This window comes from Lolium perenne, chromosome 4 (assembly GCF_019359855.2).
Source record: "Lolium perenne isolate Kyuss_39 chromosome 4, Kyuss_2.0, whole genome shotgun sequence".
Classification (NCBI taxonomy): Eukaryota; Viridiplantae; Streptophyta; class Magnoliopsida; order Poales; family Poaceae; genus Lolium; species Lolium perenne.
In genome coordinates this window covers 381790462-381862550 of record NC_067247.2, presented here as the reverse complement: position 1 = coordinate 381862550, position 72089 = coordinate 381790462, and the positions used below count along the sequence as shown (strand labels likewise).

General features: G+C 43.6%; 4 protein-coding genes across 5 annotated transcripts; 3 read left to right on the top strand and 1 right to left on the bottom strand.

The window, feature by feature from the left end:
• Positions 1-37202: 37202 nt before the first annotated feature.
• Positions 37203-40033, top strand: LOC127297253 (bZIP transcription factor 29). The gene is made up of 4 exons (XM_051327548.2): positions 37203-38248; positions 38420-38552; positions 38721-38805; positions 39558-40033. Exons 1-4 carry the CDS (start codon positions 37467-37469, stop codon positions 39770-39772), a joined length of 1215 nt encoding a protein of 404 aa, XP_051183508.1. The 5' UTR covers positions 37203-37466; the 3' UTR covers positions 39773-40033.
• A 239-nt stretch (positions 40034-40272) lies between these two features.
• LOC127297252 (uncharacterized) lies at positions 40273-45572 on the bottom strand. Of its 2 annotated transcripts, none has more exons than XM_051327546.2 (13): positions 45237-45572; positions 44620-44795; positions 44435-44538; positions 44116-44199; positions 43916-44019; positions 43751-43837; positions 43091-43293; positions 42545-42746; positions 42411-42461; positions 42235-42333; positions 42056-42115; positions 41649-41773; positions 40273-41547 (listed from the first exon to the last, which is right to left on the bottom strand). In XM_051327546.2, the coding sequence occupies exons 1-13, from the start codon at positions 45447-45449 to the stop codon at positions 40458-40460; spliced, it is 2598 nt and encodes an 865-aa protein (XP_051183506.1). In that variant the 5' UTR covers positions 45450-45572; the 3' UTR covers positions 40273-40457. The 2 variants fall into 2 exon arrangements, with proteins under 2 accessions (XP_051183506.1, XP_051183507.1); XM_051327547.2 differs by having other exon boundaries at positions 41649-41770.
• Positions 45573-50971: 5399 nt separating this feature from the next.
• Positions 50972-54120, top strand: LOC127297250 (uncharacterized). The gene is made up of 2 exons (XM_051327543.2): positions 50972-52365; positions 52461-54120. Exons 1-2 carry the CDS (start codon positions 51176-51178, stop codon positions 53944-53946), a joined length of 2676 nt encoding a protein of 891 aa, XP_051183503.1. The 5' UTR covers positions 50972-51175; the 3' UTR covers positions 53947-54120.
• A 131-nt stretch (positions 54121-54251) lies between these two features.
• Positions 54252-55607, top strand: LOC127297251 (uncharacterized). Its single transcript, XM_051327545.2, has 2 exons — positions 54252-55182; positions 55308-55607. The coding sequence occupies exons 1-2, from the start codon at positions 54499-54501 to the stop codon at positions 55341-55343; spliced, it is 720 nt and encodes a 239-aa protein (XP_051183505.1). The 5' UTR covers positions 54252-54498; the 3' UTR covers positions 55344-55607.
• The last annotated feature ends 16482 nt before the right edge of the window (positions 55608-72089 follow it).

The following is a 72089-nucleotide window of genomic DNA, read 5'->3' as shown; positions in this document are numbered from 1 at the left end:
CTACTAACATAATCTTGATCATACTATTGTAAAGCATATGATATGAATGAAGTGACTCAAGGCAATGATCTATAGTTTGCTAACAAATAGATAACCTATAGCAAAAACTTTTCATGAATAGTACTTTCAAGACAAGCATCAAAAAGTCTTGCATAAGAGTTAACTCAATAAGCAATAAATTCTTAATAAGAGGTTTTGAAGCAACACAAAGGAAGATTTAAGTTTCAGCAATTGCTTTCAACTTTTAACATGCATATCTCATGGATAATTGTCAACACAAAGTAATATAATAAGTGCAATAAGCAAGTATGTAAGAATCAATGCACACAGTTGACACAAGTGTTTGCTTCTAAGATAGAAGGAAGTAGGTAAACTGACTCAACATAAAGTAAAAGAAAGGCCCTTCGCAGAGGGAAGCATGGATTAAATCATGTGCTAGAGCTTTTTAAGTTTTGAAATCATATAGAGAGCATACAAATAAAGTTTTGAGAGGTGTTTGTTGTTGTCAACGAATGGTAGTGGGCACTGTAACCCCCTTGTCAAACAGACTTTCAAAGAGCGGCTCCCATGAAGGACGTTATCTCTACCAGCAAGGTAGATCATCCCTCTTCTCTTTTGTTTACACATGTATTTTAGTTTTATTTATAGATGACACTCCTCCCAACCTTTTGCTTTCACAAGCCATGGCTAACCGAATCCTCGGGTGCCTTCCAACATTTCACATACCATGGAGGAGTGTCTATTTGCAAAATTAAGTTGCTTACTGATGAATCAGGGCAAAACATGTGAAGAGAATTATTAGTAAAGGTTAATTAATTGGGGCTGGGAACCCCGTTGCCAGCTCTTTTTGCAAAATTATTGGATAAGCGGTGAAGCCACTAGTCCATTGGTGAAAGTCTACCCAACAAGATTGAAAGATAAAACACCACATACTTCCTCATGAGCTATAAAACATTGACACAAATAAGAGATAATAAATTTTGAATTGTTTAAAGGTAGCACATGAAGTATTTACTTGGAATGGCAGAAAAATACCACATAGTAGGTAGTTATGGTGGACACACATGGCATAGGTTTTGGCTCAAGGTTTTGGATGTACGAGAAGCATTCCCTCTCAGTACAAGGCTTTGGCTAGCAAGGTTGTTTGAAGCAAACACATGTATGAACCGGTACAGCAAAACTTACATAAGAACATATTGCAAGCATTATAATACTCTACAATGTCTTCATTGTTGCTCAAACACTTTTACCAGAAAATATCTAGACCTTAGAGGGACCAATCATGCAAACCAAAATTTCAACAAGCTCTACGGTAGTTCTCCACTAATAGGTTTAAACTACATGATGCAAGAGCTTAAACATGATCTACTTGAGAGCTCAAAACAATTGCCAAGTATCAAATTATTTAAGACAATATGAAGCATTTTCTGTTTCCAACCAAATAACAATAAGTGTTGCGGCTTTTAGCTTTCGCCATGAATATTAAAGTAAATTAAGAACACCAGTGTTCATATGAAAAAGCGGAGCGTGTCTCTCTCCCACACAAGGATTGCTAAGATCCGATTTTATTCAAACACAAACAAAAATAAAAGCACACATACGCTCCAAGTAAAGCACACAAATGTGGAAGAATTAAAATATAGTTTCACTAGAGATGACCTGATAAGTTGATGAAGAAGGGGATGCCTTGGGCATCCCAAAGCTTAGACGCTTGAGTCTTCTTGAAATATGCTTGGATGAACCACGGTGGCATCCCCAAGCTTGGGCTTTTCACTTTTCTTGATCACATTATATCACCCTTCTCTCTTGACCCTTGAAAACTTCTGCCACACCAAACTTCTCATAAACTTCATTAGAGGGGTTAGTACTCAAAAAACATTAATCCACTTTAGTCCTGTAGTGACACATTGCAAGAACTCATAAAACATTAGCTACAGCTCTCCACGTCTAGAAAGCCTTACTTAAAGTCCACAAGAGACAATGCAAAAAACAGAGACAGAATCTGCCAAAACAGAACAGCCAGTAAAGACGAATTTTCTTGAGGTACTTCCGTTGCTCAAATCAGAAAACTCAAAACTAATGAAAGTTGCGTACATATCTGAGGATCACTCATGAATTTTGGCAGAATTTTCTGAGTTTCCTACAGAGATAACTACTCGAATTCGTGAAAGCTAGAAATCTGTTTCTGCGCAGAAATCCAAATCTAGCATCAACTTTCTATTAGAGACTTTACTTGGCACAAAAATGCAGTAAAATAAAGATAAGGAGAGGTTGCCACAGTAGTAATAACTTCCAAGACACAACAAAACAGTAGCAAAATAAAAACATGGGTTATCTTCCAAGAAGTGCTTTCTTTATAGCCATTAAGATGGGCTCAGTAATTTTAATGATGCTCTCGCAAGAAATAAGAGTTGAAGCAAAAGAGAGCATCATAAGCAAATAAGAAACACATTTAAGTCTAACCCGCTTCCTATGCATAGGAATCTTGTACACAAATAAATTCATGAAGAACAAAGTGACAAGCATAGGAAGATAAAACAAGAGTAACTTCAAAAGTTTCAGCATATAGAGAGGTGTTTTAGTACCATGCAAATTTCTACAACCATATTTTCCTCTCTCATAATAATTTTCAGTAGCTTCATGAATAAACTCAACAATATAACTATCACATAAAGCATGTTTTTCATGATCCATAAACACATAATTTTTATCAAGCTCAAAAATAATGGGATTAAAACTTTCAAACCCACTTTTATCAATAATATAACAAGATGATTGATCAATCTCAAAAGATATGGGGCTCCTAGATAAAGTCAAGACTTCTCCAATCCCATTTTCATTAGTAGTACAATTAATATTATCAAGTAACATATGACCATCATCTAGAGCTTTATCATAAACATTTCTAAGCAAAACTCTTTAGTACCATGCATTTCGATATCAGGCACAAACAAAGCATTATCATAAGATTTATCAAAATAGCATGGATTATCATAGATAAAAGTAGCATAATTATTCTCACAAGTTTTACTCATAGGGAATATTTCAAGAGAATCCACAGGAACATAACATTCATCCTCCTTTGGTAAGCATGGAGGGCAATCAAATAGTGTAAGAGATAAAGAGTTACTCTCATTAGAAGGTTGGCATGGGTAGCTAATCCATTCTTCCTCCTTTTGTTCATCACTCTCCTCCTCTTTTTCATCCAATGAGCTTTCAGGTTCATCAATTTCTTCTTTCACAGGTTCCTGCAAATTGTGAGTGCATTCTTGTGCATGAATGAGTCTCTCTTTATAATCAATGATATAAGGATTATTGCTGTAATGTTCTATGCAATAATCAAGGATAGAAGAGACATAATCTTTAAGATCCTTACAAGCAACATAGGTTTCATAATTTTTAGACATGAAGGATTCTATTTCAGAAGCTCCCATAAATAAAACAAATTGTTCTACTTCTTCGAACCCAAGATGAATATAGTTATTCCAATGATAGTTCATAATTAAAACTTCTTCACTAAAGCCACATTGGAATTTAAGATGTTTAGTATTGAAAGGACACAGATGTCGCCTAGAGGGGGGGTGAATAGGCGATATAAGACTTTTACGAGATGGGCTTAACAAATGCGGAATAAAACTAGCGTTTACTTTGTCAAGACCAAAGCCTATATACTATGGTTCACCTATATGCACCAACAAATTATGCTAAGCAATACAAGCAAGTATGTGATAGCAAGATATATATATAACTTCAAGCACGATGGCTATCACAAGGTAAAGTGCATAAGTAAAGAGCTCGGGTATAGAGATAACCGAGGCACGCGGGTGACGACGATGTAGCCCGAAGTTCACACTCTTGCGAGTGCTACTCTCCGTTGGAGCGGTGTGGAGGACAAGTCACTCCAAATGCACGAGGGCCACCGTATTCTCCTCGAGAATTCCCACCAAGAGGGATGTCCTCGAACCACTATGTAACCTTAGGGAGGTTACCGAACCCGCACAAAGCTTGGGTCCATCTCCACAACTTAATTGGAGGCTCCCAACAAATTGCCACAAAGGCCTTGCCCTTGAAGAATCTCCACAACTTAATTGGAGTCCCCAAGAACACCACTAAGATGCCACAAAGGCCTTGCCCTTGAAGATTCTCCACAACTTAATTGGAGTCCCAAAGAACACCACAAAGATGCCACAAAGGCCTAGAATCCGTCTAGGGTTCCAAAAACCCAAGAGTAACAACCTTCTTGCTTTCACCTCCACGAATCACCGTGGAGAACTCAAACCGATGCACCAAATGCAATGGCAAGAACACCACAAAGATGCTCAAGTCCTTCTCTCTCAAATTCCAACAAAGCTACAAAAGCTATTGGGGGAATAAGAGAGGAAGAACAAAGGAATTCACAAAGAACACCAAGATCAAGATCTAGAGAGTTCCACTCACAAAGAGATGGATTTGATTGGTAGAAATGTAGATCTAGATCTCCTCTCTCTTTTCCCTCAAATGGGGGCAAGAATCATGGAGGGATTGAGAGATAGTGCAAGCTTCTCTAGTTCAAGAATGGAGGAGAGATAGAGTGTGAGAAGAAACAGCCCAAGGAGGAAGAAGGGGGGTATTTATACCCCCCAAGAAAATCGAGCCGTTGGCAAAACCAGGGCCGGATAATCCGCCCCCCCCCCCCCCCGGATAATCCGGCCTCAGGGACAAAACCTGGTGAGAATCCGGCCAAAAGTCCGGCCCCTATCCAGAGCTGCTTTTCTTCTGGTCCTTAGCCGATTTCGAGGGGGCCGGATATTTCCGAAATATCCAGCCCGGATAATCCGGCCCGGAAAATCCGGCCTGGCAAACTGCAGAAACACCAAAACTAAAACGGGCATAACTTTAGCATCCGGACTCCGATTTTGATGATCTTGGGCTTGTTTTGAAGCTAGGAACAAGCTCTGCAAGATCATGCAGGAAACCATCATAGTCCAACAAGGGAGGATAGAACCAAATGATGAAAGGTTTGACCTATCTAAAAAAGACATACCGGTAAAACCTCCAATCTCGAAAATGCAACAAGTTGCCCGTGCAAAAACCATTCTTGATGAACTAGAGCTTGTCATGAGAATAAGCACAAGCTCTAAATCATCACATGGATAAGATCCAAATAACAACCAAGAAAGATGATGAACCAAACTCGAAAACGCAACAAGTGATCTATGCGACATCCGTTTTCGATGAACTAGAGTTTGTCATGAGAATAAGCACAAGCTCTAAAACATCACATGGATAAGGTCCAAATAACAACCAAGAAAGATGATGCAAGGATGCAAAGGTTTGAGCTCTCTCCGAACGATACGATCGAGTTACTCACTCGAGAGCCCTCTTGATAGTACGGCAACTAAACTATAAACCGGTCTCCAACTACACTATGAGACCGGTGAGAAAGAAACCCTATCAAGAGCAAACCTTATACTTGCGCATTCCACTTGAGCTCGATGACGACGATCTTGACCTCAACAAGATGGAACGCCTTTCTTGCTTGTGCTTGCTTGACGAAGTCTTGTGGATTGCTCCCCCATAATCCACCATGGGAGAGCTTTTTCTTCGGCGCATCTTCACATAACCATGACCACCCATGTGGATTGCTCCCCCATAATCCACCATGGGAGAGCTTCTTCTTCGGCGCATCTTCACATAACCATTGATCACCATATGGATGGCAAGACTCAAGCAAAGGATCTCTTCGAGATGGCTCATCTTGAACTTGCACTTCATTTCTCCATGGCAAGCTTCGCTTATGAACTATTCGAGTTGGCTCATCTTGAACTTGCACTTCATTTCTTCATTCTTCATCATGTTGATGTCTTGAAGTAACTTGAGGGCTCACTTCATCTTCATCTTCAAGACATACTTGACACTTGATATCCTTCATCAAATTCTTCTTATTGCAACCTTGAAGCCAACATATGGTTCAAGAATTGCCTATGGACAACTCCTACAAATATAACTCAATGCGAACATTAGTCCATAGGGATTGTCATTAATTACCAAAACCACACATGGGGGCTCCATGCACTTTCAATCTCCCCCATTTTGGTAATTGATGACAATCTCTTTGAGAGGGTGTATATAAGGAATTGAAGTAGCAAACAAGTTGAATATATAGAGCAAACTCCCCATAATATATGCGTGTGTGAATGATCTTGACTTTCATTGCATATATTGGCATTCAAAGCCTAGTGGAGTTTCCTCTAACTATTCAACTATGCAAAGCAACAAGATGCAATGCAATAAAGGCACATGCTTAAGCACAAAGCAAAGACATAACCAAATTCCCTTAAACCCTCCAAACTTCTCCCCCATTGGCACCAATTGCCGAAATGGGTGAAAAATTTAGAAGGCCAATATAGTGAGAGTTCCTCCATAGCATGTGCATTTCTCATAATTTGAGTGGAATCAAATGCACGTATCCAATGACGAATATTCGGAAGGAATCACACTATAGATAGGATCAAAGATTGCAAAAAGATAACAAAGTCTAGAAGCTTCAACAAATGAAGCAAGCAACCAAATGAACCACAAAGAAGATACCAAAAGAAAGATAGATATTATGATAAGATCAAGAAGATTACTCTAAATAATATGAGGAAGCTTCCCAAGGTTTGTGCACAAAACTAGACAATTTGCATTGGAGTATAAAGTGCACAAACATGGAATCATCACTCCCATAATATCATTCAAAAAATACCAAGTGAATCAAACTCTAATGATCACCAAAAGATAGTGCTCTAAATCAAATGAGGAAGCTCCCCAAGGTACATGCATAAATTAAAATGTTGCATTTGAATACAATGTGCATAACATGGAATCCTCACTCCCTCATTACCGTTTAAAACACAAACATTTGCAATAGATCATAGATATAAAAATAAGCTTAACACTTGCAACAAACAAATAGTTGAGCAACAAGTAAGAGGCACCATAATAAAAAGGCTCAACCAAGAGGATATGTGAAAGGCATGATAAAGCATATTATAAGACTATTACAAGGAGGAGTAAAGAGCATCATCATAGTCTTCAATGAATTATATTGCTTGGCATGACCAATCAACATGCAATAAATAAATAAGATATCAAAAGGAGATGTATCATCTCTTATGTGTATAAGTTTCTCTAAGTGGGCAATATCACAAAGATATTTATCCACAAAGAAACATGCACACACAAAATAGATACGCAAGAAAAATAGTATGATATCCAAGACGAAGTCATGCAATATACTAATAAGAATTTTTGCTTAATAGCATGGCCAAAGGCTCAATTTTATCTTATTGTACATTCATGAACTTCAACCACAAACAACTAAAATACATCACAAATATCCAGGGATAGAAGATAGTTGGGATGCATTGAGAAAGGCAACAAGTATCACAAACGAGGATACCAAAAGAAGTAACTAAATTTGCACTTTCATCTATATTGCACATGTGAGAGCCTTGAGGAATTGATATGCAATAAAATTGCTAGATAGGCATAGTTGGGATGGATGAATCATGAGCATGATTTAAAATACTTCCCAACAAATGCACTCATCTCAAATTACTCACATTCACAATAAAGAGGTTTCATTAAGACTTTTGCAAGAAGCACAACATTTGCAAATCAAGAGATTCATGCCAAGATGCAACCATAAGGTTGGATGCAAGAAAAGTATGCATGAGAAGATACTTGTTACCAAGATAGCATTGGTATGGATGTAGTAGATATGTGTTCGTTGACCATCCTAGCTTGCCTCAAGTTACCATTGAGTCACCACTTCTTTCCAAGAGTGAGACAAGCATCCAATGCATATCCATTGTACCTAACACAAAGGTAAGTACAAAATGGTCCCCAAACTAATTGGGTCCGAAGTAGTTAGACACACTACAACATATAGGACAAACTCCACAATTCTATGTGCATATAGATATGAAATTGAATTTCATGCACATCTTAGCCAAATTAGGATTTGATGGAGTTTACCATATATATTGGATCAAAGAAAGTGACACATGCCATAAGATAGACATATATTAAATATGCATGCACAATACTTTCAAGGACCAAAAGAAGATACAATTTGGTCAAAACACCAAATAAATCAAGAGACAATGGTTGCCCAAATTATATCAAAGAATCAAATCAACACAAGATTGACTCCAAAGACTTATCTCATTATAAGAAGCTAATTAAGCCTAAGCACAAAGGAATGAGATAACCAACTCCCAAGAGAGCAAGGTTCTAACAAATAAACCAAACCCTCGACACTTTTTATGATGGCACAAAGTACCAAAAAGAAAATTTATGTCTCCCAAAACCAAATTTTTGATAATGATCAAGAGAAGTTTAAGCATTATAACAAATATAGGAGAGCTCCCCCAAGATTAGTGCATTATCTAGGATTTAGAATATGGATACAAAATGCACAAAACTAGGATCATCACGCTACCTATATCTACTAAAAATGCTAAGAAAGTTTGAATAGACAAATTAGATCCATAAGATGCAAGGAAGACACATGGGAGTCAAAGCACAACAAATTCATGGCAATAAATAAGGTAATTCGAACACAAGAGCCAATGTAAATATGATCAATAAAAATCTACCTCATAAAGATTACCAATTGTCCTAGGACAAGAGGTATTAGGAAATATTTCCCGGTGGTAGTTTGTAAATATTCATAAGATCATATTTACAACGAACAAAGCATGTGGTAAAAGATAAGAGTTAACCATCATGCAAAGAAAGTTTCTTGATAGCTTCATTTAGTCATACCAACATGCAAGGTAATTAATAGTATTCATACCAACATGCAAAGCAATTAATAGTATTCATACCAACATGCAAAGCAATTAATAGTATGACTTGAAGCACATGGTTTTCCAAAAAAGTATTGAGGGACACGTTGTGAAAAACCATACCAAGAAAAACTTTCACAAATAAGATCCACAAAGATATTAGCAATGAAGCTATTTAAGCAAATTGGAGCTTGTTTGAGCAAACATGCCACATAGGCGAGGGATAAATTACGGTATCAATTCTATGTGACACAACCTCAAATGTTCACATTTTCTAGGCTTGTAATATGCACAAAGCTTATTACTCCCCCATAATGTGATAAGGAATTTATTTTTACAAGAGGCAAATAAGATCCAAGTAGAGATATTAATGGACATTAGGAATTGAATTTCTCATGAAGATGACATACCACATAGAGACTAGATAATCTCGCAATATCAATTCTAAGTGATATTCCTCATGTACACACATTGTTTAGGATCATGAAATTCCCAAAGGAATATCACTCCCCCAAAATGGGATTGTCCATTAATCGCTCATAAGAGCCATATAAGATACAACAAGATGCAAAGAGGCTCCAACACAAACACAAATACATGGTGTGCAACCCAACATGCATAGACTTGATTTCTCAAGCAAAACTATTAGGAAGCACAACATATACAAACACATGTTAGGAACAAAACTAACACATGCAAAGGGGCGAGTAACTTTCAATATAAATGAGTTGAGCACATGTTACCGCAAGGAGGAACATTGATCATATGATAGAAGCAAGATAACCAACACTTGGCTTGAGATAATATAAATGATGAAGATCCCTTAATTCTTCATGATGTAGCCAAGTCTCCAATGCCCTCCAACAAGCACCTATTGATCAAGTTTTGGATTGTTGGTCCCCAACTAAGTTGGGTCCTAAGAGGTTAGTCACAATAGGCTTGGCAACCCAAATGGTTCTTTTCTTGACACCACTTTGAGCACCAACATATTTGGCAAACACATTGCCACCCTCATCCTTACGAAGAGAATAAACATCATCAATGGTGATAGAGTTGGATGAGGTACCAATAGTGCAAAAGGAGGAGATGTGGCCCTTCACACGGCATATGTAGCAAGTTCTTTTCTTCTCCTTCTTCTCACTAGATTTCTCCACAATGGGAGCATTGGCTTGATTCTTCTTGAGAAGTGGCATTTCTTCAACTTGAGGTTGAATATGAGTTTGAGCTTGATGCCGCTTTCCTTTTTGCTTCTTCTTCAAAGGGCAAGATCTAACATGATGCCCTTCAATTTTGCACTTGAAGCAAACAATCTTGGTTGGGTCTTTGACTTGTAATTGGCCCTTCTTAATCTTGTTGTTGTTGGAGTTGAATCCAAGTCCACTCTTGTCATTGGGGGATTGTTGCACACTTAACATCTTGTCAAGTTTGCATTTCCCTTCATGACCCTTTACCAAGTCGTTCTTCAAAGAAGAGACTTGGGCCTTGAGCTCTTTGATTTCCTCTACATGGTTAGTAACAACACAAGTACTAGAGGAAGTAGAACCTTCATTGTTAGAGCAACAAGGCAAGGAAGATAATTCATCACAAGATTTAGCAATATTATGAGTGGATGAATTACTAGGACTAGCACATGGCAATATAACATTTTGAGTAGTAGTGCTAGTACCCACATGAGGCTCACAAGGTGTTGCCTTAGATATTATAGCCTCATGAGCTAACTTTAGCCTATCATGAGAGGCTAGAAGATCCTCATAGGAGCTAGAAAGCTTTCCATTATTTTCTTCCAATTTCCCATAATTGCTAGTTAGCAATTTAAGTTGAGCCCTTAGCTCAACATTCTCCTTCAAGATAGATGCTTCACAAGAAGTAGAGTTAGTAGCACAAGCATCATTATTAATAGCAATGGGAGAAGGCAAGTTGTCATGCTCTTTTAGATAAGAAGCTTTAAGTTGCTCATGCGACTCGGTGAGTTTGGTGAGCGCACTCTCAATAACCCTTGAGCCCTTTTTGAGTTGCTTAAAATCCTCAAGGAGTTTAGCATTAACAAACACAAGCTTATCATTTTTTAGCTTTAGTTCATTTGCCACCTCAAGAGCTCTATCATGGTTTTCCTTTTCTCTAGACAATTCTAGAGCAAAGGTTTCCTCAAGAGCTTCCTTGGTGGTTTTTTCTTCTTCAAGTTCATCCTTTAGAGATGCCACATCATTGGCGTACTCACGTTCAAGAGCACCCTTTTTATCAATGGTGTTCTCATGCATCCAAATAAGTTTTTGGCTCTCAATAGCGGTAGTCAAGATTTCAAAGAAGTGAGAGCAAGGAATTTTATCTTTGCAAATAACCTTGAAAACACTCTTACCCTTATCGCGTAGAGAGACAACCCAATCCTCTTCTTCATAAACATCCTCATCCTTATCACCACGAGAAGTATGAGGTTCCATGGTAGGAGATACCGTGGAACCCTTGGCCATAAGGCACATATGAGAACCGTGAGATAAAGATGAGGAGTTACTTGAGGCTCCTTTCAAGATCTTGTCTTGACCAATAGAATCTTTGGTTTCCTCTACAATGTTAGTCACACAACAACTAGAGGAAATAGAAGCATTTTTATCATGGCCACAAGACAAAGCAAGCATATCATCATTAGATTTATTCACTGTTCAAAAAATCATCCGATTCAATGATTAATCGCCCGATTAATCCCTATTCAGTGGTCACCGATTAGCTGATAAACTCATTTATCGCCCGATTAACTCATTTATCGCTCGATTAATCGGCCGATTTGCCTATTAATCGCTAATCGTCAGCCGACCGAGTTGACCCCGATAAGTGATTTCCTCAACATTGGATTTATTCAAGCAACTTACACATGATATGCAAGGACTATCAACACAAGCATGTAAATCATTTCTAGTGCTAGATGTGTTTGAGTCCGTAGATGAAACATTGCAATGAGATAGAGATGAAGAATCATCAATAGAAAGCTCAATATCAACATTGCAATTTTCATCGCCACTCACCATATCATTACCTTGTGTCTTGACACACTTTGGTGAAGTGGATGAAGATGAGAACTCATCACGGCCGGAAGTGGAAGCAATACAATCATCCTTTATAATATTGGACACATCATATTTGTCTTGAAGCTTTGTCCATAATTCATGAGAGCTCCCAAAAGGCATAATTGACGAAGTAACTACATTGCTCACCACAATGGAAAACACATGAGAAGCAAGAGCATCTAGGCAAGAGTTTTTCTCCTCCTCAAGAGATAAATTTTGAGGATCCTTAGGAGAAGAAAAACCCATGCCAAGAAATCGCTCCATGTCCGGGGACATACCCCGTAAGATTTTAAGCACATAAATTTTCCATAGATCATAATTTGTGCCATCAAATATAAACAAGTTATTGTGCACTAATCCTCTAACCGACATCTTTACTCTCAAGGCGGTGAAGCCTAAGAATGAGAGACCTTGCTCTGATACCAATTGAAAGGACACAGATGTCGCCTAGAGGGGGGGTGAATAGGCGATATAAGACTTTTACGAGATGGGCTTAACAAATGCGGAATAAAACTAGCGTTTACTTTGTCAAGCCCAAAGCCTATATACTATGGTTCACCTATATGCACCAACAACTTATGCTAAGCAATACAAGCAAGTATGTGATAGCAAGATATATATAACTTCAAGCACGATGGCTATCACAAGGTAAAGTGCATAAGTAAAGAGCTCGGGTATAGAGATAACCGAGGCACGCGGGAGACGACGATGTAGCCTGAAGTTCACACTCTTGCGAGTGCTACTCTCCGTTGGAGCGGTGTGGAGGACAAGTCACTCCAAATGCACGAGGGCCACCGTATTCTCCTCGAGAATTCCCACCAAGAGGGATGTCCTCGAACCACTATGTAACCTGATACGCGTACAGCACGCGACCGTTGGGAACCCCAAGAGGAAGGTGTGATGCGTACAGCGGCAAGTTTTCCATCAGTATGAAACCAAGGTTTAATCGAACCAGTAGGAGCCAAGAAGCACGTTGAAGGTTGATGGCGGCGAGATGTAGTGCGGCGCAACACCAGGGATTCCGGCGCCAACGTGGAACCTGCACAGCACAAACCAAGTACTTTGCCCCAACGAAACAGTTAGGTTGTCAATCTCACCAGCTTGCTGTAACAAATGATTAGATGTATAGTGTGGATGATGATTGTTTGCAGAAAATAGTAGAACAATTGCAGTAGATTGTATTTCAGTATAAAGAATGGACCGGGGTCCACAGTTCACTAGAGGTGTCTCTCCCATAAGATAAATAGCATGTTGGGTGAACAAATTACAGTTGGGCAATTGACAAATAGAGAGGGCATGACCATGCACATACATATTATGATGAGTATAGTGAGATTTAATTGGGCATTACGACAAAGTACATAGACCGCTATCCAGCATGCATCTATGCCTAAAAAGTCCACCTTCAGGTTATCATCCGAACCCCTTCCAGTATTAAGTTGCTAACAACAGACAATTGCATTAAGTATTGCGCGTAATGTAATCAATAACTACATCCTCGGACATAGCATCAATGTTTTATCCCTAGTGGCAACAGTACATCCATAACCTTAGAGGTTTCTATCACTCCCCCAGATTCACGGAGACATGAACCCACTATCGAGCATAAATACTCCCTCTTGGAGTTAAGAGTAAAAACTTGGCCAGGGCCTCTACTAATAACGGAGAGCATGCAAGATCATAAACAACACATAGATAATAGATTGATAATCAACATAACATAGTATTCTCTATCCATCGGATCCCAACAAACACAACATATAGCATTACAGATAGATGATCTTGATCATGTTAGGCAGCTCACAAGATCCAACAATGAAGCATAATGAGGAGAAGACAACCATCTAGCTACTGCTATGGACCCATAGTCCAGGGGTGAACTACTCACTCATCACTCCGGAGGCGACCATGGCGGTGTAGAGTCCTCCGGGAGATGAATCCCCTCTCCGGCAGGGTGCCGGAGGCGATCTCCTGAATCCCCCGAGATGGGATTGGCGGCGGCGGCGTCTCTGGAAGGTTTTCCGCATCGTGGCTCTCGGTATTGGGGGTTTCGCGACGAAGGCTATTTGTAGGCGGAAGGGCAGGTCAGGGGGCCACACGAGGGGCCCAGGAGACAGGGTGGCGCGGCCAGGGCTTGGGGCGCGCCGCCCTACCCTTTGGCCGCCTCGTGGCCCCACTTCGTTGACTCTTCGGTCTTCTGGAAGCTTCGTGTGAAAATAGGCCCCTGGGCGTTGATTTCGTCCAATTCCGAGAATATTTCCTTACTAGGATTTCTGAAACCAAAAACAGCAGAAAACAACAACTGGCTCTTCGGCATCTTGTTAATAGGTTAGTTCCAGAAAATGCATAAATATGATGTAAAGTATGCATAAAACATGTAGATATCATCAATAATGTGGCATGGAACATAAGAAATTAGCGATACGTCGGAGACGTATCAGCATCCCCAAGCTTAGTTTCTCGTCGTCCCAGTGTAAACGATAACAAAGATAATTTCTGGAGTGACATGCCATCATAACCTTGATCATACTATTGTAAGCATATGAGCTGAGATCAAATCATTCAAAGCAAGTATCTATATTGATATAAGAGATGATAATGCAAGAGTTAAACAAGCTAGAAGTTTTCATGAACTATTGCTTTAAAGACATGCAACCGTACAAAGTTCATTAAAGATGTATTAAGTATTCAGCATAGAAGTTCTATCCTTCATTCCAAGCATCAAGTAAATTTTCACAACATAAGAAGGATTCAGTCAAGTAAACATAAACATGAACGTCATGAATCAACTGTTTCGAAGTCTACTCAACCGGTGAGCGCAAGCATTTGGTATTAGCACCAGGATGTTATGGCATAAAGAACGTTAATGGGGGTTTGGAAGGCCAAATGGAAGAAAGGCTTGCAAAGCTGTAAATGACCATTAGACAAGAGGAAGCCTTATGATCGAAGCTATGCAAGGAGTAGGGATTGCCATGCAACGGATGCACATAGAGCTATATGTGTATGAAAGCTCTCCAATGGAACTAGTGGGGGTGCATCCAACTTGGTTGCTCACGAAGACCTAGAGCACTTTTGAGGAGGCTCATCATTGGAATATACAACCCAAGTTCTATAGTGTAAATTCCCCACATAGTTATACTAGTAAAACATGAAAACTCTCTCATATGAGTGTAGGTGCTAAACATGAGCACAAATGATGACTATGAATAATGCGGATGCTAAAACATGAGCACAAGTGTGGATAAAAGATAGTAATGCTGCCCCCTTTTTCTTTATTCTCTTTTTTTTCCTTTTTTCTTTTTTTCTTTTTTCTTTCTTTTCATTTTTTCTTTCTTTTCATTTTTTTTCTTTTTGATGGCCTCCACGGCTCTTTTCATTTTTAGGGGCAACATCCTAATATGACAACACACTTTTTGGTACAAATAACTCATAATGAATGAAACATGATGTATGAAACTGTATGCCTCTGCCAGTGTAGCAGGATGTGCAATCATCTAGCGTAACATGGGTAAACCACACATCAGCTGTATATGATCATGCAAAGCAATATATAAATAATAAATGACAACATGGCATGTAATGTAAAATGGATGTTGCATGGCAATATATCTCGGAACAGCTATGGAAATGCTGTGGTAGGTAGGTATGGTGGCTGTTTTGAGGAGATGTATGGGCTTATGTGTAGGAGAACAAGAGAAAGTTCTCCCACGGGTTTGGATGTACCGGCGAAGTATGCACATTTCTCAATGTGAGCAAAAGGCAATGCACAGTACCGAAGAGGCTAGCAAATTTGGATGGTGGAAGTGCCAAAAACCGTAGCTTAACATTAGTCAAAAAGAACTCACAAGCTTATTGCAAACAACTAGCAGGTTCATCATTAAGAGCGTGATTAAAATTTACTCCAAGGAGGGCCGTTCACGGTGGCACAAGTACCCCGCTAGCTCCCTCGACCTTCAGCACAACTTAGTTATTACGATGAACTCTCAGACATGGAAAGCTATCAAGTCCAACTACGCCTTCAACTATTTAAATAGAGTTTGTAGTACGGCACAAGCTTAAAGACAACAATCCACTACTAATTTTAACTTATTTATCCAGCAAGCCTTACCATCTAAATATCTCAAAACATTTGCAAAGAATCAAGTTATCAAAGCTCAATGTTCTACAAGTATTTTATTATACACTACCACATGCAACATTTCCCGTTTCCAACCATACAACAATTTAACGAAGAAGAAACTTCGCTATGAATATTATGAGTAAAGCCTAAGGACATACTTGTCCATATGCAACAGCGGAGCGTGTCTCTCTCCCACACAAAGAATTCTAGGATCCATTTTATTCAAACAAAACAAAAACAAAAACAAACCGACGCTCCAAGCAAAGCACATAAGATGTGATGGAATAAAAATATAGTTTCAGGGGAGGAACCTGATAATGTTGTCGATGAAGAAGGGGATGCCTTGGGCATCCCCAAGCTTAGACGCTTGAGTCTTCTTGATATATGCAGGGTTGAACCACCGGGGCATCCCCAAGCTTAGAGCTTTCACTCTCCTTGATCATGTTGTATCATCTCCCTCTCTTGATCCTTGAAAACTTCCTCCACACCAAACTCAAAACAACTCATTAGAGGGTTAATGCACAATCAAAATATACATGTTCAGAGGTGACATAATAATTCTTAACACTTCTGTACATTGCACAAAGCTACTAAAAGTCAACGGAATCGAAATATCCATCGAGCATATCAAAACAGGCAATGCGAAATAAAAGGCAGAATCTGTCAAAACAGAACAGTTCGTAAAGACGAATTTTATTGAGGCACCAGACTTGCTCAAATGAAAATGCTCAAATTGAATGAAAGTTGCGTACATATCTGAGGATCACTCACGTAAATTGGCATAATTTTCTGAGTTACCTACAGAGAATTTTGCCCAGATTCCTGACAGCAAAGAAATCTGTTTCTGCGCAGTAATCCAAATCTAGTATGAACCTTACTATCAACGACTTTACTTGGCACAACAATGCACAAAACTAAGATAAGGAGAGGTTGCTACAGTAGTAAACAACTTCCAAGACACAAAATAAAAATAAAGGTACTGTAGTAAAAACATGGGTTGTCTCCCATAAGCGCTTTTCTTTAACGCCTTTCAGCTAGGCGCAGAAAGTGTATATCAAGTATTATCAAGAGATGGTGTATCAACATTACCTTGGGCTTTTCCCTTACCTTTCTTGTTCTTTTTCTTACTCTTTGATTTAGGGAATACATGTCTTCCCCCCGGTGTAGAGGTGAATTTTAGGGTGCCTTCTCCCATATCTATGACTGCTCCCAATAGTTTCAGCAGGGATCTTCCGAGTATGATTTGTCCTGTTCCTACACATTCGATAACAAGATAATCAATGGATATTGTTCTTCCAAGAATGGTTGTATGCACACCTGCGGCTATTCCCTTAGGAATTATAACAGAGTTATCAATAAGAGTTATTTCTTCTCCTCCTTCAACGAATCCCCAAAGTTGCAAAGATTCATGAATACTCTTAGGCATAAGGCAAAATTCAGACATAATATCACAATTGGCATGAAGAGTTTGATCACCGATAACAATTTTAACAGTAGGATCCCATAATGAAGGTTCAGAGTTCACTAAAACTTGTTCAAGACGGTTATGAACATAGCGATAGTTGTCATTCAAGCGAGATGCACTTGTCTCAAGATTGTTTAATCTATTATAAATGCTAATAAGAGCTGAATCAAAGTTATTAGCTGAATCATGTGACGCAACCAACTTCTTTATGGCATTAAAAGCTTGATCCCCATTGCAATGAAGGAAATCTCCTCCCACTAAAGCATCCAAGGCATATCTATAGCGAATCATAAGACCAAAATAAAAATTACTAAGGAGCAAACTTAGAGTCATTTGAGGTTCAGTTTTACGATAAGAAGTAAAAATTCTGGACCAAGCATCTTTAAAACTCTCCTCATCCCCTTGTTTAAAAGTGAAGACTAATTCTTCAGGTGAAGAAGTAACAAGTGCAGAACTAGACATGGTAACAAAAGTAAAATGCAAGTAACTAATTTTTTTGTATTTTCGATATAGAGTGCAAACAAGATAGCAAATAAAGTAAAACTAGCAACTAATTTTTTAGTGTTTTGATTTAGTGCAGCAAACAAAGTAGTAAATAAAATAAAGCAAGACAAAAACAAAGTAAAGAGATTGGGATGTGGAGACTCCCCTTGCAGCGTGTCTTGATCTCCCCAGCAACGGCGCCAGAAAACAGTCTTGATACGCGTACAACACGCGACCGTTGGGAACCCCAAGAGGAAGGTGTGATGCGTACAGCGGCAAGTTTTCCCTCAGTATGAAACCAAGGTTTAATCGAACCAGTAGGAGCCAAGAAGCACGTTGAAGGTTGATGGCGGCGAGATGTAGTGCGGCGCAACACCAGGGATTCCGGCGCCAACGTGGAACCTGCACAGCACAAACCAAGTACTTTGCCCCAACGAAACAGTGAGGTTGTCAATCTCACCGGCTTGCTGTAACAAAGGATTAGATGTATAGTGTGGATGATGATTGTTTGCAGAAAACAGTAGAACAATTGCAGTAGATTGTATTTCAGTATAAAGAATGGACCGGGGTCCACAGTTCACTAGAGGTGTCTCTCCCATAAGATAAATAGCATGTTGGGTGAACAAATTACAGTTGGGAAATTGACAAATAGAGAGGGCATGACCATGCACATACATATTATGATGAGTATAGTGAGATTTAATTGGGCATTACGACAAAGTACATAGACCGCTATCCAGCATGCATCTATGCCTAAAAAGTCCACCTTCAGGTTATCATCCGAACCCCTTCCAGTATTAAGTTGCTAACAGCAGACAATTGCATTAAGTATTGCGCGTAATGTAATCAATAACTACATCCTCGAACATAGCATCAATGTTTTATCCCTAGTGGCAACAGTACATCCATAACCTTAGAGGTTTCTGTCACTTCCCCAGATTCACGGAGACATGAACCCACTATCGAGCATAAATACTCCCTCTTGGAGTTAAGAGTAAAAACTTGGCCAGAGCCTCTACTAATAACGGAGAGCATGCAAGATCATAAACAACACATAGATAATAGATTGATAATCAACATAACATAGTATTCTCTATCCATCGGATCCCAACAAACACAACATATAGCATTACAGATAGATGATCTTGATCATGTTAGGTGATGGCTTGTAACTCACACGTTCGTTGGGAACCCCAAGAGGAAGGTATGATGCGCACAGCAGCAAGTTTTCCCTCAGAAAGAAACCAAGGTTTATCGAACCAGGAGGAGCCAAGAAGCATGTTGAAGGTTGATGGCGGCGGGATGTAGTGCGGCGCAACACCAGGGATTCCGGCGCCAACGTGGAACCTGCACAACACAACCAAAATACTTTGCCCCAACGAAACAGTGAGGTTGTCAGTCTCACCGGCTTGCTGTAACAAAGGATTAACCGTATTGTGTGGAAGATGATTGTTTGCAGAAAACAGTAGAACAAGTATTGCAGTAGATTGTATTTCAGTAAAGAGAATTGGACCGGGGTCCACAGTTCACTAGAGGTGTCTCTCCCATAAGATAAACAGCATGTTGGGTGAACAAATTACAGTTGGGCAATTGACAAATAAAGAGAGCATGACCATGCACATACATATCATGATGAGTATAGTGAGATTTAATTGGGCATTACGACAAAGTACATAGACCGCCATCCAACCGCATCTATGCCTAAAAGTCCACCTTCGAGGTTATCATCCGAACCCTCCGGTATTAAGTTGCAAAGCAACAGACAATTGCATTAAGTATGGTGCGTAATGTAATCAACAACTACATCCTTAGACATAGCATCAATGTTTTATCCCTAGTGGCAACACAACACAACCTTAGAACTTTCATCCTTTGTCCCTGTGTCAATGCAGGCATGAACCCACTATCGAGCATAAGTACTCCCTCTTGGAGTTACAAGCATCTACTTGGCCAGAGCATCTACTAGTAACGGAAAGCATGCAAGATCATAAACAACACGTAGATATAACTTTGATAATCAACATAACAAGTATTCTCTATTCATCGGATCCCAACAAACGCAACATATAGAATTACAGATAGATGATCTTGATCATGTTAGGCAGCTCACAAGATCCGACAATGATAGCACAATGGGGAGAAGACAACCATCTAGCTACTGCTATGGACCCATAGTCCAGGGGTAGACTACTCACTCATCACACCGGAGGCGACCATGGCGGCGTAGAGTCCTCCGGGAGATGATTCCCCTCTCCGGCAGGGTGCCGGAGGCGATCTCCTGGATCCCCCGAGATGGGATCGGCGTTGGCGGCGTCTCTGGAAGGTTTTCCGTATCGTGGCTCTCGGTACTGGGGGTTTCGTCACGGAGACTTTAAGTAGGCGGAAGGGTAGGTCAAGAGGCGGCGCGAGGAGCCCAGACCATAGGCCGGCGCGGCCAGGGGTGGGGCCGCGCCGCCCTAGGGTTTGGCCACCCCGTGGCCCCTCTTCGTTTCATCTTCGGACTTCTGGAAGCTTCGTGGAAAAATAGGCCCCTGGGCTTTGATTTCGTCCAATTCCGAGAATATTTCCTTACTAGGATTTCTGAAACCAAAAACAGCAAAACAAAGAATCGGCACTTCGGCATCTTGTTAATAGGTTAGTTCCAGAAAATGCACGAATATGACATAAAGTGTGCATAAAACATGTAGATAACATCAATAATGTGGCATGGAACATAAGAAATTATCGATACGTCGGAGACGTATCAGCATCCCCAAGCTTAGTTCTGCTCGTCCCGAGCAGGTAAAACGATAACACAGATAATTTCTGGAGTGACATGCCATCATAATCTTGATCATACTATTTGTAAAGCATATGTAGTGAATGCAGCGATCAAAACAATGTATATGACATGAGTAAACAAGTGAATCATAAAGCAAAGACTTTTCATGAATAGCACTTGAAGACAAGCATCAATTAAGTCTTGCATAAGAGTTAACTCATAAAGCAATAATTCAAAGTAAAAGCATTGAAGCAACACAAAAGAAGATTAAGTTTCACCGGTTGCTTTCAACTTGTAACATGTATATCTCATGGATATTGTCAACATAGAGTAATATAATAAGTGCAATAAGCAAGTATGTAGGAATCAATGCACAGTTCACACAAGTGTTTGCTTCTTGAGGTGGAGAGAAATAGGTGAACTGACTCAACATTGAAAGTAAAAGAATGGTCCTCCATAGAGGAAAAGCATCGATTGCTATATTTGTGCTAGAGCTTTGATTTTGGAAACATGAAACAATTTTGTCAACGGTAGTAATAAAGCATATGCATCATGTAAATTATATCTTATAAGTTGCAAGCCTCATGCATAGTGTACTAATAGTGCCCGCACCTTGTCCTAATTAGCTTGGACTACCGGATCATCACAATGCACTGTTTTAACCAAGTGTCACAAAGGGGTACCTCTATGCCGCCTGTACAAAGGTCTAAGGAGAAAGCTCGCATTGGATTTCTCGCTATTGATTATTCTTCAACTTAGACATCCATACCGGGACAACATAGACAACAGATAATGGACTCCTCTTTTATGCATAAGCATGTAACAACAATTAATAATTTTCTCATTTGAGATTGAGGATATATGTCCAAAAGCTGAAACTTCCACCATGGATCATGGCTTTAGTTAGCGGCCCAATGTTCTTCTCTAACAATATGCATGCTTAACCATAGGGTGGTAGATCTCTCTTACTTCAGACAAGACGGACATGCATAGCAACTCACATGAAATTCAACAATGAATAGTTGATGGCGTCCCCAGTGAACATGGTTATCGCACAACAAGCAACTTAATAAGAGATAAAGTGCATAATTACATATTCAATACCACAATAGTTTTTAAGCTATTTGTCCCATGAGCTATATATTGCAAAGGTGAATGATGGAATTTTAAAGGTAGCACTCAAGCAATTTACTTTGGAATGGCGGAAAATACCATGTAGTAGGTAGGTATGGTGGACACAAATGGCATAGTGGTTGGCTCAAGTATTTTGGATGCATGAGAAGTATTCCCTCTCGATACAAGGTTTAGGCTAGCAAGACTTATTTGAAACAAACACAAGGATGAACCGGTGCAGCAAAACTCACATAAAAGACATATTGAAAACATTATAAGACTCTACACCGTCTTCCTTGTTGTTCAAACTCAATACTAGAAATTATCTAGACCTTAGAGAAACCAAATATGCAAACCAAATTTTAGCATGCTCTATGTATTTCTTCATTAATGAGTGCAAAGCATATGATGCAAGAGCTTAAACATGAGCACAACAATTGCCAAGTATCACATTACCCAAGACATTTATAGCAATTACTACATGTATCATTTTCCAATTCCAACCATATAACAATTTAACGAAGGAGAAACTTCGCCATGAATACTATGAGTAGAAACCAAGGACATACTTGTCCATATGCTACAGCGGAGCGTGTCTCTCTCCCATAAAGTGAATGCTAGGATCCATTTTATTCAAACAAAACAAAAAACAAAAACAAACCGACGCTCCAAGAAAAAGCACATAAGATGTGATGGAATAAAAATATAGTTTCAGGGGAGGAACCTGATAATGTTGTCGATGAAGAAGGGGATGCCTTGGGCATCCCCAAGCTTAGACGCTTGAGTCTTCTTAATATATGCAGGGGTGAACCACCGGGGCATCCCCAAGCTTAGAGCTTTCACTCTCCTTGATCATGTTGCATCATACTCCTCTCTTGATCCTTGAAAACTTCCTCCACACCAAACTCGAAACAACTCATTAGAGGGTTAGTGCACAATAAAAATTAACATATTCAGAGGTGACACAATCATTCTTAACACTTCTGGACATTGCATAATGCTACTGGACATTAGTGGATCAAAGAAATTCATCCAACATAGCAAAAGAGGCAATGCGAAATAAAAGGCAGAATCTGTCAAAACAGAACAGTTCGTATTGACGAATTTTAAAATGGCACCAGACTTGCTCAAATGAAAATGCTCAAATTGAATGAAAGTTGCGTACATATCTGAGGATCATGCACGTAAATTGGCTTAATTTTCTGAGCTACCTACAGGGAGGTAGACCCAGATTCGTGACAGCAAAGAAATCTGGAACTGCGCAGTAATCCAAATCTAGTACTTACTTTACTATCAAAGGCTTAACTTGGCACAACAAAACACAAAACTAAGATAAGGAGAGGTTGCTACAGTAGTAAACAACTTCCAAGACACAAAATAAAAACAAAGTACTGTAGGTAAAAACATGGGTTGTCTCCCATAAGCGCTTTTCTTTAACGCCTTTCAGCTAGGCGCAGAAAGTGTGTATCAAGTATTATCAAAAGATGGTGCATTCTCAGTGGGGTGCGGAGTTTTCTCAACCAGGCATAATATATTTGATACATAAGTTTTAGCATCCCCCTTTTCATTAGTCTTAGGTGTGCTACTCTCATCAAACAAATTTTCAGGAGCAAGCCAAGCATAGTTATTTTCTAGTGCATCATTCATAGCTAAGAGTTTACATGGTATTGGTGCTTTGATCTCCCCACCATCATCAATATTATTAGTGCATCTTATTCTATCCATGTCCATCTTTTCAAGGAGACTAACAAAATTAGTATGAGAACCAAGCATATTAAATTTAGCAAAGACCTTTCTAGCTTCTCTTGCTAGACCACCAAATTCTCTAAGAAGGGTTTCTAAAACAAAATCTTTCTTTTCCCCTTCTTCCATATCACCAAGTGTGAGAAACATGTGTTGGATTATAGGATTAAGATTAACAAATTTAGTTTCCAACAAAGTAACTAAATGCGCAGCAGCAATTTCATAAGTAGGCGCAAGGTCTACCAAGTGTTTATCTTCAAAACTTTCAATGGTACTAACATGATTGAAAAATTCTTCTATATTATTTCTCCCAACTATAGACCCATGTCCTACCGGTATGTCTTTTGTGGTAAAATTAAAAGGAAACATGATGAATCAAGTAAAGTAAATGCAAGTAACTAATTTTTTTGTGTTTTTGATATAGCGAATAAGATAGCAAATAAAGTAAAACTAGCAACTAATTTTTTTTGTATTTTGATTTAGTGCAGCAAACAAAGTAGTAAATAAAACTAAGCAAGACAAAAACAAAGTAAAGAGATTGAGAAGTGGAGACTCCCCTTGCAGCGTGTCTTGATCTCCCCGGCAACGGCGCCAGAAAATATGCTTGATGGCGTGTAACTCACACGTTCGTTGGGAACCCCAAGAGGAAGGTATGATGCGCACAGCAGCAAGTTTTCCCTCAGAAAGAAACCAAGGTTTATCGAACCAGGAGGAGCCAAGAAGCACGTTGAAGGTTGATGGCGGCGGGATGTAGTGCGGCGCAACACCAGGGATTCCGGCGCCAACGTGGAACCTGCACAACACAACCAAAGTACTTTGCCCCAACGAAACAGTGAGGTTGTCAATCTCACCGGCTTGCTGTAACAAAGGATTAACCGTATTGTGTGGAAGATGATTGTTTGCGAAAAACAAGAGAACAAGTATTGCAGTAGATTGTATTTCAGTAAAGAGAATTGGACCGGGGTCCACAGTTCACTAGAGGTGTCTCTCCCATAAGATAAACAGCATGTTGGGTGAACAAATTACAGTTGGGCAATTGACAAATAAAGAGAGCATGACCATGCACATACATATCATGATGAGTATAGTGAGATTTAATTGGGCATTACGACAAAGTACATAGACCGCCATCCAACTGCATCTATGCCTAAAAAGTCCACCTTCAGGTTATCATCCGAACCCTCCGGTATTAAGTTGCAAAGCAACGGACAATTGCATTAAGTATGGTGCGTAATGTAATCAACAACTACATCCTTAGACATAGCATCAATGTTTTATCCCTAGTGGCAACAGCACAACACAACCTTAGAACTTTCTGTCACTGTCCCAGGTGTCAATGCAGGCATGAACCCACTATCGAGCATAAGTACTCCCTCTTGGAGTTACAAGCATCTACTTGGCTAGAGCATCTACTAGTAACGGAAATCATGCAAGATCATAAACAACACGTAGATATAACTTTGATAATCAACATAACAAGTATTCTCTATTCATCGGATCCCAACAAACGCAACATATAGAATTACAGATAGATGATCTTGATCATGTTAGGCAGCTCACAAGATCCGACAATGATAGCACAATGGGGAGAAGACAACCATCTAGCTACTGCTATGGACCCATAGTCCAGGGGTAGACTACTCACTCATCACACCGGAGGCGACCATGGCGGCGTAGAGTCCTCCGGGAGATGATTCCCCTCTCCGGCAGGGTGCCGGAGGCGATCTCCTGGATCCCCCGAGATGGGATCGGCGTTGGCGGCGTCTCTGGAAGGTTTTCCGTATCGTGGCTCTCGGTACTGGGGGTTTCGTCACGGAGGCTTTAAGTAGGCGGAAGGGTAGGTCAAGAGGCGGCGCGAGGGGCCCAGACCATAGGCCGGCGTGGCCAGGGGTGGGGCCGCGCCACCCTAGGGTTTGGCCACCCCGTGGCCCCTCTTCGTTTCATCTTCGGACTTCTGGAAGCTTCGTGGAAAAATAGGCCCCTGGGCTTTGATTTCGTCCAATTCCGAGAATATTTCCTTACTAGGATTTCTGAAACCAAAAACAGCAGAAAAAAAGAATCGGCACTTCGGCATCTTGTTAATAGGTTAGTTCCAGAAAATGCACGAATATGACATAAAGTGTGCATAAAACATGTAGATAACATCAATAATGTGGCATGGAACATAAGAAATTATCGATACGTCGGAGACGTATCATTAGGCAGCTCACAAGATCCGACAATGAAGCATAATGAGGAGAAGACAACCATCTAGCTACTGCTATGGACCCATAGTCCAGGGGTGAACTACTCACTCATCTCTCCGGAGGCGACCATGGCGGTGTAGAGTCCTCCGGGAGATGAATCCCCTCTCCGGCAGGGTGCCGGAGGCGATCTCCTGAATCCCCCGAGATGGGATTGGCGGCGGCGGCGTCTCTGGAAGGTTTTCCGTATCGTGGCTCTCGGTACTGGGGGTTTCGCGACGAAGGCTATTTGTAGGCGGAAGGGCAGGTCAGGGGGCCACACGAGGGGCCCAGGAGACAGGGTGGCGCGGCCAGGGCTTGGGCCACGCCGCCCTACCCTCTGGCCGCCTCGTGGCCCCACTTCATTGACTCTTTGGTCTTCTGGAAGCTTCGTGTGAAAATAGGCCCCTGGGCGTTGATTTCGTCCAATTCCGAGAATATTTCCTTACTAGGATTTCTGAAACCAAAAACAGCAGAAAATAGCAACTGGCTCTTCGGCATCTTGTTAATAGGTTAGTTCCAGAAAATGCATAAATATGATGTAAAGTATGCATAAAACATGTAGATATCATCAATATTGTGGCATGGAACATAAGAAATTATCGATACGTCGGAGACGTATCAGCATCCCTAGTTCAACAATGTAGGAGAGAGAGAGAGTGTGAGAAGCAACAGCCCAAGGAGGAAGAAGGGGGGTATTTATACCCCCCAAGAAAATCGAGCCGTTGGGCAAAACCAGGGCCGGATAATCCGGCCTAAGTTAGGGCCGGATAATCCGCCCCCCCCCCCCCCGGATAATCCGGCCTCAGGGACAAAACCTGGTGAAAATCCGGCCAAAAGTCCGGCCCCTGTCCAGAGCTGCTTTTCTTCTGGTCCTTAGCCGATTTCGAGGGGGCCGGATATTTCCGAAATATCCGGCCTGGATAATCCGGCCTGGCAAACTGCATAAACACCAAAACTAAAACGGGCATAACTTTAGCATCCGGACTCCGATTTTGATGATCTTGGGCTTGTTTTGAAGCTAGGAACAAGCTTTACAAGATCATGCAGGAAACCATCATAGTCCAACAAGGGAGGATAGAACCAAATGATGAAAGGTTTGACCTATCTAAAAAAGACATACCGGTAAAACCTCCAATCTCGAAAATGCAACAAGTTGCCCGTGCAAAAACCATTCTTGATGAACTAGAGCTTGTCATGAGAATAAGCACAAGCTCTAAATCATCACATGGATAAGATCCAAATAACAACCAAGAAAGATGATGAACGAAACTCGAAAACGCAACAAGTGATCTATGCAAAATCCGTTTTCGATGAACTAGAGTTTGTCATGAGAATAAGCACAAGCTCTAAAACATCACATGGATAAGGTCCAAATAACAACCAAGAAAGATGATGCAAGGATGCAAAGGTTTGAGCTCTCTCCGAACGATACGATCGAGTAACTCACTCGAGAGCCCTCTTGATAGTACGGCAACTAAACTATAAACCGGTCTCCAACTACACTATGAGACCGGTGAGAAAGAAACCCTATCAAGAGCAAACCTTATACTTGCGCATTCCACTTGAGCTCGATGACGACGATCTTGACCTCAACAAGATGGAACGCCTTTCTTGCTTGTGCTTGCTTGACGAAGTCTTGTGGATTGCTCCCCCATAATCCACCATGGGAGAGCGTTTTCTTCGGTGCATCTTCACATAACCATGACCACCCATGTGGATTGCTCCCCATAATCCACCATGGGAGAGCTTCTTCTTCGGCGCATCTTCACATAACCATGATGACCATATGGATGGCAAGACTCAAGCAAAGGATCTCTTCGAGATGGCTCATCTTGAACTTGCACTTCATTTCTCCATGGCAAGCTTCGCTTATGAACTATTCGAGTTGGCTCATCTTGAACTTGCACTTCATTTCTTCATTCTTCATCATGTTGATGTCTTGAAGTAACTTGAGGGCTCACTTCATCTTCATCTTCAAGACATACTTGACACTTGATATCCTTCATCAAATTCTTCTTATTGGAACCTTGAAGCCAACATATGGTTCAAGAATTGCCTATGGACAACTCCTACAAATATAACTCAATGCAAACATTAGTCCATAGGGATTGTCATTAATTACCAAAACCACACATGGGGGCTCCATGCACTTTCAAGTATCCTGTTTAGAGCAACAGTTTATATCATGGCATTTAACCAAGATTTTAGCAATTGTATTCAATCTTTCTAACACGACACTCATGACTTTACCCTTTCTTGATTCTATATAATTCATATATAATTCTATAAGCTCCATACAGGTTATGGGTTCTTCCATAATAACCGTTTTTAATTTTTTGGTTTTTCAAATTTTTATGGATTTTCGTGTATATAAGAAAAATAAAACAAAACAAAAACAAACTAGACAAAAGTAAACTAAGCAAAATAATACTAGACAGAAATAAACTAAGCACAAATAAACTAGAAAAAAGTAAACTAAGCAAAACAAAATAAAATAAAAACAGAGAGAGGTAGAGTGTACTCCCCAGGTGAACTTATGAGTAGAGCTATGCTCCCCGGCAACGGCGCCAGAAAATAGTCTTGATAACTTACAAGTATAGGGGATCGCAACAGTCTTCGAGGGAAGTAAAACCCAAATTTATTGATTCGACACAAGGGGAGACAAACAATACTTATAAGCCTTAACAACTGAGTTGTCAATTCAGTTGCACCTGGAAAAGCACTAGTAACAGGGGTGATGTGAAAGCAGCAGTAATATGAGAGCAATAGTAACAGTAACACAGCAGCAGTAGCAGTAGCAGTAACACAAAGGCAATGACACCAGAAAATAGTTGATACTACTTCTAATGGCATATAGGACCGAGTGAATATTTGATGATGAAAGATGGACCGGGGTTCCCAGCTATCTACACTAGCGGTAACTCTCCAATAACAAGTGACAAGTGTTGGGTGAACAAATTACAGTTGGGCAATTGATAGGATTGAAATAGCATTAAGATAGAACATCAATTTATTAATCATGTAGGCATGTTTTCCATATATAGTCATACGTGCTCGCAATGAGAAACTTGCATAACATCTTTTGTCCTACCAGCCGGTGGCAGCCGGGCCTCAAGGGAATCTACTGGTAATTAAGGTACTCCTTTTAATAGAGCACCGGAGCAAAGCATTAACACTTGGTGAAAACATGTGATCCTCATATCTAAGCCATCCCCTCCAGTTATCCCAGTTGCGGGCACTCTGGGGCCTCGGGTTCTGGACATAGACATGTGCAAACAACTTGTAGATACAATCTAAGCAACAATTATAGAGCTTAAATCTAAGATCATGCCACTCGTGCACTAGTGACAAGCATTAAACACAACAAGATTGCAGCAACAATAACTTCATAAACTTTATAGATAGACTAATCATAATGTAACAATTCATCGGATCCCAACAAACACAACACCGATTACATCGGATGGATCTCAATCATGTAAGGCAACTCATGAGATCATTGTATTGAAGTACATGGGAGAGAGAGTACCAACTAGCTACTGCTAGAACCCGTAGTCCATGGGGGAACTACTCAGGGAGCATGGTGGAGGCGGTGGCGTCGATGGAGAAGGCTCCGGGGGTCGATCCCCGTCCCGGCAGGGTGCCGAAATAGGAACTTCTGACCCCCGAAACTAGGTTTCGCGATGGCGGCGGCGCCCCTGGAGTCTTTCTGGAATATAATCGATTGATGTAGGATTTTCGCGTCGCGAGGAATATATAGGCGAAAGGGCGGCGTCAGAGGGTCCCGAGGGGCCCAACCCATAGCTGGGCGCGCCCCCCCTCTTGGTCGCGCCGCCAGGTGGTGTGGGGCCCCCTTGGCCCCTCTCCGTCTCTCCTTCGGTGTTCTGGGTCCGTCTCGGTAAAATAGAAGGTTTGGCTTTCGTTTCGTCCAATTCCGAGAATATTGCCCGAACAGCTTTTCTGGAACCAAAAACAACAGAAAACAGGAACTGGCACCTCGGCATCTTGTTAATAGGTTAGTCCCAGAAAATGCATAAAATCATTATAAAGTGTGAGCAAAACATGTAGGTATTGTCATAAAACTAGCATGGAACATCAGAAATTATAGATACGTTGGAGACGTATCAGTATTCTCCAAACCTCCACAAACTTCTTCGTCGGAGCAAATCCACAACCCATATTCTTCCGGCAACCCTAGCCGCCTACGGTTTCCCGAAAACCCAAGAGTAACAAGCTTGCACAACAAAATCAAGGGTGGATGATGTGTTGGCTTGGTGTAATTGTAGATCGAGACCTCATCTTGCTTTTCCCCAAAGGGATTTGAGTTTGATTGAGGGAAATGGGAGATCTCAAGATTTTGGAGCGTTAAGAATGGAGTGAGAGAGATGAAATATCCTATGCTTTGGAACTAGTCAACCTACCCCTTCGAAGAAGAAGAAGGGGTGGCTTTTATAGTCCTCCCGAGAAAACTAGCCGTTTGGGACATAGTTGGGCATGTCGATTCCTGGGCCCATCTAACCAACCAGGGGACCAAAGGCTCTGTTACACTCATTGATAGATCGGTACACACCCGAGGGGGCCGGAAAGCCACTCGAGGCTAGTTGGTCCACATGCGTGTAGACCAAGCAGGGAACCAACGGCCCTGATACCAGGGTCGATCGACCGAACCAAAAACCAGAGGCTAAATGACACCAGGGGCTGGCCAGTCGAACCTCGGTGTAGGGTTCTATCTAGACCGATCCGGCCAGACATCCCGCTGATAGATCGGGCCAGGAACCGGGAGCCCAAACTTAGCTCAAAACGTGTTTTCTTGGAAGCACTATAACTCCTAGCTCTTTTGGGTGTGATATGGATGTGGTAGGATTTGTATATTTGGCTATGGTAACATCCCTATTATAACACCCCGTCCACCACGGGGTCATGCCTATTATGCTTAAGAGCTCTCTATGATCTCTACTCCAGCCCCATAGACCAATACATGTCTTTCGTGCGCAGTTTATCCTCACTTGTGGGCACCAAGGATCAACTTCCCGTTTGGTCACCCATTCTGAAAACACTTCGCGCCAAGCACACTTCTTAATCTTAGAGTTCTTTAGAGATGAGCTTCCGGAAAGAAGGTGCAACTTTTTTATATGAGTATCCTATCAATCCTATTGAGACATAGGCCATGATTTCACACCTATTAAGCTCATCGAGACTGCGAAATTTAATAGTGTGGTGTTTCTTGTTGGCTCAAACATAAATAAGGGAGGAACAAGAAAAACATCGATACATTTTATCTTCATATAAGGGGGGCTCTCCAACAACATACCAACACAAATAGTGGACTAAAACATGTGTATACACTTTTAGAAAATATTAGGCCACACTTTAGCTATGGTGTCATCATTAACCAATATAATGGTTAAGGGTAAATTACCCTTAGAGGTTCCAAACAGCGGCGGTGAAAGGACAATCCTTGCAAAGGTTGTTGGCCGTCTCATGAGCACTGAGGCAAAGCTGACATAGGATCACGGGGCAAACCCCTGAAGGCTAACATGTCTGCTGCCAATAACTTTCCGTGGAGGGCATGCCAAAAGAAGAGCTTGTACTTAAGCTTGGCATGCAGGTTCAAACTCTTCCAGGATTCAAATCTAGGGTGGGACCCCTAGAATTATGCTCGCGCTTAATAGAAGCCTACTCGATTCAGTTGTACACACAATTGTACACACGACATGTTTCGTAGTGCTTATTTTGGAAAATTTATAAAGAGTGAACACGAGAATTTTAAAAGATTAGCGCGATGGGTCGCTAGCGTCCAATTTTAAAACGACGCTATATGACAACGGTCAGATACCATGTTTCCATGTCGCAACTTGTGAATGTGTTTTGTATGTACTTTGTCGCACCATATTAGCGCATGTACAACAGGGTGACATCGGCCTTCCCTTATGGTTGCCACGTCAGATTTTTTTATTAGTTCGAAGAAGAAAGGGAAAATTGTTTTCTCTTAGCTAAACGAAGATCTTTTTACAAAATCTAAAAGGATACTATTTTCTTCACTGTACCATATAACTTTTATCCGTAAAACAATTTCATGCTGAATTTTAATTAACTATCATTTATTGCTAGAAATGACAAAAACAATAATGCATCCTATCATTTATATTTAGGGTTACATGCATTTTTTTGTCCCTCATGTCTTGCAGAAGTCTAATTTTGATCCCTCAACTCTATTTTGGTCTAAATCTGCCCCCAAACTCTTAATTAAGTCCAATTTTGATCCCTGGTAGCACTTTACCGATGGTTGACCTGTTTTTTACTCTTGTTTCTACCATGTAGGACCATCTCACGATGAGACCAGTTATGTAATTAGCATACGAACGTTCATTGGGGAGCTCATGATCATGGTCATTATCTGTTTGTCTTAGCAACCCTAACTCTTCTCCAACACCTAGCGGCGACGCCTGACACTTTGAACACGGATAAGCCGAACGAGAAAGGCGGAATCCACGAACATGTGAGGGCTTTTGCGTTAGGATGAAAGGCAGAGCCAGGTGGTGGCGAGGACGGCTGCACCAAGCGAGAAAGGCACATGCGGCACACATGTGTCTTAGGGCAAGGTGATTTTTCCTGTTTGTTGATTAAGGACGAGGACCAATGATTCCACGTAGATTAAAACCAGCGAATTTTTTCCATGATGGCAAAAAATAAAGTCAAAACCAGTCAGCCATCATTAAACCGCCGCCAAGGACAAAATTGGACTTCATTAAGACTTTGAGGGCAGATTTAGACCAAAATAGTGTTGAATGACCAAAATTAGACTTTTGCAAGATTTGAGGGACCAAAAGTGCACTTAACCAATATACTAACGGTCAAGGGTAAAATACCCTTAGAGGTTCCAAACGGCGGTGGTGAAAGGACATTCTTTGCAAAGGTTGTTGTCGTCTTAGGAGCACTGAGGCAAATCTAGCATAGGATCATGGGCGAACCCCTAATGGCTAACATGTCCGCCGCCAATAGCTTTCCGTGGAGGGCACGCCAAAAATAAGGGCTTGCACTTAGGCTTAGCATGCGGGTTCAAAATCTTCCAGGCTTCGAAACTAGGGTGGGATCCCTGGAATTGTGCTCACGCTCAATAGAAGCCTACTCCATCCAGTTGTACACATGGCATGTTTCCTACTGCTTATTTTGCAAAATTTATAAAGAGTGAACGCGGGAATTTTAAAAGCTTGGTGCGGTGGGTCGCTAGCATCCAATTTAAAAAAAGCTATATGACAACGGTCAGATACCACGTTGCCACGTCGCAACTTCTGAATGTGTTTTTTGTGTAATCTATCTCACCATATGACATAGGCACCCCCAATGGGCTTGCCAAAGATGGTACCCAGGGTTTACTGAAGGCCCATGAGTTGACGACTATGAAGCCCGGAATTCCAATTAGCTATAATATGGAAAGATAGAATTGTATTAGGAATAAAGAGATTTGTAACTTTACGGGTCGAACTCAAAGAGTCTCCCGGAATCTGTAACCTTGTGTAATGTAAAACCCTCGGCTCCGCCTCCTATATAAGGGGGAGTCGAGGGATGAAGAGAGCATCGATTTCATTGTCAACTCAACCCTAGTTTTCTAGCAGTCGAGTACTTTTCCGGCTGAACCTTCGAGATCTACTTGCCCTCTACTTCCTACGAAAACCCTAGTCTACAATCTGTAGACATCGACAAGTCGATACCTTGTCAATTGGCGCCGAACGTGGGGAAAAGAGGCGTCAAGGGGCTGATCTCGATGGCACGTTCAACATCGTTGACATCTTCGGTGGAAAGCAACGCGATGGACAGAGGTAAACATATCGAAACTGGTCTAGTCGATTTTGTTCCTCACCCGCCCTCCCGTTTGGATGCATATGCGTATCTGGAGAAGCCTATGGAGATGACGTTCGGGAGGTTCCACTTCCGCGTCGGAAAAGAGGGATCACATCGTCTCGAGGTTCCGGTTTTATCGGAATCGTCGGCGGCCGACTCCGATCTTTCGGAATCGTCGTCATCGTTCGAGACAGGCGCCAAGGAGATCTCGCCGCCACGCTTCGTCAAGACTGCGACAAGCGGAAAACTCGTCAAACTTTTCGGCAACATGTTTTTCGAGTCGTCTGCGGACTCCAATATAAGCAGCGACTCAGACAGCATCGATTGTTTCGACTTCATCGACAAGCCTACTTCTGTTAGGGAGGTCTTCGCCGATCTATACGACGGTGTCACCAACCTTAACGAAAGTCAAACTCTAAAAAATCATCAAGTCTATGTAATTGGAGAATCAAGTCGCCCACAGAAGGAACATCAGATGCTTTCGATGATGTGGGAAATCCATACATCGATCCCGCTGATCTTATGCGCGGTTTAGGCACCAAGTATGTCGGATCTGAAACACGGAAGATGGTACAACTTCCACAAGCAGCTTGGGACAGAGCTGCAAAAGCCATCGATGGCACGGAGCCAATGACTACGACTGCCACAGCTGAAGAGTTGCAAGCATATCAATATAAACTCGCCCGTGCTGGACAAGAACTAGAAAAACAGAAAGACGAGCTTGATAGGAGAAGGGCCGCAGCTTCCGCGTCAAGCAGGTGAAGAGCTGAGCTGAGTCAACAGTCAGGTGCTTCAGGAGGAGATAGTCACAGAGCAGCTCGCAACAGGGCAAGGTCTCGGTTGCAGCATATACCTGAAACCGAGAGGGGGAATCTAGTACAGAACCTCGACATGTCCTTTATGTCGATAGACACAAGGGGAAATATTATTCCCAAGACACCAGAAGCAGGATATATGGCGACCCAAGCTTTCATACTCGCATCCAGGCCACCTCTCGGAGATCCGAGAGAAGCATTGTACAATATGGCTATGGCAGGAGTTGGAGCCATGGAAACAGCGTTCGCAAGTACAAGTACACCTCCCGAAGGTGCGCCAAGGCAAAATAGTCCACGACCCATAGTGGTAGTACAAGATCCTCCGAGAACAAGTGGTGCAAGAGATACAGCAACACAGGCGCGGGTCGATAGAGCGCGGCAAGAAAGGAGAGAACATCGCCATTCACCTGAGGTTGATGAGGAGGATAAGTGTGGGCTTCCTTGTTTTACCCGACGAGTTCGTAAAACTTGGGTCCCATCCGGGTTTAAATTGCCCGACAACTACAAGAAGTTCGACGACTTGCAAGATCCTGAGGATTGGTTAGTCGACTACCTGGAGACGGTGAAGTTGATAGGTGGAACTAAAGCAACGGTCGTGCAAAGCATCCAGGTGCACTTGAGCGGAGCAGCAATATCATGGATAAAAAAGTTGCCGCATGGATCCATCGACAGCTGGGAAACTTTCGAGGAGATATTTGTGAAGAATTTTCTATCCACATGCAAGAAACCCGCGTCATTGGAGCAATTAAGGGCTTGCAGACAGAAGTATGATGAATCTATGAGGACATATATCCAGAGGTGGAACATCATCAAAAACTCGGCAGAAAACATATCTGATGAGAGAGCAATAGATGCGTTTGTTGCTAGAATCCGAAGAAAGGACTTAGTCGAGGATTTGGGAAGGACCAACCCAAAGACAATAGCAACACTTATGGAAATAGTGAATCGTTGGGCGGATGGAGATGTTGTTCATAACAAGCGGCATAGGTCGCCTGAGGAGGACCGCAGCCGAAATAATCAAAATAGACGACGTTTCTCTCGACAGTTCTCTGACTATGACGGTCCTGGCCAAATATCGGCTGGCTTCCGAACAACTGGCGGAAAGAACAATAGACATGATTACCAGCGAAGTAACGAGCGATCAGCGGGACGGTCCCCGTCCAAATAGACAAAATAATGGGCCTATGTTCCAGAGGCCATATGTATCACCTGAGGATCTCCTAAACGGCCAATGCCAAATGCACTTTTTTCCTTGATAATAACGGGAAGAGGCAGTCAAGGTATATTAGCGCATGTATAACGGGGTAACGCCAGCCTTCCCTTATGGTTGCCACGTCAGAATTTTTTTATTAGTTGGAAGAGAGAGAACGAAGAAAGGGCAAATTTCTTTCCCTTAGGTAAACAAAGATCTTTTTACAAAATCTAAAAGGATATTATTTTCTTCATTGTATGATATAAATTTTATCAGTAAAACAATTTCATGCTAAATTTTAGTTAACTATCATTTATTGTTAGAAATGACAAAAAAGATCATGCATCATATCATATCTATTTATTGTCTTTCTACACTGTCCATTACTACCTCCATCCCAAAGTTTATTTTTTTAAAATCAAACCAAGTAAAGTTTGACAATACTTTCAGAACAATCTATCAATAAATATAATATTATGTAGACACCATATGAAAATATATTTTATTATCTATTTAATAATATTAATTTGTATTTTACATGTTAATGATTTTTGGTAAAAACTTGTCCATTTATAGCTTTCTGTGGAGGTGCCAACGGAAGAGCTTGGACTTAGGCTCGGCATGCGCATTCGAAATCTTCTAGGATTCGAATCTAGGGTGGGACCCCTGAAATTGTGTCCGCCCTTTATAGAAGCCCACTCGATCCAACTGTACACACGACATGTTTCCTACTGCTTATTTTGGAAAATTTATAATGAGTGAACGCGGGAATTTTAAAAGCTTGGCACGACGTGTCGCTGGTGTCCAATTTTAAAGCGACGGTAGACGACAACGGTGAGGTATCACGCACTTTGCAACTTCTAAATGTGTCTTGTGTGTAATCTGTCGCACTATATTAGCGCATGTAGAACGGGATGACGCCGGCTTTCCCTTACGGTTGCCTTGTCGGATATTTTGCTTAATTGGAAGAGAGACAACGGAGAAAGAGAAAAACGGTCTTCTCTTAGCTAAGGCGAGATCTTTTCACAAAATCTATAAGGATACTATTTTCTTTATTGTACCGTGTAACTTTTCTCAGTAAAACAATTTGATGGTGAATTATGAAATATACTATCATTTATTACCAGAAATGGCACAATATATTTTTTGTACTATATTATTTATATTTATTGTCTTTGTACATAGCAATTATTTTTCTTCCACGGGCCATTGATGAGGTTCTGGCTGGCCACCCCATTCCCACATAAGACACATTGCCCTACAAGGGGAGGAAAAAACCCACCACTATGCACCGGATCAGCAGCCAGATCCGTACACAAAATTGCATGCCGTCTCGACTGCGCGGCAGCCGCCCCACACTCTTCCATCGGCAGCATCTGAAGCAGCTACTATGCGCGTACGAAGTTTCCACAAGCGGCCAGTAGATAGATAGATACGGCCAGGTCGCCTTGCCTTGCCGGATGGGTATTGGAAAAATTTAGCGAATCAAAACAACCGCGTGCTAGGCTGTAAAAAGTGGCGCCTAGCGACCTCCCAGGCGAGCGCACCAAAGAAGAAGAAGGCAAGAAACGGGAACGGGAGCACGAACACGAGCCCCCACCGAACGATCCAACGGCCATTAAATACCCAGCCTTAAAGCCGTCGTCGTCTCCCACCGCTCGGCAAAATCCCCTTCGGCGCGATCCCTTTCCATTTTTCCATTTTTGCATCCGCCGTCCGTCAGTCGCCGCGCATTTGCGTTCTGAGTTTCTTCTCTTCGTGTTTGTGGCCCGATCGAACTGCGTCGGGGAGGGACTCGAGATCTTGGCGGAGGGAGCAGCGAGGTAGTAGCAATGGAGCGCGTTGGCGAGGCCCGCGCGGCCGCGCTGATGCAGCAGCAGCAGCAGCTGCAGGTGCAGGTGCAGCAGGGGATGTCGCCATTGCAGATGGCGGCGACGTTCGGCGCCGAGCATCCCGCGCCGGCGGCCACGGCCAAGCCGAGGGCAGCAGGGCTGCCGCCGACGCCGCCTACCTCCTTCAACGGGCAGCGCGGCGACGTGTGCATGGAGGACTCCTCCTCGCGCAAGTCGCCGGCGCCGGCGGCGCCCCCGGCGCACCGCCGCTCCCGCAGCGACGTGCCGTTCGCGGGCTACTTCCCGCCCTCGTCGTCGCAGCAGCACCAGCTGCTGCCGCAGCCCAAGACGGAGGCCGGCGGCTGGGGCAACGACGGCGACGACCTCTTCAACTCCTACCTCAACCTCGACAACCTCGACGCGCTCAACTCCTCGCCCGACAGCCGCGGGAGCAGCGCCAAGGCCTGCAGCAGCGAGAACGACGACTCCGAGGAGTGCGCCGCCGCCGGGATCCGCGGCTGGGCCGACGGCGCGGGCGTCAAGAGGAACGCAGCCGGGGAGCCGGCGGCCGGGCGGCACGCCAGGAGCCTGTCCATGGACAGCCTCATGGGGAGGCTCAACTTCTCCGGCGCCGGCGGGGCGTCGAACGGCGGGGGCGGCGCCGGGACCATGTTCAGCCTCGAGTTCGGCAGCGGCGAGTTCACCCCTGCCGAGATGAAGAAGATCATGGCCGACGAGAAGCTCGCCGAGATGGCGCTCGCCGACCCAAAGCGCGTCAAGAGGTAAGCAATTTCACCGGAATCGTGCTCTTGGTCGCCACTCGCCGCAAGCTCTTCTTTCCTGAAAGTTGCAAATGATCGATCAACGATCACCGCCTACAATGTGCTAGTAGTACTGAATTCGTCCACTGATCAAGCTGTTTTCTTTGGTTGGATCGCTGCTCCATCATCCAGGGTGCTGGCCAACAGGCAGTCGGCGGCGCGGTCCAAGGAGCGCAAGATGCGCTACATCGTGGAGCTGGAGCAGAAGGTGCAGATCCTGCAGACGGAGGCCACCACGCTGTCCGCGCAGGTCACGCTCCTCCAGGTACCCTTTCTTCTTCCTTCTTGCTCCTCCGAGGTCCGAGCAACATCCAACCAAATTGAAATGCACTTCAGATTCTGCTCAATTGTTCAAATGCAGTTCAGATTATGTTCACTTCTGAATTCTGAATTCTGAATTCTGAATTCTGATCACTAAAACTCATTTTGGCAGCGCGACTCAGCCGGGGTGGCGACGCAGAACAACGAGCTGAGGTTCCGGCTGCAGGCCATGGAGCAGCAGGCGCAGCTCCGCGACGGTGCGTATCTTCAACCTCTCTCCTCCCACCATTGTCGTGCTCGTGCCGTGCGTGCTCTGCTCGTCAACGCCCGACCGATGTGCTTGGCACTAGATAGTCCTTATCGTACTATCGCGGTTCCTGACGTCGACATGTTTATCTGTCGTCCGAGAGTAGTGCTCAGCATCAGTGCGTACGTGTGCTCACGGCTCTCAAATTCTTGGTAGGTAGCTCGCGCCATGCCGGTAGTCGTTGCCATGACACTAGTACTAGCAGATTGGGATGTGCTTAGCAGTTAGCAATCATCATCAGCAACCAAGATTTGCTTCCCTTTTATATTATCCCCCAGATAAAATATGCTGCTTTCTCTCAAGATCGACCTTGTTAGTAGCTAGCATGTAGGAAGGCAGATTTGCAGCTGAGTAGAGTAATGTTTTGACTCTAGAGTATTCATTCATATTCTGCGGTGACTTTGATCAGGCAAGTGTTTCTTTATCCTCTCGGGTGGCATGTGATAGCTTAGTCTGCGCCCACATATCTCCCTTTTGCTGGCTCACAAGAAGCCCGCTGCCCCAACGATCTTGGATGCCCACCGCTTTTAACAAAACCTGATCATCAGCTCATCCTTAATTTATCTGCAAATGCAGCAATCATGTTTCTATCAAATTATCCAATTACTGTAAAACATCGCCCCAGAATTGAGAATGTGCTTACATATTAGTATAGGTTAAATTCATGGTCTTGATCTTCCTTCTTTTCCTTCTGATGAGCAGCTCTGAACGAGGCACTGACCGGTGAAGTCCAGCGCCTGAAGATCGCGACGGCGGAGCTCGGCGTCGGCGACTCCTGCTCCTCCAACGGCATGGCTCAGCAGAACCAGATGTTCCAGCTCCAACAGCAACAACAGCAGCAGGCTACACCCATACCGTTCTACCAACTGCAGCAGCAACAACAGCAGAATGGCGCAGCAAACAACCATGAATCATGAGAACGATTACAGAGGAATTGGGAGTAGAGAAACATTGCAGACAGATCGAAAGAAAAAATTGGTTTGTTTAGATGAGATGAAGTTTATATGGTTTCCTGACTCATTTGTTTTAATGTCGTCAATAATCACCTTGTAATTTTTCCAGGCCATGAACCCTGCCTGTACTTTTCTTTTCTTATGTTCATTGATTCTTTGGATGTTAAATTTCAGTCACCAAACTGGTGGAGTCGTAGCTGATTAATAATATATTCTTTTGTACTATCCTATGTTTGGGTAGTATTTTCTGCAGCTTGGTTGCCTGGTTATAGGCCTAACAATATTCTATATATACATGACAAGAATGTTGTAGGCATGGCAAATTCATCTTGGATTGCGAGATATTTCACTTTTATTTCTTGTTATCCGGTGCCTTTCCAGTTGCTAGCACACTGTGCTTTCTTTAAACAAATATCATGGGTTTTATGTATAACTGGTCAACTTGAGAAATAAGAATTACGATAGGCAATACCAATAAACTAACACTAAGAACTAGATATTACAGCTTGGACAAGTACTGGTACAAAGAAACCAGAAGCACAATGACAAAAATTACACAACGAGACAGAATGATACAAACTCACACCCCGACTCAAGGGTGCAGATTTCTAAAATTGACATATATACGAGGAAGATCAGCTGCTTTTGCCTACCCAACAGAATCCTCAACCATGGCTTCACTGTCATCCCCTGTCTCGCTGCCTTCCTGAGTCTCATCATCATCATCAGACGTTGAATCATCATCTCCTGCGCCACTTCCTGGGAGCTTCTTTTCAGGATTAAGAAGTCCAATCATATGATTAATAACACGCCGATCAGCAACATTAGTCTGGCTACCAGCTGAATGGCCATCAGAGTTCACCAAACTGGTCAAAGCATCAGCAGCTGCTCGTTCTCCTACGTCATCATCCTGTTCTCCACGGGGATCACCACCTGAGCTGCACGGAGATTCATTCTCCCCATTGACGGATGGTCCTGTATCCACTGCCCAGCTACCGGCAAGTTCTGAGGCCAGCAGATCAGCTGTGCGAATAGTTCCAGTTTGTGTGTCCTCACGTTTGCTCTCAGAGCAGTCGCCCTCACGTTTTTCTTCAGAACACTGGCCAATGCCATCTTTGAGGGTTAAAGATTGTTGTTCCTCGTTTACTAATGGCTGCCCTCCATCTTTGGGGATCAAGTTAGATTCCTCGTTTTCTTGTACCTGCACGTCATCCTCTAGCTGCATAGTATCTCCTGCCATAACGCTGTTGATGGAATTTTGATCATTGCAGCCAGCAATACCGGCTTGGCTTTCTGTCTCCGGAAATTGCTCGGTATCAGTCGGCACTTGCTCAGTAGCTGTAGCAGCACGATCACCATGGGAATCATACCCTAGTTTCTCCACTGACCTTTCAGGAGTAGTGCACTCTAGGTCTTGAGTGCCCCCTTCAACTCTGGTACCACCATCCTGCTGCTCGGTCATGTCAGCATCTTCATCACTAGAACTATGTCCACTTGCCTGGGTATTCTCACCAGAAGCTTCCACTGAATCTTTTACGTAGTCTACTGGCTTTACACGGGCATCATCAGAGGTCACATTTGCTAGTGGTACTTCATTAAGATCAAGACCCATCAATGTGCTCTCGTAATTCTCTTCATCCTCTAAAGTTCTCTGCATAGCTTTAAGCTGTTCCTGCTGTTTTGCAAATAGAGAAGAGATCTCTTCCGTAGTTGAATAGAAAGCACGCAGTTGGGTCTCTCTGAAGTAAGCAACAGCGGAAAAAAAAGGATTGTAGATAGGGTTAGTCCTACAAACTTGGATTTATATCGCCTACATATGAGACCAAAGCTAGATGCATACCGTAAAATAACTCTTTCTCTGGCCCCTTGATATCTACGCTTTTCAAGTTCCAGATCTCTCATTGTAGCAGCTACTTCAAGCTCAAGTGATGAAACCTTTGCCCACGCTTCTTCCCGAGCAGCCTGCTAACATTAGCACATGTATAATCAGATTGTAAGTAATGGAGTATAGCCCATAAAAAGATGGATGGTGCATGAAATACAGTTAAATTTTTTGTTGCCAAACAAATACATGGACAATACAACTTTGAACCCATGAACAACCAGAGGCAAAGGCACAACAGAAAAAAAAAAGGACCATGAATAAGTCGCATGGAGAAAGCTAAGGAAGACCAACTTGATTTGCTCATATGATGAAACATCAGAGAAACAGAAAGTCCAATTATGTGACTTGGAACAATTTTCTACCTTCTCATGTTCAAGCTCTTTCTTGAGTTTCCTCAGTTCGGTTTCCAGATTATCAGATTTCTGCAATTTCAATAGCAAAAAAAGAAACAATATGACAATTAAAGAACAAAACATAAAAATACTTTACATGGATGTATGTAGCTTGTACAAAGTTTAACATGAGCAGAACTTCATGATACCTTTTGATTGTTAGCAGATACAAGCTGCTCATCCTGGAGTTGAGTTTCCAGCTCTCGCACTTTCTTCTCAGATATTACGAGGCTTTCACGAGAGTCTTCCTGTGTGAGAATGCAACAGCTGAGATACAGTAACAGAATGGCATTACTTAAAAGGAGCAATTGCAATAAATGCATACCAGCTTGGACCTTAACGTTTCCACGAGTAAACGTGTCTCCTTTTCTGCTTCCTGAAAATTATTTTAATACATGAGATCGTGGACTTGAATTAGTCAGCTGATCTTTGACTAAAACACGAAGAGTAGATTAAAACCTGAAGCTTGGTAATGAACTCTTTCTGTTCCCTTTGCTGTTTAAGGTAAACCTCAGTCTGTTTCTTCATTTTGTCTTCAGCCTCTGCTTGTACTTTATGCACTGCAGATTTAAGGTCCTCTGCAGCCTTATCACGCTCCTCTATTCTCATGTTTCTCTCATCGCTTAGTTGTTCCTCAAGCTCGCATATATTTGTCTTCTGGCTGAAAATATTTCAACTCTATATGAGTGGTGCTAGCAGTAGACTTCATACGTTATATAAGCTAGTTTTGGTAAGGTTAGCCCTTTATCCCTGGAGCAACAAACATGCAATATGGAAACTTAGACTTGGCCTCTTTGGAACACATTTCACGGGATAGTTGTAGGAAATATAGCAATTCCTCTATAATCCTATCGAACACCTGATTCCGAATGTGAGGTTTTCAACAGAATATGGAATCCATGGAGCGTTATGATATGGAAAGTTACAAGCAAAATTCCTTACTGTTACAGGATAACAGGAGTGGTACAAAAAAAAAATCCAACAGTTAGGATTTATGAAGCTTACCTGTTAATTATCTCATCAGCATCAGAACGTGATTGTTTAGATGCACTAAGCCTCTCATTCAGATCTTTTACGGAGTTCTGTAACTCTGTATTTGATGTACTAAAAGAATCTAGTTGTTTTTGTTTCTCCTCTAGTGCTAACTGAAGAGATTTAGTCTGGTCGAGATAAGAAGATGATGTAGTTTCTTTGATCTCTTTCAGTTCCTACATAATCAGATTTGCACAATAAAACTCAGTTAGTGAAAAGGGCATCCATGAGTAAAATTTCATAATCATATAGTTGCTGACAGCAGATGGACAATTTCAACCAAAAGGGGAAAATGTTTAAATTTAGAAGCGCAAAGGGTATTAGCGTATTACACAACAAGAAAATAACTGTGAAAAACAACTTGACAAGAACAGAATATTAGCATATTATATCAACAAGAAAATAACTGTGAAAAACAACTTGGCAACAACCAAAAGGGGAAAATGTTTAAATTTAGAAGCGCAAAGGGTATTAGCGTATTGACAACAGAATATGCAACAGCATTATTGGTTTATTCCATCGACCGGAGAAAAATTAGAAGTGGCCCTGTGGCATGTAGAACACTCACATAACCAGGAGACCTGTAACACCAAAACGATAAACAAGCAATTACTTGTTTGTGCTAGCAGATACCTTTTCATGCTCCGCTTCAGCTATTTTTCTTTCAGTTCTTAATGTCTCAATTGTGACAACATGTGCCTCAAGTTGTTCCCTGAGCTCCTGCAATGGTTTCAGTTTAATAAGATGATGAGAATGCAAGGGAAATAAACTATTGCCATCTCTAAGAAGCCAACTTACAGCATTAGATTTTTCTAGTCTTCGAACATCATCTAGTGAAACAGGACCATCAGAAGAACCGATGCCAAGACCCTTCAGCCTCTTGTTTTCAGAACCAATCTCCCCTTTAAATTAAATATAAATGGTGGGGGTATCTCAGAACTTATAATTTGTATGGGAAATGTGAAGGGTAAATCATAAGACATCATAATCCCTCTTACCTGACTTTCTTTTAAGAGCGGTAGTACCATTCCCTACGCAACTGACTGCATTAACTTCGCGATAGACGAATGCATACGAGGCCTCTATAAAATCAATATACATGTTATATGAGGATCAGAAGGTAATATCACATCTATAAAATGAAAACAGTGATAATGCATGCAAGAGAAACCAGAAGCATGACAATAGCAACAAAATGAAGTGTACATCGCTAAATCAGCAAGGAAACAAGCAGGGGAAAACTCTAAAAATGCTGATACAGAACACCAAACAAGATAGGAGTAGAACATAGTAGGCACAAGCCAATGTCCATTTTACCGATATGAGGAGCTGAGGAAAATGATATGATGTCCCCATGATTAAGCTTGACCGGAGGTGATTTTTTGGTGAACTTTTTCCAGTTGACGTATGTGCCATTCGTGCTGCAGAGCTACAACAGGTTAATTCAAGAAAAGGAAATATTTTGTTTGCTAAATAGCGCAAGACCCAGAAGCAGAAGAAACCTTGTGTCCTTGAAGTAAACAGGCACAGGCTCGTCGCGTCTCAGCTCCTCCAGCGCAGTGTCCCTATATATCCTGCAATGCTTCCCACTGACTGCCAGAGCAGAAATCCTAAAGCGGGGGTTCTCGACTGTGCGGCCTAGGATGTGCTCGTCGGCACTCAACAGGATGTTCATCCCCTTCAGTATGGAGAAAAACCAAGGATTCAAGTCAGCAAACTTATGGCTCGTTGTTAAAATGGCGGCATGAACAACTGAGAGGTAAAAACCGCCGAAGCGGCGAGCCGTTGACTGAAGCAAGTTCGAAATTAATCAACAACAATGGCTGCATTATAGCCAAGGAAGTTCAAGCAGGCTGGCTGTCTGCCAAACATACAGCTCAGTGGCAGAACCAAGGCTGCTAGACTATTAGTATTACTGTAAATCCTACATCGGCGAAGAGTACAATGATTGTCTCTATCGATGGGTGGTGCTATATATACAATGAGTACAGATTAAGAAGCAACGCAGCCGGAACAAAGTGAGACAGGAACAAAGGCATAGAGTGACTGCAATGCCGAGTACCCAAAAGGGAAGAAATACAGGGCTTCAGGTCTAGGGTTTAAGAAAGGGGAGGGGGACCTCGGGGCGGTGGCGGGCGTTCTGGGAGATGGCCGTGAGGACGGCCCAGACGCCGGGCTCCGGGTTCTGGAGCGGCTGGTCGGCGAACTTGCGCGCCACGGCGCGCATCTCGTCGGCGGACCCCGGCGTGGGCGGCGTGGGCTTGGCCGGCGACGGCCCCGTGCAGGAGACGGGCGACTGGACCTTGGACGCCATCGTCGGCGTCGCCAACATACAGAGGTCAGCCCACGGCGGCGCACCGGCCGGCGGCGGAGGGGGCGGTGGGTAGGAGGAAGGGTGAGTGGCAGTTGGTGGAGGCGGGCCGCGTGGTGTTGAGATTTGCGCGGGTGAGACTGGTCTCGCTGGGCTGTTGGATGCAGATCAGGCGTTGGTTGGTAATGGTACTACCGGGAAGAAGATGACCGGCTTTGCCGCTGTGTGTTCGAGAAGGAACTCTTTTGGAAGATAGACCAGGTTAGAACGTGTCACGGTGAGCCCTGCTGCGTTTATTTTTCAGTATAATTTTACTTACACGTTTTTGTAACTTGTAAGACCTTTTTATGTAGTATTGTTTTGTCAAACCTTTTTTCACATGAATCGTTCCTAGCAAAATCTTTTTTTTTTGTAGTATTTGAGCAATGAGAGTACGCATGTAACGCAGATGTATGCAGAACATCCATGTATGCGTATCTGCAGTAAATCTGTTTATACCAAGCAATTCAATAGTGCGAGTAAATTTGGTTGTGCAACGAGCAGGTCTTTCGAGTGTCATGTTCATAGTGCCAATGTTTAGATGGTCATGCTTATGGTGTGTAAACCATGTACCAAATTCATTTTCTTGCTCACATTATGGTAGAAGACATCTAACGAAAACGATTTTATCACTGAAATACAACACAAACATCTGAAACACTATAGGCCTTCAATCTATTGACGAGTCAACGAACTTCAAATTTCATAAGCCAAAAAGAACAAGAACATGGTTTATGTCGAGCCATAGGTGCGTTGCATACTTGGCATTGTACCCCATGAGTAGTTGTTACTTGTTAGGTCAGCCATATAATACAAGTTGAAAATCATCTTTCTAGAAGACCCCTACCGAATCCCTTTCACAAGGCATATCACATGATTCGAAGGAAAGACTTGGAGAACAAGATGAAGATCTCAAGGACTCATGTACATGTGGAAGGTGTCACCTACAATGGCGACTTGTATAAAAGGGACACCTTTCGACCCCAAAGACCTATGTAATACGAGATCATCACCATCTAGATCTTCGCCCAAATGCAATCGATGTGGGGATTCATAAACCCTAATTGTCCACCATCGTATCGTCAAGATCACCTCTCGCTTTCGCAAATACACACTATATATTCATTGTTATCATCTTTGTTGATACAAGAGCAATGCATGAGTAGAACTTTTATCCATCATCACGATGGCCCAAACCTAGATAAATTTTCCGATGTGTTGCGGTCTTCGTGACTATAATTTCCACGTGCTTTCATGAGTATGCTAACTAGGTCTTGACACCCCGTGGTTTTATCATCGCCAGTTTCCAAGAGCTTCTTTGCGTCAGAGCTTATTTATGTCGCAATCCATAGCCATGTTTCTAGAGAACTTTAAACTCAAAAGAAATGACCATATTTTCCACAACAAAACACACTTTTTGCGCCATTTGTTTCTTAGTGGTAGTGGTAAATTATTCTTTATTTCGTAGCCTTACATGAGATGGGGGTGATTTTTTTTTTTTTTTGCAAAACACACTAGAGTAGAGACGGAGACGCTCATAAATCTTCTATTTCTAAATAGTTAGTCTCAATTTCACTGTCTCTCGTGAGGCCACGTCACCCCTTTTCCCACCAGGTTCCCTTCAGTTCCATTTCCGTTTCAGCTCAATTCGACTTCGTTATCCTCACCACAACACAAAAGAATTATTTAGCGATAGAACAGCAACCGTAGCAGTCCATCCAAGTACTTCAGCCCACTCCTCCATCTTCATTGATGTTCACGTGATGTGTCAGGCTGCCAGCACTGTTGGTCTTCTATATCGACATCTACATAAACACCGAACGAATCTGGCCGCCGCATATGACCAGTGACGCCAGGCTCTTCCTCTTCTCCATCAATCCCGCAACTTCGCGCTCTCTTCCTCTCCCGCACGATCTCCACATCTCCGCGAGAAACGGAAACCGATGGCAACATACGATGAGTTAGAGCATGTACATGCGTATAGACGCTTGCTATCGGTAGCATCCCTCCACGTCACTTGTAGACAGACATACAAACACCCTCTACAACTGTTTGTTTTTTGGCTATCTGTACCATCCCATAAAACAGCAAATTACGTTGACAAAATTAGAACAAACTCTTAACTACCTCCAGCTACCGTGCAGAAAACGGGCAGCACGATTCTAATTTGGGGCCACAATACCGCCAGCCATTCGTACAATGGAAAAAGAGGAGTCGGTAGCGAGCGATTTTCACGCGAGTCGACCGTCTGTATCTTCACCGACGCCCTCTTTCTCTCTCCTTCCTTTATCTTCTCCACGTCGCCAAATATCCTAGCTGGCATGGCTTACAGACAACTTACTTATGACAATTGTACATGCCCTTAGATCAAGCAGTGCGGGATCCTATTTTGCACTAAGCGTTAAACCAAGCAGGCCACACATACAGCTCAGTGGCCAAACCAAGGCTGCTAGACTATTGTTAGTGTAATTCCTACATGGGCGAAGTTCCTTAAATACCCCTCCACCAAATCTGCCCATTGGGATGACTTCAGCGGCAGTGCCGGCCCTGAAAAATTAGCTCAGCTGGTCGACAGTGGTTAGCCGGCAGTGCCGAGGTGCAACCACCGGCAGTGCCGGGGTGCAACCACCGACAGTGCCGGCCTCATGGATTTTCAGCCCACCTTTTTTCTTCCTTTTTGAGGGGATCGATAGTATCAAACGTGATACTTTTTCTTTATCTGTTACACACTTAACACAAGTTTAGATCGTCACCGATGTTGTTATCAAACACGCAAAACCCTAGAGATCATGAAATGTTCTTTTAATGTCCCCCTTGACAATACCAGGATTTAGCAAATAGAGAACAATTATCATAGTGTATCAACAAAAGAAAAGCTCCCCCTAAACGTGTGTATATAGAAAATTAACCCTGCAAAACTTGACATCACTATCGATGAAAACGTCATCTCTTATTAAAAGAAATTTCACTTTTCTTACGAGATACCAAAGCGTGGTTTGAGCCCTGGTGGAATAGAGCTGGATGGTTCAAAGAGGAGACGATTGATTGGCTCGATCTGGGTATTAGCAAATTGAGCAATCCAACCACCCTTGATCAGCTTTCGGTAGTGAACCAAACAATATTTTTTATGTACTGACCATACAACCAAGATCAAACTAACCGCCCACCAATCTTGGTTGGCCATTTGTGTTCATTTTCGGGATCTGACATTGGAAAGTGACCCGAACAACGACATTGTTAATTTGGTGGGCGATTCCTGCCGTTTGATATGGCATGCGTGCATGCTTTGACAATTGTCAAGCGGCGCATGCATCAATCTTGGATGAGAAAAAGAAAGCCCGACAGAGACCTCACCATAACACAATTTCTTTTTGTTGGCTGTGCGCAGTCCGCAGTCGGATGGAACTATCGCAGCGTGGTGCCCATCATTCAGCAAGCACGTCTGCGATCATGCCGCTACATGTTTGCTCCGGAATCATTGCCGACAGAAAGGCGCGCGGACTCCAGCAGAAACATGACTCCTGAGTGGCCGAGTACACGGCCATGCCATGAATGCCTCTAACCTCTGGTGATCGATGATACTCCTATTTTCAAATTGAATTCGTAGAAATTTACTGAAAAAATAAAGGAAAAAATCTATTTTAAAATTAAATTCGTAGAAATTTGGTGAAATATTAAACCATAAACTTCATATCCCTATCGATTGTATCTTGAACTTGAGAATCCTGATCTAAACCAATTCCGGAGTTGTTTTTAGGAAAAAAATATTCTAGGAGCCCATCCCTCTCGAGCCTCGTGCGTTCATCGCTCACACGCACTCGTCGGTAGCAGTGGCACCACTACTCCAGTGACGAATCTCGCACAAGCTTGTTCGCCTCTAACCCCAGTCGCTCATCTCTGTCTCCGCCCCTCTCGTCTCCGCCTCCGACCTTGGCCGCTCGTTCAGATCGTAACATGACTAAACATGGATGAATCGATGGTGTTGTGCTCGGCTAGCCGTGTGGAAGATGACGTCGGGCCCTTGATTCAAAGATTCTCCGGTCGATTTCTCCTTCCTGGAGGGTCAAAACTGCGAGATGGAGCTATATGGGACATCTTGAGCTGAGTGATCTCCTTCACGCGTCTACACGGTGTCTAGCTGCAGCTATTGGCTTGTGAGGATATACGAAATAGTTATACACATGACGTGGCCATATACTGATGGACCAGGGTAGCCCTTAAGGGGTGTGTTCGAATAGCACACCACGAAGCTCCATCCACCAAGGACTCAGCTGTCTAGAAGCCCAAGATGGAGTCCGACAAAGGTGGGCAAGATAGCATGTAGCTAGGGGTCCAAGGAAGATACTTGGAGTACCCAACTTGGCTCGTGTGCCGGTTTAGGACTCCTTAGCATAGTCGGTAAGTACTTCCGTGCAAACCCTAGGCTAGACGTAGTATATAAGCCGGCCCTCGGTAAGCCTAAGGGCACAAAAAACACACATCATTGTAACCATTCGCACTTGTTGCCTTACACTGATTTATAGCAGGAGTAGAGACCTGCCACCGTCGTGGATCTGCAACCTAGGTAAACTGTGCATATCAATGTCCCACACACCAGATCTCACGCCCGCTCTATCTCTCATTGTTGTGAGGACGTACTTGCCGACGATACCGTGATAGTCCCCTCTAGCAAAACAATTGAGAGAGCGATATGGTAAAAGATGAATGTGATGTATTGTCGGAGAGAATAGCACGTAATCCCTGCCGGGATTGTTGATTTCCCGGTGCACCAAACATCTTGGGGGTTTGATCTAGATATGGATTTGCAAAATTAGGGTACAAACGACAGAGATTTAAAGTTTGGAGTTTATTTCGGCGAATCTCTACAGTTCATGGTTTAAATAGACTTTTTGTTTCCCTAAAACCTAGGGTTAACTTCCCCGTCCACACGGTGCACAGCAGCAAGTAGCCAAGTAGCAGAAGCGCCCTTGCCGAGCCGTGTGGGCACTGACGCTTGCCGATTTGCAGATCGGCGTACAGTTGCAGTACCGGCAGTAGTACGACGCAACCCACTTAACCACGACAGGTACAGGCGTGGCCAGGGCGTGGTGAATGGGTGTGTACCGTGCTTCGTCCTGTGTCCGTGGATGCGCGCGGCGTCCGCCGTGAGATCCGACGAAGAAAAGCGTGGCGACTCGCACGGGAAGGCGGGAACAGCGTTGTAGACAGCGACCGAGCTTGGCTGCCGCCGATCGCCAGCGAGTCGGAGATTCTCCCCCACCGGCCACCACCTCTCTGCCCCCGCCCATGCGCCACCCACCTCCTCCCCACCCAAACCTGCCTGCGCTTTGCAGTTGCGCCTGCCTGGACTGGAGGAGGGCAATGGGCCACACGCGCACCGGCGTGCTCCTTTTCCTAAACCGATCTCCCCCATCATGATTCCCATCTACCTCCGGTTTGACCCCGAAAGCACGGCCGTTTTCGCCTGGATTTCACTAGGTAGGTATTTTTCCTCTAACCTCCTCCGGCACCGCGCGCCAGCACGACCGACGTCAAGCCAACAACTAGGCCAGTTGCCTGCCGCCGTTCCCTAGCGAGCGAAGTGGCAGTTTGTCGTGGCGCCCGCACATTTACGCACGCCACCCACCGCCACCTACTCACTCACTCACTCACCGGCCACTATACTTTCCCACTGCCTGCCAGCCAGCCACTGCCCAGCTAATGCCGCCATGAGCCCCAGCCGGCGATCCCTCGCGCCGCCGGCGCTGGCTCTGGCCGTGGCGCTTCTAGCAGCGCTGCATTGGCCGGGCGCAGGCGCGGCCACGGCGGCGGAGCGGCGGTTCCTGCTGGACTTCAAATCGGTCATCACGGCGGACCCGGACGCGGTGCTCGCCTCCTGGACGCCAACCGGCGACCCGTGCACCGACTACGCGGGAATCACCTGCGACCCCTCCACCGGCGCCGTCCAGCGCCTCCGCCTCCACGGCTCCATGCTCGCCGGCCCACTCTCCCCCTCCCTCGCGCGCCTCCCATCCCTCGAGTCCCTCTCCCTCTTCGGCAACGCGCTCTCCGGCGGCATCCCCGCCACCTTCTCCACCCTCGCCCCCACGCTCCACAAGCTCAACCTCAGCCGCAACGCGCTCACGGGCGAGATCCCGGGCTTCCTCGGCGCCTTCCCGTGGCTCCGCCTGCTCGACCTCTCCCACAACGCCCTCTCCGGCGAGATCCCCCCCAGGCTCTTCGCCCCCTGCCCGCGCCTCCGCTACGTCTCCCTCGCCCACAACGCGCTCACCGGCCCCATCCCTCCAGCCCTCGCCACCTGCCCCCGCCTCGCGGGCTTCGACCTCTCCTACAACCGCCTCTCCGGGGCCCTCCCCGACCGCCTCTGCGCGCCGCCCGAGCTGAGCTACGTCTCCGTCCGCAGCAACGCGCTCTCCGGCGAGGTGTCAGCCAAACTCACCACCTGCCGCAGCATCGACCTGCTCGACCTCGCCGGCAACCGCTTCTCCGGACCCGCGCCCTTCTCCCTCCTCGGACTCGTCAACATCACCTACTTCAACGTCTCCTCCAACGCCTTCGACGGCCAAATCCCCACCATCACAACCTGCGGCACCAAGTTCTCCTACTTCGACGCGTCGGGGAACCGGCTCTCCGGCCCGGTTCCCGGGAGCCTGGCGAACTGCGCCAGCCTCCGGGTGCTGGATTTGGGGGCGAATAGTCTCGCCGGGGACATACCGCCGGCGTTCGGGACTATGCGGTCGCTCTCCGAGCTCAGGCTCGCCGGCAATGCGGGCATTACCGGCTCGATTCCCGCCGAGCTTGGGGGGATCGAGATGCTCGTCACGCTCGACCTTGCCGGTCTTGCTATCACCGGGGACATTCCGGGGTCACTGAGCAACTGCAAGTTCCTGCTTGACCTGTGAGTGTTTGTTTTCAGTGCTGCTCAATTTCATCCAATTCATATGCACGACAATGCTTACATGTATTATGACTAACTAAATTTCATCATTGCAGGAATTTGTCTGGCAACAAGTTGCAAGGGGTGATCCCGGACACGCTCAACAACCTGACTTACCTGAGGACGCTCGATCTCCACAGGAACCAACTCGACGGTGCCATCCCGGTGTCGCTTGCGCAGCTCACACACCTTGATCTCCTGGACCTCTCGGAGAACCGACTGACCGGGCAAATCTCCCCAGACCTCGGGAACCTCTCTAAGCTGACACATTTCAACGTGTCCTTCAACGGCCTCTCCGGCGCCATCCCTTCGGTTCCACTCTTGCAGAATTTCGGGTTCACGGCCTTCATGGGAAACCCGTTGCTATGCGGATTGCCATTGAACAATCTGTGCAGTGGTGGTGTGCATCGGCCAAGGCGATTGTCTGTCGCTGTCATAATCGTCATTGTCGCTGCAGCCCTTATACTTGTTGGGATATGCATTGTTTGCGCTATGAACATTAAGGCCTATACAAGGAGGAGCAAGGAGGAGCAGGAAGGGAAGGAGGAGGAGGCGGTGCTGGTCTCTGAGAGCACGCCGATGGGGTCTCCAGGCCAGAATGCCATCATTGGGAAGTTGGTGCTTTTCACCAAGAGCTTGCCTTCGAGGTACGAAGATTGGGAGACAGGAACTAAGGCGCTGGTTGACAAAGACTGCCTTGTTGGTGGAGGGTCAGTCGGGACGGTGTACAAGGCCACCTTCGAGAACGGTTCGTCCATTGCTGTGAAGAAGTTGGAGACACTTGGAAGGGTGACAAACCAGGATGAGTTTGAGCATGAGATGGGCCAGCTCGGCAACCTCAACCACCCCAATCTGGTCATTTTCCAAGGTTACTACTGGTCGTCGTCGATGCAGTTGATTCTGTCAGAGTTCATGACCAAAGGGAGCTTGTATGACCACCTCCATGGGAACCGTCGTAGAAGCAGCAGCAGAGGTGATGGAGGTGAGCTCTCCTGGGAGAGGAGATTCAACATTGTACTCGGAACGGCGCGTGCACTTGCATATCTCCACCATGACTGCCGGCCACAAGTCTTGCATCTCAACATCAAGTCCTCCAACATTATGTTGGATGAAGAATATGAAGCCAAGTTGTCTGATTATGGATTTGGAAAGCTGTTGCCTATTCTGGGTAGCTTTGAACTGAGTAGATTTCATGCTGCCAGTGGGTACATTGCCCCGGAGCTAGCATCCCCGAGCTTGAGATACAACGATAAGAGCGATGTATTTAGCTTTGGGGTGGTATTGCTTGAGATCGTGACAGGGCGGAAGCCAGTGGACAGTCCCGGGGCTGCTGAAGCGGTGGTTTTGCATGATTACGTTAGAGAGATACTGGAGGAGGGAACTAAATCAGTCTGCTTTGACCGGAGACTGAGGGGTTTCATTGAAGCTGAGTTGGTCCAAGTGCTCAAATTAGGCCTGGTATGCACTTCCAACACACCATCAAGCCGACCAAGCATGTCGGAGGTGGTGCAGTTCTTGGAATCTGTTAGAACTAATTCTTGATGTTCTGCTATCTGGAACATAGTAGCAGGGGATAGGATGTTAAAACAGCCAAAGCGTTTTCTGTTCTTTTATAAAGATGAAGATCACATTCTTCTTTTATTCTTTATTGCGGCCCCAGCTCCTTTGTAAATGTATTTAGATTTGTCTGCTCATTATGAAATAGTGTTATTTTTAGATTTGTTTGCTGAATAATTCGCTATTTTTTTGGTCAAATTACTAATCCATCTTTAGGATAACTGTCTTAGTAGGTTTTGGCACCAAGTAGTCAAGTAGATCAATGCGAAGTGCAAATATTCCAACAGCGACCATTCTGATTAAGAACCATTTTCTTCATGGTCTGAGCTACTTTATTTATGGGAGCTAAAGAGGAGTTGTTACTGTCTCATGTTGTACTATCAAGCTTGTAGTTGCAGGTGCAGCAAAAGGAACAGTTGAGCAAACATTTTGATGTAGGGGCAGCTCATCTAACCCACAACATCCTTCCTACATATACCAGCATTACGTGCAGGATTTCCATCAAGCCAGATATCATTCCCAATCCAGATATTCCAGATGGCCGAGGAGTTTGAGCTTCCTGAATTCAACCCAAGGGAGCGCGCCAAGCAGCAGATTTCAGTCCCATTTCTCTGGGAGGTGAAGCCTGGCGCGCCGAAGAGGGACTGGGCGATCTCCAAGCCAGCGCCGCCAGTCTTCTCATCATGTCCATCCCCGCTCAAGCTCGTCGTCAGTGTGCCATTCCAGTGGGAAGAGAAGCCCGGGAAGCCTCTACAAATCAATTCACCTCTTCATGTGCCGTCTGATCATCATGCAGGCTTCTTAGCATCTCCCTACTCGCTGAACCCTTTTGTTGCTGAAGGTGAGGAAGAGTACACGCTGGGGTTTGATCTGGAAGCCTTCGGGTTTCCTGACGACAACAAGGCATCCGGTATAGCAGAATACACGGACGGGTCGAGTCGCCGTGGCACCTGGTACTCGTTTTCAGACTCAGAAGACTACAGCAACTCCAGCGGGAACACTTCAGCCCGGGAGTCTCAGTTCCCCCGGGCGCCCTCGGAGCAGAGCTGGGAGGTGGCCAACGACGATGATCATCAGCAGATCAAGCCGCGGAGCCCTCCGAGGAGCGCGTTCACGTTGGAGGAGCTGATGATGCTGAGCCGCAAGCTGGGCTGTGGACAAGGTTTCTCGACTGATGATGTCAGGAAGAAGAGCCTCTCCTCCTCCACGCCGTCCTCAGTGGTAATGCCTGGACACTCTGCATTCAGCTTTGTTTAGTACATATGCACCAGTTAATTGGGCACATTATAGTGTGCAAGTTGACACCAACTGCTCCTGCTAATGACAGTGGTTTCTGCTGTTTTCAGGAACTCATCAAGAAGTTTTTAATTGTGTGTTCTTGAGTGCGTGGCTCCGTGGTGGTTGCAGCACATGGGCGAACTGTACCGTGTGCATGTGATGTTGAGTGAGATTTCCATTATTGAGGAAGCTTTGCGAGGCTTGCTTGCTGGGAAGTAGAAACCTAGCTGTCCTGCGTCCTGGTTTGTACTGTTGTGTTTCTTAAAGAATCTCCTGTGTTGTTTTAAGACAAACAAACACGGGATTTCTGTGTGTACCAGTCAGTCTTTTGTTACTTGTTTATATATGGATTTTCTGTTTCATGTTCATTTTTGCATCTGTAATTCTGTATCTGCCGGAGCAACACAGGAATTTTGCTGTGGTAGTCGTGCATTTTACAAAGCAGCTCAACATCATTTTCCTTTCTAAGGAGAATATACGTATGCACATAGTGAAAAGGGAAGATGTTCCTCTCGTTCCTACAAAATCCTCTGAAAAAAACTTCCGAGTAACACATGAAAACAAAATAAATTTTTATCATAACAAACTATGGCTAGAAAATCCTCTAAAAAATGGGAAGCTAATTTTTATCATAACATAAAAAGGGCCGTTAAAAGGAGGGTTGGAGCCTAAAGCTCGTTTTTACCCTTTTTATATTGTAACTGCATATTGTGAGATCATTCGGGCTTAAAACCAGACAAGTGTGAAGCAACTCCAGTCCGATTCACAGAAGAAGAGTAGCGCACAAATATGTCCCAGATCAGAAACCCAGCAATTCAGAGATGTCAAAGATGGAGACAGGATTCGCTCAAGGACTCGCCAAATAGGCGATTCATGGAAACAAAGGAATATTTTTCCAAGATTCTATATCGCAAAATCGTAAATCCTACACAAAAATAGGCTGTACTAAACCGTTGGGGAGCGGAATGGAGGTGCGAGATTCTTTGGTCGTCGCCGATGGCAACCTCCGACGGCGAAGATAATCACCTTCCACCTCCCTTGTTTCTCCCTCTCTAGTCGCTGGTTTTACTCGGCCATTCAATCAACATGACTTCCTGCCACAGCTTGTTCGACAAAATGTTTTGTAGAAGGATAGAGAGGGAGAGAGATTGACGGAATATGATGGATGTATTATTGAGCCTCATGGGCGAGTATATATAGGCGTACAGGGATCATCTTGGAGTGCAAGACAAGACACAAGATCTATCTCTATCCTAGACTACCTAAACTGTACGTATACCAAATATATCTCTAACACTCCCCCGCAGTCGTAGCGGTAGTGACGTGAACAACAGTAGCGTCGCGGACGGTCAGACTGGAGATAAACCAAAGTGGACCCCAGAAGGCTGACACTCCCCCGCAGTCACAGCGGGAGCGTCGTGGACGGAGTTGCGTCGCGGATGCTTGGACTGTAGAGGAAGCTGGTGAGGCGCAGGCGAGGTGGTAGCCCTGTATGCCGATGTCGAGGTAGCCGAGAGCGTGGGTGCTGCAACCTTGGTCGAGGGATTGCCGTGGTCGATGTCGTGGGCGGGTGCCGGTGTCGATGTAGCCGCAAGCGCGTAGTGCGCGAGGAGAGTGACGGGGACGCATCGAGGCAGTCGTGGAGGTTGTCGATGCCGAAGTCGATGCAGTCCGAGCCATCGAGGACGAGGTGCGGCCCTAGTTTTGCCAGAACCAGGCGCACGTCGGGGACGAAGGCATACTTCGGTTTTGCCAGAACCGAGTACACATAGAAGAAGTCGGTGACGCGGTCGAGGCAGTCGTAGAGGCGATGCCGAAGAAGACGTTGTCGAAGCCGATGAAGACGAGACGTCCGGCGCGAGTTTGCCAGACTCGGGAACGTGTCGGGGACGAAGGCACTTCCGGTGTTGCCAGTACCGGGCATGCGAGGGGCAGGGACCATCATGAACTTATCGCCGTGTCAGAGGGACTAGCAGAGGAGGCCTCCGGAAGCGTCGCGGTCGCAGATCGACGGAGATGCCGACGCTGCCCGCGGTTCTCAGAGTAGAGTAGCAGGTGGTGTAGACGGGGACGAGGCGATGGCACGGGCGACGAAGTCGAGACGGTTGGAGACGTAGAAGGCGGCTAATCCAGCGGTGACCAGGGGTGGTCATGCTGGACGCCTAGACGGGCGTTGCGGTGGTCGGCGAGCTCAGCGCGACCTGAAGTGGTTGGCGAGCCCAGCGGCGACCTGGGGTGGGGGCGCGGCGGCGGTACACGAAGTAGGCGAGGAAGACCCAGCGGCGTGACGAAGACCATGCGCGGACGGAGGCGACCCGCGCCGAAGGGGCGGCGCTGTGGTGGCCTCGGACGTCGATGCGCGGGGGACGGCGAAGGTGACCGCGTGCGGCGACGCCACGGCCTGAGGGGCCGGCGTAGCTGCAGGGCGCAAGTCGGTGCAGCAGCGGGACGCCACCAGCGACGTACGCGCCTCAGAAGGCGCGTCGTTGGCTAGCAGCATGGACCAAAGGCGGCGGCGCTGCGACCCGAAGGGGCGACGCAGCGGCAACCCGATGCTCGATCGGTGGTAGGCGTGTGCTCGGGGACGTGCTTGGCATAGACGTGTGCGGGGTCGGTTGATCATACCGACGGTGGCGCTACACGTGCCATGGCGTGGACGACGCGCCGCAGATCGGAGTCGTTGGCGACGTTGTCGGTGATGTCCTTGGCGATGACGGCGAAGACGAACCGGCGATGGAAACCGTGCAGGCGAAACAGCCTGCTGCGTCGCACGTAGGGGCGCCCCGTGTGCGGTACGTCCGGCTGTGCCATGCGGTTGATGGCCGGTGCATGTCGATGCAGTTGTCGGAGTAGAGGCGCAAGTGGACGACGGCGATGGGCGACTCAATCCGATCTATGATCGGTAAACCAAAAAAGAAAAAAAAACGCCGGTCGAGCGACCGGCGACGCAAAAAGAAAACCAATCTACAGATTGGAAAAAAAGGACTCGAGGGCAGCGGATCAACGGATCGGCGAACGAACCCTCATACGGGTTGCGCGGCCCCCGGAGTAGATCATGGAGATCGACCTCCCCGGGGGCGGCGCGGCGCGGAAGTTTGGGCGGCGGCTAGGTCAAGGAGCGTGCCGCTCTGATACCATGTAGAACGATAGAGAGGGAGAGAGATTGACGGAATATGATGGATGTATTATTGAGCCTCATGGACGAGTATATATAGGCGTACAGGGATCATCTTGGAGTGCAAGACAAGACACAAGATCTATCTCTATCCTAGACTACCTAAACTGTACGTATACCAAATATATCTCTAACATGTTTGCAGGAAGGATGTCGCCACGATGGTGTGCTTCGTGGACATAGCCATTTTCGTGCATCACCGGCACTCTCCTATGAAGGATGTCACTGGCTCGCTCCTATGAAATCACTCACTGGATGTCCAGAAATCATAGGACTACACGTGCAAATCTTTGAGGGTCATCGCCTCGTATGTCAATGGTTCTTTTGGGTAATTTATCTTGCTCGAGCGTCAAGCTATTACACACTGTGACCCTATACAAACACTACTTCGATGATTAAATCTTTGTTCTTAAGGACAACGACACTTTCTCCAATGTGACACGGAATTACCACAAATATGATTTGTACTAAACTTTTATATTTTTCGATAACTTATTTTTACCATGTTGCATATTGAACGAGTGTAACATTCTATTATTTATTAGGTGATATTAACCACAAAGCAATGTTACAAAATATTAGTTATAATGCTTGTTGTTACACCGTTGTAATGTTGATCATTGACAAATATACCTGCGTTATTGTACCATGTATCAAATGGTGAAACTGCAAACGGAGGCCGGGCTACATGTAGCCATTTATTTTCTAAAATTTAGAAATCATAGTTTTAAAAACTTAAAAATATAATTTTTAAAATTTTAAAAACAAAGAGCTACATGTAGCTCGGCCTCCATTTGTCCACTCTCAAATCAAATGTGTGTTCTTGAATTTCCTTTTACCACTACATAAACTATCTATAATATATGTCTTATGCTAAAGAACTCTACATCATGTGTTCCAACATAAATTTTAGTGGCGATTTCTAGAGTATAATTTGGTAGGTATATTTATAAGAACTTATAGAGTCTAAATTGGGGATATTCATTTCGGCCCACGGATGCATATGAACCTACTATGTAAAAACATATTTTAAAATATTCAAAAATTCTGAAATAAAATTGCGCATGTACGTCTAGACATTCTATGTTCGACACAAGTTTTCGAAAAAAAAACATTTTTTGTGTCCCGTGCAAAAAAGACAAATTTTGATGTTCAAAATAGGACATTTTTTTTGTCTTTTTATATAGAGCACATAAAATGTTCGTTTCCCCTGAAAACTATTGTGCGAATATAGAATGTCCTATGTACATGCGAAATTTTATCTCAGATTTTGACATTTTAAATTATATTTATTCTGTATTTTATATAATAATTTCATATACACCTATGTGCCAAAACACCAACTCTATCTAAATTGATACTTCACCCTTTGCATGATACTTTACCCTTTTTTTTCCATTGTCAGGTGTGTATTGCAAGTTAGAGTGGGTTTGTAATAAGTTGACATGACGTGAATAATATGAGGTACTGAAATAGTGTTGTTTATAGCAATCACCCATGATCATATAATGACGTGGATTCTACTGTTTGTAGCAATCACCCGTAAACTTGCTTATTTCATATGCTCGCTTGCAATGTGCTTGATGATCTGGTGCGTGCAAGTTCTCTCGATATTTTCTGAAATAAAAATTATTCCACAAAATTAAAATGAACGCCAGCTAACCTAAATATGAGTACACAGATGTAGGACTTCCATTGGAGATAGACTAGCCTCCTATCAAAACTAAACAAGTTGTCACTTGTTTAGATATGGATTTTCTGCTTCGTGTTCATTGTTGCATATGTATCTGCAGGAGAACAAATATTAGAGCATCTTCAGTCGCGTCCCCCAAACCATGTTCCAAAGCGATTTGAGGCGCGCTGGACAAAAAAAACGTTCCCAGCCGTGTCCCCCAAAGCATTTTTTTTGTCCGGCGCGCCCCGATACGGTGTCCGGCGCCCCGAGCCCGTTCCCGCCCCACAGGGGACGCACCGGGGACGCCGGACGCACCGAAAAGCGAGGCAGGGAGTGGCGGGGCCGACCCATCAGCGGCACATTGAATTTTAACCTAACCGTCGCCTACCTCGCGACGGAAATTATTGGCGCACAGCGACGGTGCAGTTCCCGCAGAGACGCAACGAAGCGTCTCGTCGCGCCTAGCTCTGCGTGCCAGCTCCCCCGCCTCCCTCCGGCCTATAAAAAGGGCAGCATCTCATCGTCCCTCTCACACACAAACCCTACCGCCTCTCTCCCCAACCCTAGCCGCCACGATCTCAAGAGTCGATGTCTTGGCTGGTAGAGGCGGAGGCCGAGCTCGCGGCCGTGGTCGTGGTCGTGGCCGCGGTAGAGCTGCACGCTCGTCGTCGCCTGCGATGCCGTCATCGTCCTCATCGTCGGACAGGCAGGACGAGGAGGGGTCCGTGATGTTCGAGTTCATCGTCGTCCTCAAGGGCGACCCACACGGCATCCAGAGGCTGCCGGACACCTTCACCGACTTCGTCGTCGATGACGAGTGCCCGGGCTCGCTACATCTGCGGGAGGATGGCTGCCGCTGCTGCCGGTGGATCATCGACGTGATCTACGACGCGCGCGGCAAGATGTACCACCACATCGGCTGGGAGAAGTTCGCGTGCTACCACCGCCTCGAAGCCGGCTTCGTGCTCGTGTTCTCCTACTTTGGCGACAGGGACATGAGCATCAAGGTGTTCAACGAGACGCGTTACCACCGGAACTACCACGGCGATAGCGCCGAGGTGGACGACGGCTGAAGAGTGTTGTTTCTTCACAGCGAATATATGCACAAAGGTTTCTGGATTTTCTTCCTCGGAAGAACCAACAGGGGCACTCTCACCAGCTAGATTTTCCAGTTTGGGTGACTGGGTGTGCCCTCGAGTGTTCTTTCTTGGGAGCGAACACACGAAACCTTTGATGCCCGACCTAGTTAGGTTTAGTTTTTTTTGCAATCTTTTATATTTGTGTCAACCATGGTTCAAACTATGTATTAGTTTGTGGAAAACCATGTTGCAAACTATATCTTCATGTAAACCAGGTTTCAAATTATGTATTAGTTTGTGGAATATTTCTTCTCTTTATTGAAATAAAAATACAAAAAATTAAAAAAAATAGTTTAATGTTTGGGGGCGGCGTTTGGGGGACGCGGTTGGGGAGCGACGTCCCCCAAACACAGCACGAACGAAACACGTCCCCCAAACGCTTAATCCGGCGCCGTTTGGGAGACGGTTTGGGGTACGCGATCGGAGATGCTCTTATTTGTTGTGATATCCATGCATCTTACAAAGTCTCAAAATCGTTTTCCATTTTAAGGAGAATGTACATGCACATAGTGAGAAAGGGAAGATGTTCTTCTCATTCCTATAAAATCCTCTTAAAAAGGAAAACCCTCTATAAAATGGAAAGCTAATTTTAAATTTGGAGGGCACACAAACACATGATGATAAATAAAATAATTGTTTATTATACAAAATGGCTATAAAATGCTCTGAAAAATAGTAAGCCAATTTTTAAAGGAGGGTACACGAAAACATGATAAACAAATATTTTTTTATCATAAAAAAATGACCTACTAGGAAGGATCGGAACCTCCAACTTTGCAATTAACAACCACACGCTCTCGCCAACTAAGCTACTACAGTATGCCAAGATATAATTTCTATGTTTTTATAATAGAAATTTGTATTAAGATATGCATACGGACTTTGAACTACAAAAAGAGCGAACAACTTCAGTGTCACGGAAGAAGAGTAGCAGTCGAACTAGTTTTTCCCATCGCAAATTCCGACAATTCAAAGATGCATACGGAATTCAGATTAGAGAAGTGGACGAATAGTTTCATTCAAATAGCGACTCAAATAACCAAAACAATACATTGTTACTAGTCGCAACTCCTAAAATGCAAATCATGGGCAGAAGCGGGTTAGCCACAAGGCATGGTCCTCTTTAGTTTCCACATTCTGGCTAACTTTTCTTCTCACTATTAGGTGACATGACCGATGTATGCATGCTTGATTTGCCATTTGCAACCCGATCCTGGTTCATTCGATGATTCGGTCCTTATTTCCATGGATAGCGACAACTCCTCCATTGAACTTATGGACCACATTACAATAAATAAAGTTTGTACTGAACTTTCATATTTTTATAGAACTTACTTTTACCATTCTACATGTATAACGAGTATAACGTTCTATACTATTTAGTAGTCACAATTAACCACAAAACAGTGTTACTAAATATTAATTATGATGCTCTTTGTTACAGCGATGTAATGTTTATCATTGACAAATATACTTGTGTTACGTTAGATTGAAGTTGTACTATGTCACAAACGTATGTTCTTAATTACTTTCTAATGCTACATAAAGTATTCATAATATACGTATTGTGTTAAAGAACTCTACTAGTGTGGGCTAACGGATATTTTAATGGAGATTTCTAGTGTATGATTAGCTAGGTAGGCATATTTATATAAACTTTTGGATTCTAAATTTAACCATTTGAATGCATCTTCACTGTTTTTTCATGGTCAAGTGGATATAAAGTTTAAAATGGGTTATCTCCAGTACCGTCCCCCAAACCACGCCAGATCGAGCGTTTGGGGACGTGTTTTGTTCGTGTCGCGTTTGGGGGACGTCGATCCCCAGCCGCGTCCCCCAAACGCCCCCCAAACATTTTTTTTGTTTTTTTGTATTTTTATTTCAATAAAGAGAAAAAATATTCCACAAACTAATACATAATTGGAAACGTGGTTTACATGAAGATATAGTTTGGAACATGGTTTTCTACAAACTAATATATAGTTTGAACCATGGTTAACACAAATATAAAAGATTGCAAAAAAACAAAACCTAGCTAGGCCGGACATCGAAGGTTTCGTATGTCCGCTGCCAAGAAAGAACACTCGAGGGCACACCCAGTCACCCAAACTGAAAAATACAGCTGGTGAGGGTGCCCCTATTGGTTCTTCCGAGGACGGACATTGATGTCTACGCACGCTTCTATTCCTGTAGACAGTGTTGGGCCTCCAAGAGCAGGGGTTTGTAAAACAGCAGCAAGTTTCCCTTAAGTGAATCACCCAAGGTTTATCGAACTCAGGGAGGTAGAGGTCAAAGATATCCCTCTCAAGCAACCCTGCAATTAAGATACAAGAAGTCTCTTGTGTCCCCAACACACCTAATACACTTGTCAGATGTATATGTGCACTAGTTCAGCGAAGAGATAGTGAAATACAAGTAATATGGATGATTATAAGTAGTAATTGCAATCTGAAATAAAAATGGCAGCAAGCGAACATGTAGCAGAACATGTTGGAAACGGTGTTTCAATGCTTAGAAACAAGGCCTCATGATCATACTTTCACTAGTGGACACTCTCAACAATGATCACATAATTGAACAATTAGATAACTTCTCTTCACTTGTGCTACTCTGAATTACTCTCCTATTGGAATCACTAATCATCACGTAGTGGCTACAAAAGCTCCGCTCAAAGTTCATCAAGTACTTGACAAACACCACTCATAGGGATATCCTCATCAAATCATAATCCAAGATAATACCGTTGCAATTTAGACCGAGTACTAACATAGCATACACACTGTCAACAATACCTATGAAAGGGGGAATATATCACATCAATATTATCATAGTAATAGTTAACTTCATAATCCACAAGAGATTACAATCATATACGCCAAGTACTACATGATGCACACGCTGTCCTCTTTACATCGTGGAGGAGGAATAGACTACTTTAATAACACCACTAGAATAGCACATAGATGAAGAGTAGCATCTACTTATTCAACATGATACAAAGCTCATGATCACATAAAGATCACATCATGGGAGAGAGAGATTAACCACATAGCTACCGGTAGAGCCCTCAGCCTCGGGGGAGAACTACTCCCTCCTCATCATGGGAGACAGCAAAGGCGATGAAGATGACGATGGAGTCGATGGAGATGGATTCCGGGGGCACTTCCCCGTCCCGGCGGCGTGCCGGAACAGAGACTTCTGTCCCCCGAACTTGGCTTCGCGATGGCGGCTGATACGTCCATTTTGCATCACTATTTTATATCGTAATTTACTGTTATTCATTGATATATTTCATATTTAGAGATGATACTTATGTTATTTCATCTATTTTGCATGTTTCATGATTATTGGAGGATCGCTCACTGGAGTCAGGATTCTGCTGGAAAAAGCACCGTGAGATTGCAATATTTCTGAAGATCAACAATTGACGGAAATTACACCGAAGATCTTATTTTTCCCGAAGATGAAGCCAGCCAAAAGGAGGGACCGAGGAGGGCCGCCATGGCCCCCCCATAGGCCGGCGCGGGCCCTAGCCTGGCCGTGCCGCCTTATGGGGAGGGGGCCCACAGCCCCCTCGGCCGCCTCTCCTTCGCGTACTTCTTCATCCCGAAAACCTAAGCTCCAGGGGATAGTCGCGAAGAGTCACAACCGCCTCTGCGGGGCGGAAAACACCAGAGAGAAAAGAGCTCTCCGGCAGGCTGAAATCTGCCGGGGAAATTCCCTCCCAGAGGGGGAAATCGACACCATCGTCACCGTCATCGAGCTGGACATCATTGGGATCATCATCACCATCATCATCACCATCATCTTCATCATCATCACCGCCATCTCCACCGCTGCACCTTGTCACCGCTGTAACATCTAGGGTTGAATCTTGATTGTTTGATAGGGGAAACTCTCCCGGTATTGATTACTACTTGTTATTGATGCTATTGAGTGAAACCATTGAACCAAGGTTTATGTTCAGATTGTTATTCATCATCATATCACCTCTGATCATGTTCCATATGATGTCTCGTGAGTAGTTCGTTTAGTTCTTGAGGACATGGGTGAAGTCTAAATGTTAGTAGTGAATTATGTTGGGTAATATTCAATGGTTTGATATTTAAGTTGTGGTGTTATTCTTCTAGTGGTGTCATGTGAACGTCGACTACATGACACTTCACCTTTATGGGCCTAGGGGAATACATCTTGTATTCGTTTGCCAATTGCGGGGTTGCCAGAGTGACAGAAACCTGAACCCCCGTTGGTATATCAATGCAGGAGGGATAGCAGGATCTCAGAGTTTAAGGTTGTGGTTAGATTTATCTTAATTACTTTCTTGTAGTTGCAGATGCTTGCAAGGGTATAATCACAAGTATGTATTAGTCCTAGGAAGGGAGGTGCATTAGCATAGGTTCACCCACACAACACTTATCAAAACAATGAAGATTAATCAGCTATATGAAGCGAAAGCACTAGACTAAATTCCCGTGTGTCCTCAAGAACGTTTGGTCATTATAAGTAAACAAACCGGCTTGTCCTTTGTGCTAAAAAGGATTGGGCCACTCGCTGCAATTATTTCTCTCGCATTTTACTTACTCGTACTTTATTTATCTGCTATATCAAAACCCCCTGAATACTTGTCTGTGAGCATTTACAGCGAATCCTTCATCGAAACTGCTTGTCAACACCTTCTGCTCCTCGTTGGGTTCAACACTCTTATTTATCGAAAGTACTACGATACACCCCCTATACTTGTGGGTCATCAAGACTATTTTCTGGTGCTGTTGCCGGGGAGTGAAGTGCTATTGGTAAGTGGAATTGGTAAGGGAAACTTTTTCTGTACGTGCTGATTTTATTTCTGCCTGCTGCTATAATTCATTATGGAGAGATCTTCTCTTGAATTTTTATTTGGAAAATCTACTACTACTGCAAATGTAGTGGATGAGGCGCCAGGTGAGAAAGAGGTTCCATACAAAATACCTATGAAAATTATTGAACGTGTTGTGGATAACCGCTATGAAGGGGATGGAATTGTCCATCCTAGAGATCATTTACTGTTTTTACATGAATTATGCGGGTTATTCAAGTGTGCAGGTATTGCTATGGATGAAGTTAGGAAGAAACTATTCTCTATATCGTTGTCTGGTAAAGCGGCGCATTGGTATAAATTACTGAAGAATGGGGATTCTCTTGATTGGAAGGATATTGTGCCTCTATTTTATTCTAAATTCTATCCTCCAAGTGAAATTCACAAAGACCGGAACCGCATATATAATTTTTGGCCTCATGATGGAGAGAGTATTGCCCAAGCATGGGGGAGATTGAAGTCTTTAATGCTCAAATGCCCCATTCATGAGCTTCCTGGTAATATCATCATTGATAATTTCTATGCAAGACTTGCTAGATACTTCTTGTTCTGGATCATTTACACGCAACAAAGAAGAGTTTAAAAGGGACCTTCTTGATCGGATTCAGGAGAATACTGAAGGATGGGAGAATGACAAAGATAGAGAGTCAGGTATAAATTATGATTATGAATGCATTGAAACTTTTATGGATACTGATAAATTTCTTAATATGAGTGCTACTTATGGTCTTGATTCTCAAGTCATTGCAAATTTTTATAAAGCTTTTGCCTCTCATTTTGAATTGCCTAGGAAGAATTTTGATAAGTATCATGAACCGTATAAAGATAAAACTGATTCATCTATAAATAAATGTGTTGTAATTGAAACTGTTGATCATATTCTTCCTGAAGCTTATATGGAAAAAACTCCTTTCCCTGCTAAAATGAAGGAGTATTCTGTTATAAATAGTGCGGTTAATAAAAGTGCAAAGAAACCTATAGAACCTGAAGAGCAAATAAAAGTTGAACCTGCTATTGCAATAGTTAAAGATCTTATGACTGAAAATATAGAAGATGGTCATATTATTTTCTGTGAAGATGCTTCTAATATTGTTTCGCATCCTAATAAGTCTAGGAAAACCAGTGTTCCTATGCTCTCTGTTAGAATTGGTGATCATTGTTATTATGGTTTATGCGATATTGGTGCAAGTATTAGTGCTATTCCTTATGAGCTTTACACGGAGGTCATGCATGAAATTGGTTCTTGTGAACTTGAAGATATTGATGTGGTTATTCGGCTAGCTAACAGAGAAACTATCTCTCCTATTGGTATTGTTCGAGATGTGGAAGTTCTATGTGGTAAGATTAAATATCCTGCTGACTTTTTGGTACTTGGTTCTGCTGCTAGTAAGTCTTGTCCTATCATTTTTGGTAGACCTTTTCTAAATACTTGTGGAGCTGTTATAGATTGCAAGAAAGAGAAAATTGTGAATAAATTTGCTGGTGAATCTTATGAGTTTAATTTCTCTAAAATTGCCAAAACTCCTTATAAAGCTGATTTGCCTAATAATGATTTTAAAGTTGAACAATGTGCATCTATTGCTCTTGCTCCTAATAATCCTTTGCAGCAACATTTGGAGGATAGTGAGAGTGAAGTCTTTAGGGAAGAAAGGAATGAGCTTGATGAAATTTTCCTTCGTCAACCTATTCTTAAACATGATTTATCGGTTGAAGATCTAGGTACAGTACCACCACCAAAGGAAGATCCTGTTTTTGATTTAAAACCATTGCCTGATAATCTTAAGTATGCTCATATTGATGATAAGAAAATATATCCTGTTATTATTAGTTCTAAGCTTTCAGAGTTTGAGGAAGAAAGGTTATTGGAAATATTGAAGAAACACCGAGGAGCTATTGGCTATACTCTTGATGACTTGAAGGGGATTTCTCCCTCTATTTGCCAACATGCCATTAATATGGAAGATGATGCAAAGCCTGTTGTTGAACATCAGCGTCGTCTAATTCCTAAAATGAAGGATGTGGTAAGGAATGAGGTATTAAAACTTCTTGAAGCTGGTATTATATATCCAATTGCTGATAGTAGATGGGTTAGTCCTGTGCATTGTGTTCCTAAGAAAGGAGGAATAACTGTTGTACCTAATGATAATGATGAGCTCATCCCTCAAAGAATAGTTGTAGGGTATAGAATGTGCATTGATTATCGAAAAGTTAATAAAGTTACTAAGAAAGATCATTACCCTTTTGTAGGATAACGTTGCATAGAAAACAAAAATTTTCCTACCGCGAACACGCAATCCAAGCCAAGATGCAATCTAGAAGACGGTAGCAACGAGGGGGTATCGAGTCTCACCCTTGAAGAGATTCCAAAGCCTACAAGATGAGGCTCTTGTTGCTGCGGTAGACGTTCACTTGCCGCTTGCAAAAGCGCGTAGAAGATCTTGATCACGATCGCTTCCGGCGCCACGAACGGGCAGCACCTCCGTACTCGGTCACACGTTCGGTTGTTGATGAAGACGACGTCCACCTTCCCGTTCCAGCGGGCAGCTGAAGTAGTAGCTCCTCTTGAATCCGACAGCACGACGGCGTGGTGTCGGTGGTGGTGGAGAAGTCCGGTGGAGCTTCGCTAAGCGTGCGGGAACTATAGAGGAGAGAGGGGGCGGCTAGGGTTTGGGAGGGGGGCGCCGGCCATCTAGTGGTGCGGCCACCTTGTGGTGCTTGGGGTGGTCGGCCCCCTCCCCTTGGACCTCATTATATAGGTGGAACCCCAAGAGTTGGTCTCCAAGTCTTCGAATAAGACCCGAACCAAAAACCTTCCATATGGAGGGGAAACCTAGCCAAGCTAGGACTCTCACTAGAGGTGGGAGTTCCACCTCCCATATGGGGGGGTGGCCGGCCCCCTAAGGGGGAGTCCACTTGGGACTCCTCCCCCACTAGGGTTGGCCGGCCATGGAGGTGGAGTCCCATGTGGACTCCACCTTCCTTGGTGGTTTCTTCCGGACTTTTCTAGAACCTTCTAGAACCTTCCATAGAACCTTCCGCGTCAATTTTATTCACATAAAATGACATCCTATATATGAATCTTATTCTCCGGACCATTCCGGAACTCCTCGTGATGTCCGGGATCTCATCCGGGACTCCGAACAAATATTCGAACTCCATTCCATATTCAAGTTCTACCATTTCAACATCCAACTTTAAGTGTGTCACCCTACGGTTCGCGAACTATGCGGACATGGTTGAGTACTCACTCCGACCAATAACCAATAGCGGGATCTGGAGATCCATAATGGCTCCCACATATTCAACGATGACTTTAGTGATCGAATGAACCATTCACATACGATACCAATTCCCTTTGTCACGCGATATTTTACTTGTCTGAGGTTTGATCTTCGGTATCACTCTATACCTTGTTCAACCTCGTCTCCTGACAAGTACTCTTTACTCGTACCGTGGTATGTGGTCTCTTATGAACTCATTCATATGCTTGCAAGACATTAGACGACATTCCACCGAGAGGGCCCAGAGTATATCTATCCGTCATCGGGATGGACAAATCCCACTGTTGATCCATATGCCTCAACTCATACTTTCCGGATACTTAATCCCACCTTTATAGCCACCCATTTACGCAGTGGTGTTTGGTGTAATCAAAGTACCTTTCCGGTATAAGTGATTTACATGATCTCATGGTCATAAGGACTAGGTAACTATGTATCGAAAGCTTATAGCAAATAACTTAATGACGAGATCTTATGCTACGCTTAATTGGGTGTGTCCATTACATCATTCATATAATGATATAACCTTGTTATTAATAACATCCAATGTTCATGATTATGAAACTAATCATCCATTAATCAACAAGCTAGTTTAAGAGGCATACTAGGGACTTCTTGTTTGTCTACATATCACACATGTACTAATGTTTCGGTTAATACAATTATAGCATGATATATAAACATTTATCATAAACATAAAGATATAAATAATAACCACTTTATTATTGCCTCTAGGGCATATCTCCTTCAGTCTCCCACTTGCACTAGAGTCAATAATCTAGTTTACATTTGTAAAGATATAACACCTTGGCCTTCTGGTGCTTTATCATGTTTTGCTCACGGGAGAGGTTTTAGTCAACGGATCTGACACACTCAGAAACATATGTATTTTGTAATTCATATGCGTCTCAATGCATCACTCATTTCCAAATGAGTCGGCATTTAAATATGTTTGGTCTTCTGGTGGAACCTTAATTCCGCGGTCTGAAATATGTCACTAATATTGTCACACACAATATAGCTTCAAAGTTCTGACTCTGTCGGAACTACACCAAGTTCTCAAAGAACCTCTTGACTTAACATCCTTTGTCATTGTCAAAATAATGACATACTCTGCCTTCTTTTGTAGAATCCATCACAATATTTAGAACTCTTCTAAATCTAGCATAGACAACTTCTAGCTCATTGTGCTACCTTTTAAACAACACTTAGTCTAATTTGAGATTGAAATTATATTTTATATGTGACAAAAACAATATTGGTGTAACACCTTACAGCGATTTGTTTGTCATTTCTTCATACAAAAATATATATATATATATCCTTAGTTCTTCTGAAGTACTTAAGGATATTCTTACTGTCGTCCAATGATCATCATATGAATCATTCTGGTATATGCTCATAACACTTTATAGCACATGATATCTGATTGTGTACATATTATTCGTGATCTATAATCACTCATGTGTTTTTTACTTATTGAGTGTCAGATACACTCAAGTCTTATAAAACCTTCACATGATAAGAACATTTTCTTAATATTTCTATATTGAACTACTTCAATATCCATTCTATGTACTTTGACTTAAACTTATTTTGTGTTTCAATCTATCTTCATAGATCTTGACACTAAATTTGTTTCAGTCCATATCTTTTCATTGAAGTTAATTTCTCAATGAAACCTTTTTAATCAAGTATATAATTACATCATTTATAACCAACTATATGTCACCTACATAAAGTATTATAAATGTGTCTTAGCGCTCCCACTTAATTTCTTGCAAATGCAAGCCTCTTCATCGTCTCTGATGAAATCAAAAACTCTTTGACTATTTCATCTGGTGAAGATTCCAACTCCGTGATACTTACTTCATCCAATTGAAGCTTGTATAGCTATCTAGTATTCCATGGACCAGCAAAACTCTTGGTTGTATCTTGTATACATACTTCTGTTAAGTAGTGTATTTTGCCATCCTACTAGCATATCTCATAAAAGAAATATGTAGTGATTACTAGAATAATCCACATAGACTATAAGCATTGCTACGAAAGATCTAATCTTATCGTATTCAACTCTTTGAACTTTGTCGTAAACAATTTTTCGACAAGTCAAGCTTTCTTCCAGGATATTTCATCCAAGTCTATCAATTTCATAGATCCATTTACTTTCATAAAGTATTCATCTATCTTGGATTTCATGGCGTATAGCCATTTTAACGGAGTTAGGGCCCATCATAACTTCTTTATTTTTAGTTGGTTTATCATTGTTCAAAATCAATCCTTTGTTCACAAATCATTTATTTGATCACAAAGTAAACCATACCTACAAGGTTCAATATGTATTTCGATCTCTATGGCTAAAACACTTTGTAGTCATGGGAGCCATGATCGTCGTGGCCGCTTCCGAAACAAATTCCGATGCTGCGCTACTCTGATCATTATGCTCAGGTTCATAAACCTTATCAAATTATATTGTCCTCCCACTCAAAAACTTCACTAGAAACAATTTCTTGGAAATAAGAAACATTGACAAACACTTTTGTCTTTGTCTCCATAGTGGGAAGAATTCCCAATCAATTCTCTGGGATAACCAACAAAGACATTCATCCGATTTTGGTTGTAAACTTATTTACTTATGCTATGCATACCAAAATTTAAGAAAAGACTATCAGGTTTCATACCCATGCCATAACTCGTATGGTGTCATTTCAACGGATCATGATGATGC

Bases quoted from the DNA above. Each gene is read 5' to 3' on its own strand.
- LOC127297252 (XM_051327546.2), bottom strand. From the start codon at position 45,449: ATGTTGGCGACGCCGACGATGGCGTCCAAGGTCCAGTCGCCCGTCTCC. The intron at 44,539-44,619 runs GTTTCTTCTGCT...GTAGCTCTGCAG, and splicing joins GTTTACTTCAAGGACACAAG to CACGAATGGCACATACGTCA. The intron at 42,334-42,410 runs GTATGCATTTAT...ATTCTCACACAG, and splicing joins AAACGTTAAGGTCCAAGCTG to GAAGACTCTCGTGAAAGCCT.
- LOC127297251 (XM_051327545.2), top strand. From the start codon at position 54,499: ATGGCCGAGGAGTTTGAGCTTCCTGAATTCAACCCAAGGGAGCGCGCC. The intron at 55,183-55,307 runs GTAATGCCTGGA...TGCTGTTTTCAG, and splicing joins CCTCCACGCCGTCCTCAGTG to GAACTCATCAAGAAGTTTTT.
- LOC127297253 (XM_051327548.2), top strand. From the start codon at position 37,467: ATGGAGCGCGTTGGCGAGGCCCGCGCGGCCGCGCTGATGCAGCAGCAG. The intron at 38,249-38,419 runs GTAAGCAATTTC...TCCATCATCCAG, and splicing joins GACCCAAAGCGCGTCAAGAG to GGTGCTGGCCAACAGGCAGT. The intron at 38,806-39,557 runs GTGCGTATCTTC...TCTGATGAGCAG, and splicing joins GCAGGCGCAGCTCCGCGACG to CTCTGAACGAGGCACTGACC.
- LOC127297250 (XM_051327543.2), top strand. From the start codon at position 51,176: ATGAGCCCCAGCCGGCGATCCCTCGCGCCGCCGGCGCTGGCTCTGGCC. The intron at 52,366-52,460 runs GTGAGTGTTTGT...TCATCATTGCAG, and splicing joins TGCAAGTTCCTGCTTGACCT to GAATTTGTCTGGCAACAAGT.